This window comes from Mesoplodon mirus (assembly GCF_964341445.2).
Source record: "Mesoplodon mirus genome assembly, chromosome: 12".
NCBI lineage: Eukaryota > Metazoa > Chordata > Mammalia > Artiodactyla > Ziphiidae > Mesoplodon > Mesoplodon mirus.
Genome location: NC_138988.1, coordinates 103,677,821 through 103,749,322, shown reverse-complemented (window position 1 = coordinate 103,749,322; position 71,502 = coordinate 103,677,821). Strand labels below are relative to the sequence as shown.

The window sequence follows — 71,502 nt, the reverse complement described above, 5'->3', positions numbered from 1 at the left end:
AAATAGAATTCCTCTCGCTGGCACCTCTCCAGCGTATACCATTCCAGAGTTACAAGCCATTCTTATACATTAGGACAGTTAATCCAAAGCAATTCAAATTCTCTCCAGAATACTACCTAGAACTTATACCTTGCGGCAGTGCCCACTGACCAGAGGAAACAGGTGACTTCCTTCTAGCAGGGTACACCAGAGGTGCCCTCAAGAGAGGTGAGAACGTCCCTCCAGTGAAGTGACAAGGGCGAGTCTAGTAGCCATTATCTCTTTCAAGAATGAGAAAAACACAGGAATACTCCCCATGTAGAAATAGTGGAGAAATAGTCCAATTCTGTAGCGGATGTCTCTGCCTTTTACATTCTCTACTGATAATCCTATCGACAACAGGAAGTCGGTCATCGGTTTAACAAGCACCCAAAGTAAGCAGGATTCAGCATTATTTATTCCAAATAGTTTGTGAAAGTGGCAAAAGGCTCTAAGTAGGCAGAAAATAAGAGGAGGGGGCAATGAGTGGAACCGACGACATGCCCCCCAGATATGAAAATGGCATGAGTCCTGGAAGTTTTGATTTTATCCTTTCTTTGGTCTTGAGGACACTTGTAATAGATAGCTATCCAGCACTTACTTACTACTTTGGATTGACTGCTAGTTGGTTATAATTTTTAAATGAAGCTTCATTTCCTCCATTATTAATTTTTAAAAGCAAACATCTATACGATTAACTTTTATAATAATTTTCAACGAGAAAACATTACAGAACACATCGAGGCAAAATAATTTAACCAAAAAAAGGACGGAAAGCAACGGGATGAGGTTAGATAAAGAGAAGCAGTAGGTAAGACTGGAGCGGGAACAGATCACACGTAATTGCCGGGAAAGGCAATCTCCTGCCCACGGCCCTTCGACCTCGCTCGCTCCCTGGATACTTCCTCACCAAGGGACAGAGCCCACACGGCCTGGTCCTTTATGGCCTTGTGTGGGATGTACTCCCCTGTTTCAGGCTCACTGTGGGCGCCTTTGCTCTGCTCTGGTGGGTGTCTGGATAACCCGCAGACTTTCAGTATTTCAGACTCCTCGGGGAGGGACCGGGTCCTTCTGCTGCAGCACAAGAGAGACGCGTGCAGGCCGTTTGTCCTGCCTCGGCTGGGGTGGGGAACTGCTGGAGAGCCATACACACTATTTATTGGAGCTGATCTTGCTCTGACTCTTCTCTCCACGAGTGAAAGTGTTGGTCCATCCAGCGCTAGACCGCGCGGTGTTTTCCTTGGCGACTCTGATACCAGTGATGAGGTTTGCTGCCCTCTGGGGGCTGGAACCCTCCCGTGGCAGTGTCAGCCCATGCACGGTGTAATCCCTCCCTAGTCTATTCTGTCTATTTGACTAACTTTTCTAACTACCGTCGCAGTTCTCCAAGTGTGGTCCACAAATCATTAGGGGTTTCCAGAAGCCTTTCATGGGGTCTACAATGTCAAAACTACTTTCATAACAACACTGAGATGCTGTCTGCGGTTTTGGCTGTGTCGATGCTGTACTGATGGTACAAAATCAAAGGTGGTAAAACTGCTGGCACCTTAGTACCCATCAAGGCAGTGGCATCAAACTGTATTCTTCACCACTGTGCCCTCAAAATTATGGACATATATTCAAACAAACATTAAGAGGAGACAATATAATGCATATACTAGAAAATCATTTTCTATTCCAACACTCTTTGATTATGCTGAATTATATCAAACTGCCTGAAATTATGCAAGTTGCAAAAGGCTAATAGTAACCAGCTGCACTAGGAAACACAGGTGCCGTGACTGTTCACATCCAAAATACAATTTTCTGAATTTCATTTGAGTGAATAAGAACAGCAACAACCAAAAAGAAATGCTCTAAACGTTCCAGGAAAATGACTGTTCAGAGACTTAAGTTATCATAATGAGAAGTCTCCTGAGATTTCTAACATGTTCAGCTTCACAGAAAGCCAAACACTCTGGACAATTTAAAAAAACACTGATGACTGACTCCTTTCTTTGATGACTGATTCCTATGTTTCCCCCAATCACTTTGTGTCAAGAAAACTTTTTCCCTATCAAGCGCTGATGATTACTTTTCGTAGCATGTGAAAAACTGTGAAAATTGTCTTCCCATTAAGTTCTACTTAGATCTCAGTTACAATAGAAACGCGTAAATCCGAAAGGTCTCTTTTGACATTTACAACATAATTTAGTACTACTGTGGTCTAAAATACGCTACATAGAAAGCTTCTTTCATCACAACATTTTAAGAGGTAAACTCGATTGTCATTTCTTCCTTCTTTCCTGACTTGTATCAGTTCTCATTTTGAAACAACTTTGGACACTGAATTCTCCCAAGGTTCTGAGATTGTATAGTAGAAATTCAGCATAAGCCAACAGCTATAAAGCACTCAGGCTGGGTCTTTCTATCTTACCTACCTGATTTTAGCACAGAGGACATTAGTTACAGTAGAGAAAGGCCCATTAGCAGGAACTGTCCAGCTTCTTCAGTGTGCTTGATTCATGGGCCCACGAAGACTGTCGCTGTGACCACCCGGGGTTAGGATCTGACACAGAATTTAGGTCTGGGGGCACTCAGGACGTTGGTAACAGAAAAAGGCATCGTTTCCAGATTTTGTTTGTTTTCTGACTAATCTGCATTCTAAAACTTGAAGTTTTCATCTGAGTCGATTTTCATTTCTGGTTCAAAACTGTGCTGGCACCTATCATTCAACAGGAAATTAAGATGTGGCTCCTGAGGCTGTTCTTTGTGTTGCTGGTGACCTGGCGAAGCTTGCACCCACACGTCTCTAAGGAAGGTATTTCTCTCAGGCTTGCAACTTGAGCTTCAAAGTCTTCCCCTAGGAACCCTAGGAAAAAGGATTGGACATTATGCTTTCCTCTGGTAAATGTCAGGATCACAGGAAATGTACTGGAATTTAAATTCAAATTCATTAATTTAACAACACAGACCTACCTATGAATAGAAAAAAAAAAGAGAAAAGAATGTATAAAAAGGCATTTTAAAAGGCTGGTGTTAAATCCTTTTTTTCCCCAGTTTTAGTGAGATATGATTGACATAGACTTGGGTGTTAAATTTTCACTACAAGGCACATAATTTTTTTTTTTTTTTTTTTTTTTTTGTGGTACGCGGGCCTCTCACTGTTGTGGCCTCTCCCGTTGCGGAGCACAGGCTCCGGACACGCAGGCTCAGCGGCCATGGCTCACGGGCCCAGCTGCTCCGCGGCATGTGGGATCTTCCCGGACCAGGGCACGAACCCGTGTCCCCTGCATCGGCAGGCGGACTCTCAACCACTGCGCCATCAGGGAAGCCCCAAGGCACACAATTTTAAAAACAATCTATTGTAAATGTGGAGGGGAAAATGTTGCTGAAATGACATCTAGTTATCTGTGACTGCACCCCATATACAAAGACACCCCCCCATACACTCAAAACATACAGAGGTCTACCTCACAAATTTGATAGCTGAGCTTTTTAAAAAATAGACTTTATTTATTAGAGTTTTAGGTTTACATACAACGGAGCAGAAAGTACAGAAAGTTATCGTATACTCCCTCTCTCCCCATCTCAGTTTCCCCTACTATTAACGTCCTAAATAGGAGTGCTACATTCATTACAATTCCTGGACCAATGTTGATACATTATTAACTAAAGTCTGTAGTTTACTTTAGGGTTCACTTTTGGTGTTGTGTGTTCTATGGGTTTGGACAAATGTACAACGACATTATACCACCATTATAGTATCGCTCTCGTAAAATCCTGTGTTCAGCCTATTCATCTCTCCCTCCCCTTGGGCCCCTGGCAACCACTGTCTCCATAGTTTTGCCTTTTACAGAACGTCATATAGTTGGAATCATACACTATTCAGCCTTTTCAGACTTCTTTTACTGAGCTACGAAATGACCGAGAGTTCATTTCTCGCTATCCTGGAATAGTATTCTATTGTACTGATGTACAACAGTTTGTTTATCCATTCACTTACTGAAGAACGTAGCATACAGAGATCTACTGCACAAATTGCTGTGTTTTCAACTGCAACATAAAAAAAAAATTTAATACAAAATGCTTTGACTTCTAGGCAGATCTTACCTAGATCTTAGAAGGTAATTTTATCTGAAAAATTAAATCATCTTTCCCTAAACGTCAAAAAGGTTCTGAAGTCACTGAGAAATGACATATACATCAAAATTCTAGTTTGATCGGTCACGTAAAGACCTATAGTGAATATTAAAAAGTCTGGAGTACATCTGATAGAGTACTTTGTAACAAAATGTAAAGTTGAGGGAGATTTTTTTTGGCCTGGTATTTATTTATTTATTTGGCTACGCCGGGTCTTAATTGCAGCATGTGGGATCTTTTTTTTTTTTTAGTTGGGGCATGTGAACTCTTAGTTGTGGCATGTGGGATCTAGTTCTCTGACCAGGGATCGAACCTGGGCCCCCTGCATTGGGAGCGTGGAGTCTTAGCCACTGGACCACCAGGGAAGCCCTGAAAGAGGAATTACTGGGGCAAATGGCATGGACATGTGTAAGGATCTTGAAGCACATTAGTAAATTCATTCCTACCAGCAGTGTACAAGCAAAGCCCATTTTACCAACCTCTTGCCAGCACTGAGTACAGGAATTTATATAAGTACCTGGAATTTGAGAAAGCAAGAATGTGTCGTTATCCAATTTTAAAGGATAACAGGCTGCGGTTGGAAGGTACAGTGAGGCTCTCATCATCACCTGGCTCCGCTCCTTCATGTTAGTTCAGGAAACTGAGATTATACAACTCACTCAAGGCCACACGCTATCACTTAGCTGCAGAGCAGTTAAGGAAACTGTTAAATGTCTCCTAACTCTTTATGTGAATTTAACGTTTTTTCTCTAATGGCACCTAAGTGATAACGCTTACTGCCAATCACCCTAAAATAAGCATGGCCTTTAAAACCTTGCCTACACTCTTCTCCATCTACCCTCTTGCCCAGAACCTAAGTGAGCTTGGTCAATCTCATTCTTAAAATGCATGCACACGCCATGTCTCCAGAACGTCTATCTCCGGCTCTACTTTCACCCTTGAGCTTCAGACTTGTCTATCCACTGCCTACTTCACATCTACAATTAGACATTTAACTGGCATTGCAGTGTGAGGAGTTCCATGAATCCGCTCCCCAGCAAACCTGATAAAAGGTATTTAAAACAATCACTTATAGTCTCTGGAAATTATCCTAAGGGCATGAAGAATGAAGAAACACTCATTCAAGAAAATCTACTAGGGGCTTCCCTGGTGGTGTAGTGGTTGAGAATCTGCCTGCCAATGCAGGGGACGCAGGTTTGAGCCCTGGTCCGGGAGGATCCCACATGTCACGGAGCAACTGGGCCTGTGAGCCACAACTACTGAGCCTGCGTGTCTGGAGCCTGTGCTCCTCAACAAGAGAGGCCGCGATACTGAGAGGCCTGCACACTGCGATGAAGAGTGGCCCACGCACAGAAATGAAGACCCAACACAACCAAAAGTAAATAAATAAATAAATAAATAAACTCCTACCCCCAACATCTTTTAAAAAAAAAAAAAGAAAATCTACTATAATTTGGTAAAATCAGTGAGAGTTTGTGGTATTCGAACCAACACCTGCTCCCTCCTTCACACCCTCCCAAATCAGAGAGACAGAAACTCCACCCCAGCCTGGTGTCACCCAAAACACGGGGCTCCCTGTGCCCCAGCTCCCAGGCAGAGGGCCATCTTCTGGGGCTGTCAGCCCTTCTCGTTCAGCCCCCAGCTCCCTGCTCCTCAGGCTAAGTTCTAGGAGGATGCAGCCAGGAGGAGAGGACTTCCTTCTGCCCAGCTCCCGTTTGTGGACTGAAGGCTTTACACCTCAAGTGTGGCACCACTGAGAACACTGGGGCCCTGACCGCCTTTGCCACGGTCCCAAGGCAGAGGCACTGGGAGAAGGAGAGGACCTGTGGCTACTGTTGTCCCCTTCCACCGAGCGCCCAGCTCCTAACACAGTGTCACTCAGAGAGAGGCATGTCATTGTCCCCCTCCCAGCACCAGAGTCCTGGATCAGAGACTTTGCCAGGAGGCTACAGGAGGCTGTAAAACAGACAGCTTCTCATCTCCTCCCAAAAGAAATGGCTTCGTCTGCAACAGAGGAGAGGAAGCTGGAGCTTCCAGATGCTCTCAGAAACAGTGGAGGACGTGGGGAAAGACAACCCGGAGGAGATTGGTAGAATCATTGCACATCGAGGTTAAACTGTAGGCCAGCCGTTTCTAACAGAGAACCAGGGATAGAGACTGGTGGTAGGAACCCACCTTGAGTCAGACCTCAGCCAAATCTCAGACAGTGACCTTAGAAACTATCCTGTTAAATGTCCCTGAATTTGATTGGTTTAGTCTGTGGACCAATTTATGCCCCAGAGTAATGTTGAAAACAATACAGCAGTCAGCCAGCACCTAGCGGACCTTAACACCTGGGTATGGCCAGGACAAGAAATGGGCAAAGAGAACCTTTACAAAACCACTGTCATCCCAGAGTGACTGCAGGAATCCCCAAGGCTGCACTCCCTCAGGAGCAACATCAGAGACTTCACGCAGCATGGGGTGAGGAGGGAATAGACTTCACTAGAATAACTGAGTCACTAAACAAATAAACAAGCATAATAATAACAAGACTGGAGAACGGTGGAAACCAGTAACTAGAGTTGCTAAAGCATGCCAACCTACAACAAAAGATTACAAGGCGTGCAAAGAAACAGGAAAGTGTGACCCCATACCATGGGAAAAAAGCAGCAATAAAAACCGCCTGTGAGAGTAACTAGATGTTGGACTTAACAACGGCTTTCAAAGTTGCCACTGTAAACATGTTCAAAGAACTAAAGGAAACATGGTTAAAGAAGTAAGGTCTGATGACAATGTCACATCGAATACAGAATATCAATAAAGAGAAATTATTTTTAAAAAACAAGCGGGAATTCTAGAGTTGAAAAATACAATAATTGAAATGAAAACTTCATTAGAGGGGCTCAACAGTAGCTTTGAACTGGCAGAAAAAAAAATTAGTAAACTTGACAATAGATCAATAGAAATTATGCAATCAGAAAACAGAGAGAAAAAAGAATTTTTGAAAAAATGAACAGAGCCTTAGGATTGTGCGACACTCTAAAGCACACCAACATACATGTAATGAGATTGCCAGAAAGAGAGAGAAGAAAAAGGAGCAGAAAAATGTTTGAAGAAATAATGGCTGAAAGCTTCCCAAATTTATTGAAAAGCCATAGAACAAAGAACTCCAAGTAGAATAAATGCAAAAGAGATCCACATATAAACACATCACAGTAAAATTGGTGAACGCCAAACACAAGGAGAAAATCTTGAAAGCAGCAAGAGAAAAACAATTCATCATTTAAAGGGGACACTGGGAATTCCCTGCAGGTTCAGTGGTTAGGACCCCAAGCTTCCATTGCAGGGGGCACGGGTTTGATCCCTGGTTGGGGAACTAAGATGAGGTGTGGCCCCAAAAAAGTTAACCTCAATGAGATTAACAGCAGATTTCTCAGCAAAGAAGACAGATACAACTGGTCACATAATATATTATTCCATATAGATAAAATATCCAAAATAGATGAATCCACAGAAACAGGATACTGACTGGTGGTTGCCAGGGGCTGGGTGGATAGGGGAATGGGGATAAACAGCTTATTGGGTACAGGTTTTATTCTGGAGTGATGAAAATATTTGGGACTAGACAGAGGTAGTAGTTGTACAAAAGTGAGAATGTACTATAAAATGGAAAAAGAAAAATACGATGATTGCCTAGAAAAGACAAATCCATAGAGAAAGAAAGTATATTAACGGTTGCTTGGGAGCAGGGGTGGGAATGGCGAGTGACTGCAAGTGGGTATGAGGAAATATTACAGGGGTGATGAAAATGTTCTGAAACTGGATTATGGTGATGGTTCACAATTATGTAAATTTGCTAAGAATCACTGAAGTGTGCACTTAAAATGGGTGATTTTATGATATGCAAATTATACCTCAATAAAGTTGTTTTTAAGATGCACACATGAAAAAAAGCAATTGTATAAACCAATACATTTTATGCATATAAATAATAAAATGTATTGTTGGGTCTATAACATATAGAATAGAAGTGTAACATATTTGCTCACATCAGTACAAAGGAGGTGGGTAGTAGCAAGGCTGTACTGAGCTAAAGAAATTACTCCAGATGGTAACTTGGATCTACAAAAACAAGAAGTAAAGAGAACCAGAAACGATAAATAAGAAGGTCATACATAATAAAAGCTATACAGTCGACCCTTGAGCAATGTGGTGTTAAGGGCACTGACCCGCCTTACAGTTGAAAATGTGTTATAACTTTACAGTTGGCCCTCCATATCCAAGGTTCTGCATCCATGAATTCAACCAAGCACGGATCATGTAGTACTGTAGTATTTATTGAAAAAAATCCACGTATAAGTGGATCCACAGTGTTGTTCAAGGGTCAACTGTAAATATGTATTCGCTTTCCTTTCTTCTTTCAGTTTCCTTAAAAGATATAAAGCTTTAATCATCATAACAATGTACTGTTGGGTTTGTAACATTTATAGATACTATATATATATAAATTATACCACAAAAAATAGGCAAATAGAACAAAACTATACTGGAGTAAGGTTTTTAATCTCATTGGAATTACGTTTGTACAAATTTGGAGCTAATTCTGGTAAGTTAAGATGTATGTGGTAAGCCCTAGAGCAACCACAAAGGAAATAACTAAAATAGTGGAAAAAAATCACTTAGAGATTAAACTGCTATATTAGAAAATATTCACTTGATTCAAAAGAAAACAGTAAAGGAGGGACAAAGGAACAAAAAGACATGAGACATACAGAAAAGTAAAATCATAGACATAAATCCAACTGTGTCAATAACATTGAATGTGAGTGGATTAAACAATCTATAATCAAAACGCAGAGATTAGAATAGATTTAAAAAAACAAGACCCAACTATATGCTGTCTACAGAGATATACTTCAGATTTCATAGTAAAAATCATGCAAGCAGCAACCACAGAAAGTGGGAATGACTGTGCTAATGTCAGGCAAAATAAACTTTTAAATTTTTTAAAAGTTACTACAGAAAAAGAGGGACATTTTGTAATGATAAAAGTGTCAATCCAATAGGATATAATGTTTATAAACATGCGTGAACCTAATAACAAAGAACCAAAATACATGTAGTAAAAACTGACAGAAATGAAGGGGAAAATGGACAACAATAATTGAAGTCTTTAAGACCCCACTTACAATTAGACATCTAATAGACTCTGAAATCATAATATGACTGAAACAGAACTCTTCATTCACCCCCAATTCCCACCAATTAAATCTGCTCTGTAAGTGGCAATTGCATTATATCTGCTCAAGCCAAAATACCTTTAAGTCACCGACTCTCACACCCCACATCCAACAGATCAGTGAATTCTACAGCTTGTCCTTTCAAAATATATCCAGAATCCAACCACTTTTTCCCACTTTCACCCTGTTCTAAGCCACCACCTTCACTCACCAGGATTTCTGAGTTACACTCCTAACTGGATTCCACCTTTCCTCCCCTGGTCCCTGGCTGTCTAGCTCCTTAGAGCGGCCAAGAAAACATTCTAAAATAAATTATGCCATTCTTCAACCCTGCACTTACTCTGTCCAATAAATTTTAAGTGAAATCCAAATCCTACAAACTCCCTTTCCAGCTTTACTTCCTACTCCTGTAACCACTGCACTCTCTCCACACTGACCTCTTCACTATCCTTGGCCTGTTATGAGACTGAGTTCATAATGCAATTGCAGTTTTTAAAGTGTCATTAATATATGAATACAAGTATAAAAAAGTGAGAAAGGCTAGCTAGCCCTATTATAAAATGTGAATAATAATTATCTACAGGGAGTAGGATTACAATTTTCATGTTTTCTTACTGCAAAAAGTGCTTCTAATTTATGTATTATTTATGTGTTACTTATGTAATAAAATTATGAAAAGCTGTGTATAAAACCCCTTACACCCAATGTAGCAAGAGTAACTACATACAAAATCTGGAACTAAACAAAAAAATCAGAACAAAAGAAACAAACGAAAAAAAAACCCCAAAAACCTTGCCTATAGAAATAGCTAGTATTTATCAATACATGCTCCAAGGACTTTCACTCATTATTTCATTTAATTCTTATAATAATCCTACATGATGGGAACTATTACCCTCACGTTACTGAGGTGTAAAGTGAGGCTCCAAAGGTTAAACACGTGGTGAAGCCCAGGTCTTCCTGACCTGAATGGTCACGTTCTGAACACCACTGGAGACACTGCCTCATCAGAGTCACACACAACAGAGCAACACTGACCCTGCTGGACAGCCAGTAACAAAGGAAAGGGCCATCGTGTAGTTACGAAGACATGTACTAAAGCTAGAATTATGTAAAAATTGATAGGCATGTTACGTTGGAAAGCAAACTATCACATTCCATACAGGAGTACAAGAAATATTTCACGTGGAAATAGGCCCCAATAGACCCATACATTAATTTTGGTTCAGTTTGGGTAATGGAACTCTGGGTGATTTTCGTTTCGTTTTCTTTTGCTCTCTTGTATTTTCCAGATATTTGTGAATGCATTGGATCTGCTTTAAAACAAAGAACAAAAAACTATTTTCATGGAACAAAGGGAAAAGTTTTTGTTTTCTAATAAAGGAAAAACTCAACCCACTGTCTTCCCAAGCATCTACAAATCCCAGGTCCGCTCTCAGGCGGGAGGCTGGCTGGGCTCCGAAGGGCGGGGCGGGGCGGGGCTGCCGCTCTCCTCAGCCCCGCCCATCCCTTCCCAGGCGAACGCACGCACGCACGGACGCACGCACGCACGCGCCTCCCTGGGCCAAGAAACGCGCGCTCGCCGAGGCCCCGCCCCTCCAGGGACTTCCGGTGGGCGGGGTCACCTCATGAGCTCTCTCCCGGCGCGGGACCGATCCAGCGGCCACTGCAGCGGCTGCTTTCCGGTGCAAAGGTTCCTGAACTAGGACAGGAAAAAGTAGCGGGGCTGAGAGGATGGGCTTCAAGTTTGAAAATGAAAAGTTGGGCTTAAGTTTGTCGCCTAGTGAACGTTTGCTGAATGATTAAAGTAATAAGTGGATGTTTGCTTTAACTCCGGCTTCAAAGAACGCCGTTTTTCCCACAACTTCAACGGCAGTATAGTTCGGGCTGAGTCCTTGACAAATCCTGTCCGAGCGAGCGAAATGTGTTTGCCAGCATCATTTTCTGAAACTTGATTTTTACTGTGCTCTTGTTGAAAAACTTGAATGGTTTGTCCAAGTCTAAACTTGAGCCAGTCATAATCAGGCTTCAAGCCTGAACCTTACTTCCTGTGTTCCCCACCTATCCTTCGCCACACTCGGTATTCTTAGTTTAATGTCCACATGAAAGCTGCTGCAAAGAAACGCGGAGGGGGGGCGGGGCGAGGGAGGGCAGGGAGATCACGTTATGACTGAGGAAAGATTGGTTTATGAGCGTTCCACGAATCAGCAGCAAGGAAGAGACTACAGCTTAAGGACACAGAAAATAAGGAATTTCTGGGTGCCGATCCAGTGCTGTTTCCGTTACCTTTATTCGAAAGGAGTTTGGAGAGCTGTGTGGGTGGGTGCTCAATAAGGGGATGCTAAACCAATGACATTTCTGTGGGAAGCAGCACAGTAAGACGGAAGAGCACAGACTTGAGAAATTTCAGTTCAAACCGTGGCTTGGCACCTAGGAACTGAGTCATCACAAGCAAGTCACCTTACCTCAGTGCCAGTTTGCTAGGCTTCTTTGCCTTAAAGTATATTATTCTACTTTATATCCAAGGTGAGATCTCTTACAGGCTTGCCCTCAATTCCAAGAAGAGATCTGTAATAAGTCTGTTATACTGTTTATTTTCATTTTAAATTATTTATTTTAAAATAATTACTGTTATTTTAATAACATATTTGAGCTATTCTTAACACAATGAAACATGGCCTTGCCTTCGTGGGACAGAGAATATAATAAACTGTAAATACAAGGCTGCCATATACAAAATACTTTTGAAAAGATATACAAGGATGAGAATCTAGAGGTAGGAACAATTAGTGGAACTCTGAAATCCCAACCTACACACTATTCGTACATAGATAAATATATGGTTGAAAATATAAACCATTCTTAACATATTTCTGAAAACTATTTCCTTTGAAAGAAGCCTTCTAAGTTATTATACCTGGATTTGATTATTAAGGAGAAAGAAATCCTTCATAAGGAAACAATATAATTAAGGACCATACAAAGAAATGCAACAATGGGTGTGTGGGGGGGAACCCACAAACATCAATAAATATCCAGGGATTGATTTAGTGTTCCACGTTAATAAAGGGGGAAAATGAGGGGGAAAACGCTATGAGGGGAAAATGCTTAACATTTTAACACGTTTGGGATTCCAGCCAACTAGGGACTTACTTCGTGAGAATATTTGTAACTCTTCCTCTCTGAAAATCAAGAGATATAGAAGAAGCTCAGATATTCCGAACTCAAATTTCTAGGTCAAACCCAAACTCAGTGGATTATAAGAATAAAAGGGATCATCACCCTGCTTTCAGGTTCCAGAGTATGGAGAAAGATATGTCTCTTTTGAGAGACAGAGAATGAAAAAACTTCCATGGTATTGAAAGCTCTTCAAGAGACAGTAAGTGTTTTCTCATATAATGTTTCATTTAGTCTCGTTACTGTAGATTCATTGTAGAAAAACAAAGTTACAAAGTTATTCGGACCAATTACAGAACCAGCGAAACTAAACAGGAGTAACGGATTCCTGAATCGTTTCCCCTGTACGTAGCAAAAGCTGAAACAAAGTTCAAAAGTTTCAAAGAAATGTATCAATTAAAATAGTTCCCTATGTTCTAGGTACAGCCCTACGTTTCCAGTACTCCTGCCTTTCTACAAACATTCCCTTAATGCCGTTTCACACTGGCTTATCTAGACAGTAAAAAGGCATTTAAAAGCAAAGTCATTTTGTTTGCCCCAGTTTGAGAATTTTAACCCAACTGTGGGCCCCACAATGAAACCAGTTCTCGGAACCGCGCCTGCAAGGCAGACACCCCCTTTTTCCACCGGGGTCCTAGAACGTAACGTCGGTTCTAACCCAATCAACGCGCGCCCTTAAAGCCCCAGCCCTCGCCGCCGCAGCCCCGCCCCGTCGCGGAAGTGCGTCATGACGCTCGTGCGCCCTGTCCCCGGATGCATTTTATATCCGGATTCTCCGAGCAATTCTGAGGTGCACGGTTCCCGACGCTGTCGGCACATGCGCGACGGCCCTGCTCCCTCTTCCTCCTTCTCCAGTGGCTTCCACCGTCCGGGCAGCTACCGCCACCGCCGCCCAGGAGTTAGGAAGTTCAAGATGGCCGCCGCGGAGGCTCAGTCGCTGCGGGAACAGCCAGAGTAAGTAGTCTAGGAGCGCGGAAGGCCGGCGCCCGGGGCCGGCCGAGGGGGAACGGGTGGAGAGCTGCCCGGGCGAGCGGGCGGGAAAGTTCGGGCCCTGGGGCCGCGGCCAAACTTTGGCTCCCGCGAGGCGTCGTGGGGCGCGGGCGGGCGGCCTGCGCGCTCCGCTCGCCGGGAGGCCGCGGCTGCTGGGTGGAGGGCGGCCGGGCCTGCCGCGTCTTTACCCCGGGAGGCGTGGGCGCGAGCGGCCTCTACAGGTCCCGAGCGCGCGGCTCCAGCGGGGGCGCGCCTGCCCGCCTGCCGTCCGCGGGGACGAGCGGGGCTCCCGGCGGCCTCGGTGCGGGCCCCCGAGCAGCAGGGCGGCGCGGGCGAGCCCTGAGACCTTTCCTCCGCAGGCGGTTCCCCCGGTGCTTCTGCTGCCCTTGTCAGTCTTAGGACCTGAAAGCAGGGGGAAGAAGGGGTGCCGGGGCCGTGCTCCTTGACCACCCCAGAGCTGTGGTTTGCGGCTGGCGGGGTGCTTCCTTCTGCCACCCTGTACTCTGTACTCCAGCATCCACCCGATATCCCCCCTCCCCTCTCCCCGGCCTATTACAGCAATTTGCCAACTTGCAAACTTGAGACAAAGTAAGATCAAGTCCTCGGTTTTGAGGTCTAGCATTTTTGACCTGAGTTTATAGTGCTTATTTGGGAGTACGAGTGGAAGAAGTGGAGATTGTTAGCTACTTCCAAACCCAAGCACTTCATGTCTGTAATTAAGCTAATATAAGGATCGATGCGGCCGAGCGAAAACAGACTTGTACATGCTGCAAGGGTAACCGTTGCTTAACTAAAAGCAGTATCTTGTTTTTCGTGTGTTTGTTAGGAAAACTCAAGAACCTAGAAGAGAATGGATTTTAAAACAGTATTCCTATAGCGACCTTTTTTTTTTTTTTTTTTTTTTTTTTGCATCCGCATTATCTGATTTGTTTCCTGACGTCTTAGGAAAGAGGTAGATACAGTCTCCCAGCAACTTTGGACTGAGAGAGAGGAGAAGAAATCTTTGCCACCAGCCAGCCCATCGCTTCATTGCTGTGCGTCCAGTTCTGGACTGCTCAGTCATTTGTTTTACTCAGACAGATATTTATGAAGTTTTTCATTAAAGGCCTCTGAAAGCTGCTTTATTATCTTTTCAATTTTACTTAAAAGAGGGCAAATGGATTCCGAAGTTGTGGGTAGACTTTGCCTCTTCTTGTTTCTCCTCGAGTTCACAGTGAGGCCCAGTTCCAGTCTTCATGACAAGATGGTCCAAACCTTAGGCAACGCGGCTGATTTTTCTAGTAATCTGTTTAAAGTTCTATAGTATGTCCATTTATTTGATTTCAGGGACAGTTCAGATTCCTTTTGAGGAGTGGCTCAGCCATATTTATTTACATATTCAAATAACACTGGATTTAATAATAATATTTATTTTGGCCCCTGCAGTATGAATGACCCTGAGATAGTTTTTAATTCCACCTCCCCCCTCCTCGACACTTGTTTTGCATGGAATGTGTGGTCTGTATGTGTCCCACTTTCATTTATTTGAAAATGTTTTGCTGTAGAAAATGACAGTTTGCTAAGAAAGCAGGTACCCTGTTGGCTGCCCGCAGTGAATGCTGGAATGTAGTGTCTGAGTAGTTTTTCTGAGGACACACTGAGGAGTTCACAGTTACGTGGAGGTTATTCCAAGTGGAACATTTAGAAACGGTAAACGTATAAAATAGTTTTAAGCTCCCTGAAGGCCTCTTAGTGGCTTTTACATTTGTCAGTCTCTTTAGCTCAGCCTTTATCGGTGGTTTTAAGCGTTTAAATTTTTATATGCATTAACTTACTTGCACTTACCAAGACCAGGTACTGAACAATATCACCTCATTCAGTCCTTCTAACAACCCGACGGAGGTGGATACTGTTATTTCCCACAGTTTACAGATGAGGAAACGGAAATATGGAGAAATTAAGTTAGCTTGCCCAAGGTCACACTCAGTGACAGATGCAGGATTGAAACCCAGGCAGTCTAGTTCTAGAGCCCTGCTCCTGACTTTTGTACTGTCTGGTCCTTCGCTATACAGTGTGGCTCCTTTTAAAAATAGCCTTTAACATTTGAAATCATTTTTATTTATTTCCAGTGTCCTAGAAAGGTCCGTTTTCATGATAGGACAGTTCTAACTCTTTGAAACTTAATATCCCACTTGGAAAAGGTGGGGGGCAGGGGAAGGTTCCTTTTAAGACTAGTTGTTGTTTTGAATCCATTTTTATTTTTACATCTACATAGTCAGAGAAACAGGCTTAATTATTTTCCTTATAAAATGCAGTGGCATTCATTTTGCTCCCCCTTACCCCAACTGCAAAGCATGAATTGAATGCTTCCCGAATAAGATGTTATTAAGAATATTCTTTGAAAAAAATATGTGAAAGAGGAAGTTAAAATAACACTAGAGGTTGGGAACTGGTCACTTTATTTTAAAGTTGTTCCATGGCTATTTTCATTGTGCCAGATGCCCCCAAACCCTGGGTTGTTTGAAGGGTGAAACTTGTACAATGTATTTAACCAAACACATGAATGAATACTGTTTAACACTTCCATACTGTCTGCACGTTGAATTCAGCTTTGTTTCCAAGTGAGATTTGAAGGATGTCACTCAGCTCTCAGTAAGTACTGGTTTATGACAAACCTGTTGTAGACCAGTTTAGTGTAGACATATACCTGCTAAATGTGTAGTGTTAGGTTGCAAGATGTAAGCATTAAAGTATAAATTTATGGATATGGGATTTATATATGTGTATTTATTGTTAATATGAACCATCCAGGAAGGTGATCAGGTTTCTTTACAAGAAACCTTTTCCTAAAGCTTTAGAAGAAAGTTGTTGGTAATGAACCTAAATTAACTGACCTAGCACAAGCTCCTGCATTGTATGTGATATGTTACGAGTGTCACTTACTCGTTGAGTTCAAGTTTCCCTGATTTACCTAGTCAGACTTCACTCATTATTTTCTTTGGAATTTGCCTTGAGAGATCAACAGAAGAGGCTGAAGGTCTGCTCTCTGCCTAACCCCAGTGTAGGAGAACTCAGGGGTTAGTTATTAAGGTTAACCTAGCTGGCCTTAAGGCACTGGTAGCGTTTCATTAGGAGCCTAGTCATTATTTCTTGAATTACATTCATTAAGTTACAAGGAAAACTGGGGTCACTCATGGGAATGACTGTCTAGTAACATTGGGTACCGTGATGTCAGTCTTCATTCTCAGAAGCTTCAGGAGCTAGATTTTCTTTTGAAGGAAATTACTTTCCTCTGTGGGTAAACTCTTTTTTTTTTTTTTTTTGCGGTACACGGGCCTCTCACTGTTGTGGCCTCTCCCATTGCGGAGCACAGGCTCCGGACGCGCAGGCTCAGCGGCCATGGCTCACGGGCCCAGCCGCTCCGCGGCATGTGGGATCCTCCTGGACCGGGACACGAACCCGTGTCCCCTGCATCGGCAGGCGGACTCCCAACCACTGCGCCACCAGGGAAGCCCTGTGGGTAAACTCTTAAGAATTTTGATTTGAAACTCCTTGGAAGACTTGTAAGTTATAGGAAGCATTGGAAAAGGGTTAAAAGAGGAGATTTTTCTGGGGGGGTGATTAAATTTAAATCGTTGGAGGGCATTGCCGCCAAGAAATAGGCGTGGGCACTGTATGGGGCACTGGGGGTGTAAGTGAGCGAAAAGTGTTCACCATCAAGAGCTGCGAGCGCGGGTGCACACAGTGTGAACCAGCTGTAGTCAGTGGTACCGTTTCTATATGTCACTCTACGTAGATCGTTTCTTTGACACAGCAAATACTTACTGAGTACCTGCTCTAGCTTAGATCATCTTATGGGCATCGGGGATAGAGCATCGAGCTAAACAGATTCAGATCCTGCTCTCTTAGGGCTTGTGTTACAATAGGGAGAGACGAACAAGAATTCTATTAAGTAGAGGGCAGTTAGGCAGAGAAAGCGCATCTGTGTGGGCTAGGGTGGGTAGCAGTTAAAAGGAACTGGCCCGGAGGCCTGGCTGAGCAAGTGTCCTTTGAGCAAAGGCCTGAGGTGGGCGAAGGGCAGCAGCACTGTGTCTGGGGACGCGTGCCAGGCCTCTTGGCGGGAGAGCGCCTGCCGTGGCAGGAGAGCAGAGAGGGTGGGAGGGAGCGAGGGGTTCAGGGTGGTGGTCCGGTTGGGCTGATAGTATACAGGACTCATACAGAGTTTAGGTTTCTGCTCTGAATAAGGTAGGAAACAGTAGTCAGTTTTCACTCAGAGTGGTGACATGACCTGACATTTTAAAAACATCTTTGAGCAAGTGCAAGAGCTCTGACTTTGAATGTAATACCAGCCTTCTCACCAGCTTGAGATACCCCTGCCCTTAGGCGAGTCCCATCCACCTCCTTGAATGTGAAGTGTCATCTGTCCTGGGGACACAGGCAGAGGCAGTACTTCTTGAGCACTTTGTGTGACAGTTTTATATGTATGAACTCATTGCTGCGACAAACCTGTGATTTGCCAGTACTGTTATGTCCCCCGTTTTTACAGTGGAGGAAACTGAGGCACAGAGGAGTGGCTTGTCCAAGGTCACACTGGAGGTGTCCCATTGGAGGCAGCATTGGAACAAGGCCGTTTGACTCGAGGATCCTTGCTCCCGCCAGGATTCCTTAAAATACATTCTTAGTGCCTGTCTGCAGCTGCACAGTGTCCACGCTGGGGAGCACATTTACCCAGTGTCTGAACAATAAGAGCAACTCACTTTTGGGGCTCCAGCGTTGTGCTAGGCCTCGCTATCCTTGATGCCCGTTAACCAGCCTGTGCCGTCCTTACCGCGTGCCCTGAGGTGGGTACTGCTCTTTTCTCCATCAAGCTTAAACTCACCTAAGGCCACACAACTAGTAAGTAGTGAGACCAGGAACTGAGCCCAGGTAGTCTGGCTCTGGAGACTTTACCACCCAACTATCCTTTTTCTTGAGGATACTTAAGAGCGTCTTCAGATGGTTTGAGTTTGCTTTTTTGCTGCACTGTGCAACTTGTGGGATTTTAGGTCCCCAGGCAGGGATTGAACCCAGGCCCTTGGCAGTGAGATCATGGAGTCTTAACCACTGGACCACCAGGGGATTCCCTAGATCAGGGGTCCCCAACTCCCCAGCCGTGGACCGTTACTGGTGCGCCGGTGCGTGGCCTGTTAGGAACCGGGCCGCACAGCAGGAGGTGAGCGGCGGGCGAGAGAGCGAAGCTTCATCTGCCGCTCCCCATCGCCCCCCGTCGCCCCCTGTCGCTCCCCATCCCTCGTGTTTCTGCCTGAACCATCCCCCGCTACCCTGTCCGTGGAAAAACTGTCTTCCATGAAACCGGTCCCTGGTGCCAAAAAAGGTTGGGGACCGCTGCCCTACATTGTTTGAGTTTTAGCTTATTGACTAGAATTTTGTACTTTGGACACTTAGATTTTATATACCTGAAAACCCTTCCCGACCTTAAAAAGGTTCTTCGTAGCTACTTCTGTATCTTGAATTAGCCTAGTTCTGTTTTTCTCAGGCTTTTCTCCCTGTAACTCAAAGTTCAGAAAAACCGACACATAGCTCACCTTCTGGACTGTGGGCTGGAAGATTCTAGGGAAGGGAGGTGGTTACCTGTATGAGGTTGTAGTCTATACAAGGACCAAAGTTGAAATATCTTTGTATCTTCACCCTAAATCTGTGATGTTCCCCCCTCCTTGATAAAGCCATGTTGGTTTTTTCTTTTTTAAACACAAAAATTACACTTTCCTTTTCCAAGTCTCTGAGAAAATTTGATGATCCCAGAACACTACTTCCTCTATCCTGTGTCTTCTTATACCCCATTTGAGAGAAGTCAGGCCAGACTAAAACCTGACTCAGCTGAAGACACGGCTTCCTCTGCAGCCCTGTTTAATACTTTCTCCTTTCCCACAGTGCGTAGTGCCAGAAATGGACATTGGCAGTCTGGTGCCCCAAATTCAAAGTTCTTGCCATGTGGTAGTTGTATGTTCTCCATGTTCTCCACACCCCCTCATTGTTGTGAGCTAGTAACTTCACAAGCATCCTCGGCTGTGTTGGGCTGCTCCCCCCGCCCCTCATCCCCCAAGTGTATTGAAGACTGAGACCTGGCTGGAGGACCATAACAGCAGTATCATTACAGACCATCCATCCAGTAGCTTAACCTTGCAGTTCCTGAGCCTCATGACTGTCTCAACCGTGTGTTTCCAGAATCCCATACTATATCTTTTCATCTCCTGGAATTGGTCCGCTTGAGATCTTAACCTCTGTTAGACCAGTCTCTTCCACAAGTTTGATGCCCTGGTAACATTGATCTTTTTTCCTATATCTAAAGTACCCCTTAAACCTTGTGGTTAATTTCTTACTCATTCTTCAGGACAGTGTTACTCATCCTTTTTTTTTTTTTTTTTTCTTTTTTTTGCGGTACGTGGGCCTCTCACTGTTGCGGCCTCACTGTTGCGGCCTCTCCCGTTGCGGAGCACAGGCTCCGGACACGCAGGCTCAGCGGCCATGGCTCACGGGCCCAGCTGCTCCGCGGCATGTGGGATCCTCCCGGACCGGGGCACGAACCCGCGTCCCCTGCATCGGCAGGCGGACTCCCAACCACTGCGCCACCAGGGAAGCCCAACTTTGAAGTTTTTAACCCTTGGGATGTGTTTACAATATCAACATCAGCCATCAGCCACCTGTGCACATCGAAGGAACTGCTGCTTTTGGGTGTAGCTGTGTATTGGCTCTAGAGATTTAAATACATGTTTATTTCTGAATACAAGTGGAGAAGGAGATGAGTGTCCCAATATATGTCATTACTAATGTTTTACGGAAAAAGAAAATGGGGGGGTCCTTTGGTGTTGAGTTGTGTGGGAAATGCTGGTTTAAAAACCAAGTTACTTGAGTGACTGTTTAAGAAAGTCAGCATTAACAATTTGTTGCACCTGGTTTGGATTCCCTTATTCTATTAAATATAATTATGTTAACCTCTCCCATTATGTATTTCCTGTAATACTTTTGGTATTTGAGTTCAACCATTAGAAACAAATTAAAGTTAAATCACTGTTCAACTCAGTTCTTGCCATATACCTTTGAAATAAAATATTTCAGTGACTAACTTCATGTATCACATTGAGATGTATTTTATCATTGCTATTATTTTGTTATGATTCTGAATGCTTGATAAATGATGTGACCTTTAAATGTGTTTGATACATTTATAGGATGGAAGATGCTGATAATTCTGAAAAGAGTGTAAACGAAGAAAATGGAGAAGTATCAGAAGACCAATCTCAAAATAAGCACAGTCGTCACAAAAAAAAGAAGCATAAACACAGAAGTAAACATAAGAAACATAAACATTCTTCAGAAGAAGACAAGGATAAAAAACATAAACATAAGCATAAACATAAGAAACACAAAAGAAAAGAGGTTATTGATGCTTCTGACAAAGAAGGTATGTCTCCAGCAAAAAGAACTAAACTTGATGATTTAGCTTTGCTGGAAGACTTGGAGAAACAGAGGGCCTTGATTAAAGCTGAACTTGATAATGAGTTAATGGAAGGAAAGGTCCAGTCTGGGATGGGGCTCATATTACAAGGTTATGAGTCTGGCTCTGAAGAGGAGGGGGAGATTCATGAAAAGGCACGAAATGGAAATAGGTCTAGTACTCGATCTTCAAGTACGAAGGGGAAACTTGAACTTATGGACAATAAAAATAGTACAAAAAAACGAAGTAAAAGCAGATCCAAAGAACGGACTAGACATAGGTCTGATAAAAAGAAAAGTAAGGGAGGTGTTGAAATAGTTAAAGAGAAGGTAACAAGGAGCAAGTCAAAGGAGAGGAAAAAGTCCAAAAGTCCCTCTAAAAGAAGTAAGTCTCAAGATCAGGCAAGAAGGTCAAAGTCTCCTACCCTTAGAAGGCGCTCTCAAGAGAAAATGGGGAAGGCCAGATCTCCTGCTGATGACAAGGTTAAAATTGAAGATAAAAGTAAGTCAAAAGATAGGAAAAAATCCCCAATTATAAATGAAAGTAGAAGTCGTGATCGAGGCAAAAAATCTAGATCCCCAATTGACTTGAGGGGTAAATCCAAAGACAGAAGGTCACGGTCCAAAGAGAGAAAATCGAAACGGTCTGAAACTGATAAAGAGAAGAAGCCAATTAAATCTCCCTCTAAAGATGCTTCCTCTGGGAAAGAAAATAGGTCACCCAGTAGAAGACCTGGTCGTAGTCCCAAAAGAAGAAGTTTGTCTCCGAAACAACGTGATAAGTCAAGAAGAAGTCGATCTCCACTCTTAAATGATAGAAGGTCTAAGCAAAGCAAGTCACCTTCTCGAACTCTGTCTCCTGGTAGGAGAGCCAAGAGCCGATCCTTGGAAAGAAAACGCAGGGAGCCTGAACGGAGACGCCTTTCTTCGCCAAGGTAACTTGACTGCAAAGCTGTATTGCAGCAGATTTCAGAGGAGAAACTAGAACTTGTGGACAATAAAAATGAGATGGTAATGAGTTTTATAGTGTTATGTATAATCCTGTCCACTAACTATATTAATGTTTGCACTTTTGTCAGTGAGTATCTTGACTCTAGGTGATTTTTAATTTTATTGACATTTTTAAAGTTCTTAATTTAGTATCTGATGTGCAGAATCACTCCTTTAAATCCAAGTAATTTGGCTAAGTCTGCGTATGCCCATCTTATGGGAAAGGAGATTGTATAGTTCCAGAGTAGGGATTGTTCTTTGAACAGTATGGGCTGATATTTTAAAAAATGGAGGTATCAGTTTAAGGATTGTGATCTATCATTTCTTTTGAATTGACATGATTTTGAATTCTGACAATATGATTGGAACTACAGTTGTCTTTTTTGGTCCCCAAAATATAATTAAATTAAAAGTGGAAGTTTTTTTCTGTTACTAATTCATATACTTGTAATCTCATTGAAAAAAAAAATAGTACCTCTTAAGTTTAGGAAGAATAGTGTAAGAAGTGATTTTATTTTTTATCAATAATAATGAAAATATTTCATATACATTTGGTCCATCAATTTTTTTCTCATAAGTTCTCATGATTGTCTCTCATGAAGTGGAGTGATCCTCATACTTAACTACCGCTTTTTTAGTTTCCATATATATTTGTTAGCATACAGTATTCGTTTTTCTCTTTCTGACTTAATACAGAGTGAAGTAAGTCATACTTAATTTATAAATGAGAAAATAGATTGAGAGGTTATCTAACTTACCTAGGGTCATAGAACTGATGAGTAAAGGCACAGAAGGGCTTTTGGCGGGGAGGGGAGGCTGTTGTTTGGATTAGTCCAAAAGCTACTTTAGAAACTGATTTTTTAATGTCTTTGTATTCAGTAATTAGACATGTGAAATTACCAACCAAGTTTCCCTTAAAAGAATGTTGGCGTATACCATGCAAAGATACTCTGAATTCCTAGCCATCTACTGTTGCATGTTAATATTTTCTGTGTATGGGTATAAATCTGAGCTGGCCTTGAAGTTTAAATAAATCATCCTATGTTTTGAGAAGCTTCAAGAATACTATTTTCAAAGTGCTGTATCTTAAGAGACCCTGTTGACTCTTTACTTCTAAGCAGTGTGATGAAACGGCTCTGCCTGCAGCTCTGTGGAGACAGTGTTGCTGGTGTTATCTGACGTCGTTCTTAAGGTCCTGTTATCTTTCTGTTGCTTTCAGTTTGAAAAGGAAATTCTGAGGAGGAGTTTATCAAGGACTAGCGTTGAATATTTGAAACACATTTTTATTTTTAGTTGCAGAAGAGATACGTGCTAATTAAAGAGAACTTTAAATCGCGCTGGAAGCCTGTAAATTCACTTTTTCCATCCCTCCTCTGGGGCCACTCCAAAGAAGACTGTCTCTTTCTAGCCCCTTGACTATGCACATACAATTGTATGTATGCGTTTTTTCTTAAAAATAGGATTCATACTACGTATGTTAACAGTGATTTTCCTTTTTCATGAAACACTTCTGTGACAATACATAAGGATTGTTTTTACTTCTTCATATATCAATAATAGCAACATGGCATTTCACAGTGTAGATGTACCATAATATATTTAACCATTCCCTTGTTGAAACTGATGAAAGTTGAGGTTGGTTCCAGTTTTTCATGATGGTTTGCAAAGACATCCATTGGTTCTGTGTTAAGTTTCTGTTAGAATAGATTCATAGAAGTGGAATTGCAGTCTGAGATTATGTACATTTACATTTTAGAAAGTTAACTGCCACATTTCCTTCCAGATAAGTTATACCAATATTTACTTCAATGACTAGGTGGACTGTCCTTTTCCCTAAACTCTTACCTGTGTCTCCTCTTCTGAGGTTAATGTGGATTTTTAAGGGGGGTTTTATTCTTAATTGATACATTAAAAATAAGGCTCTTAATTGCAAAAATGTCAAAAATTTAGAAAGAAAACAGTCTTCAAACCAAGGGAATGGAATATTGTTACTCACTTGGGCAAGTTTTATTTGTTTATCTGAAATTAAAGTCAGTGGCTTTAACAATATGAATAATCTTCAATAATTCTTCCAATTGTGAGACCAGAGGAGATAGACCTTCTATTGTGTGTCTACCATAACACCAGATGTCATTGTGATCGTCTGAATTTTTGTTATAAAACTTATTAATCTGTGTTTACTACCTTTACGTTAATGCCCCCTTTCTTAAAGTGTTCTTTACATGTAGAAGAAATTCATTTATTCTGATTTGATTTATCCTTCTTTGAACTTGTACTTGGTCCCCTTAAGAACACGACCTCGAGATGACATCCTCAGTAGGCGTGAAAGGTCAAAAGATGCCAGCCCAATCAGTAGGTGGTCTCCAGCCCGAAGAAGAGCCAGTAGATCTCCTGTTAGGAGGAGGTCCCGCTCCCCCCTCAGACGGAGCCGATCTCCCAGAAGAAGAAGCCGGTCTCCTCGGAGAAGGTAAAGATACCTGTTTGATCCATCAAACTCTGACTGTTTTTGAAGCTCAGTTGGTAGGTTTTCTTAACAAACAAGTTTTCTCTGAAAAACTGTAGCTGTGACACCATATAGTTTCCTATTACCAACATGTGATACTTCACACACACTGATTTTTCTTCAATAGAGTTTTCCTTCAAATTTATATAAATCTGTGTTCATTAAAAACACAATCTTTTTTTTTTAAGTAGGACATTTTTTTTCTTCTGTTTTGAAGAGAGAAATACTAAATGAGCTAGGCTTATGATTTTTCTTTTAACTAGCAGGCTAGATCACAGAGTAATAAGTATCCTGTCATTCCATAGTTGCAGCTCTGTATTTATTTTTCTATGAACTTGTATTTGGTCCTCTTAAGAACACGACTTGGAGACGATGTCCTCAGTAGACGTGAAGGACTCTTTGGGTGAAGATCTCTTTTAACTCACAGCAGTAGAAACCAGTCTTTATGTATGTATCTTTGATTTTTTTTTTTTTTTTTTTTTTTTTTTTTTTTTTGCGGTACATGGGCCTCTCACTGTTGTTGCCTCTCCCGTTGTGGAGCACAGGCTCCGGACGTGCAGGCTCAGCGGCCATGGCTCACGGGCCCAGCCGCTCCACGGCATGTGGGATCTTCCCGGACTGGGGCACGAACCCATGTCTCTTGCATCGGCAGGCGGACTCTCAACCACTGCGCCACCAGGGGAGCCCTCTGAATGTTTTTGTGTACTAGATTCTCAGAAGTGGAAATGCCTTGACAGTGTGTTTGTCTAAATTTTTTTAAGTTATTGCCATATGTATTGGTTTCATTAGTTTTTTTAATACTGTTCCTCACACGTTTCTGTTCTGCCCAGTTTCATCACATTTCTTGCAGATGGACATGGTCGAGGTTAATGTAATCATTGTGATCGTATACACACCGTTCATTCCAGAGCAAGCAGTTGGTGGGAGAGGGGAAGAGAGGACTCTCATGCTCCCAGCCTTCTGGCTCCAAGCTGATGGTAGTTTGCATAGGATTTGCTTCCCTTTTCCAGAGGCCCTTGTTCTTCTCTGACATTGTGATTCCATTTCCTGTATCCAGTTTCTTGCTTTACCTCATTTGCTAATGCATCTCCAATAGCTTTTTGAGGAAAGTGAACAGAAAGGACAATTTTGGGGACCTGTGTCTCTAAAAAATGCCTGTTATTCCCATTGCTGATTTATCAAGGAATAGAATTCTAGTTTGAGATCATTTTCTTAAGAATTTTTAAATTGTTATTCCACTGATTTCTAGCTTCCTTTATTGCTATTCAGAAGTCCTCCTCTGATAAGTGGGCGTTTCTTTATAGGATTTGCTTTTTTCTCTCTTTTTATAAGAAATGTCCTGTGTTCCAAAATTTCACTGTAATAATGCCTTGATGAGCAGCTCCTTCTTTCCATTTATTTTGCTGGGCACTAGGTAGGCCCTTTAAAGCAGGAAGATTATGGCTGCCTGTACTGGGAAATTTTCTCATGTTTTTGTTTGCTTCCCCATTATTTTCTGGTTTTTTTCCAGTTAGACCTTATAAATTGTTACACTGACTTCCCCCTCTCTCATCATTTTTTTAAACTTAATTTTATTTTTATACAGCAAGTTCTTATATGTCATTCCCAAACTCCACCACCACTGCCCCCCACCGCTTTCCCCCCTTGGTGTCCATACGTTTGTTCTCTACGTATGTGTCTCTATTTCTGCCCTGCAGACCAGTTCATCTGTACCATTTTTCTAGGTTCCACATATATGTGTTAATATACGATATTTGTTTTTCTCTTTCTGACTTACTTCACTCTGTATGACAGTCTCTAGATCCATCCACGTCTCTACAAATGACCCAATTTTGTTCTTTTCTATGGCTGAGTAATATTCCATTGTATATATGTACCACATCTTCTTTATCCATTCGTCTGTCAATGGACATTTAGGTTGCTTCCATGACCTGGCTATTGTAAGTACTGCTGCAATGAACATGGGGGTGCATGTGTCTTTTTGAATTATGGTTTTCTTAGGTATATGCCCAGTAGTGGGATTGCTGGATCATATGGTAGTTCTATTCTTAGTTTTTTAAGGAACCTCCATACTCTTCTCCATAGTGACTGTATTAATTTACATTCCCACCAACAGTGCAAGAGGGTTCCCTTTTCTCCACACGCTCTCCAGCATTTGTTGTTTGTAGATTTTCTGATGACACCCATTCTAACTGGTGTGAGGTGATATCTTATTGTAGTTTTGATTTGCATTTCTCTAATAATTAGTGATGTTGAGCAGCTTTTCATGTGCTTCTTGGCCATCTGTATGTCTTTGGAGAAATGTCTGTTTAGGTCTTCTGCCCATTTTTGGATTGGGTTGTTTGTTTTTCCAATATTGAGCTGCATGAGCTTTTTATATATTTTGGAGATTAACCCCTTGTCTGTTGATTAGTTTGCAAATATTTTCTCCCATTCTGAGGGTTGTCTTTTCGTTTTGTTTATGGTTTCCTTTGCTGTGCAAAAGCTTTTAAGTTTCATTAGGTCCCATTTGTTTATTTTTGGTTTTATTCCCATTACTCTAGGAGGTGGATCAAAAAAGATCTTGCTGTGATTTATGTCAAAGAGTGTTTTGCTTATATTTTCCTCTAAGAGTTTTATAGTGTCTGGTCTTACATTTAGATCTCTAATCCATTTTGAGTCTATTTTTGTGTATGGTGTTAGGGAGTGTTCTAAATTCATTCTTTTACATGTAGCTGTCCAGCACCACTTATTGAAGAGACTGTCTTTTCTCCATTGTATATCCTTGCCTCCTTTGCCATTGATTAGTTCACCATAGGTGTGTCAGTTTATCTCTGGGCTTTCTATCCTGTTCCATTGATCTATATTTCTGTTTCTGTGCCAGTACCACATTGTCTTGATTACTGTAGCTTTGTAATGTAGTCTGATTCCTCCACCTCCGTTTTTTTCCCCTCAAGACTGCTTTGGCTATTTGGGGTCTTTCGTGTCTCCATGTAGATTTTAAGATTTTTTTGTTCTAGTTCTGTAAAAAGTGCCACTGGTAATTTGATAGGGATTGCATTGAATCTGTAGATTGCTTTGGGTAATGTAGAAATTTTCATAATATTGATTCTTCCAGTCCAAGAACATGGTATATCTCTCCATCTGTTTGTGTCATCTTTGATTTCTTTCATCAGTGTCTTACAGTTTTCTGAGTACAGGTCTTTTATCTCCTTAGGTAGGTTTATTCCTAGGTATTTTATTCTTTTTGTTGCAATGGTGAATGGAATTGTTTCCTTAATTTCTCTTTCTGATATTTTGTTGTTAGTGTATAGGAATGCAAGAGATTTCAGTGCATTAATTTTGTATCCTGCAGCTTTACCAAATTCATTGATTAGCTCTAGTAGTTTTCTGGTGGCATCTTTAGGATTATCTGTGTTTAGTATCATGTCATCTGCAGACAGTGACAATTTTACTTCTTCTTTTCCAATTTGTATTCCTTTTATTTCTTGTTCTTCTCTGATTGCCGTGGCTAGGACTTCCAAAACTATGTTGAATAACAGTGGCGAGAGTGGACATCCTTTGTCTTGTTACTGGTCTTAGAGGAAATGCTTTCAGTTTTTCACTATTGAGAATGATGTTTGCTGTGGGTTTGTCATATATGGCCTTTATTATATTGAGGTTTGTTCCCTCTATGCCCACTTTCTGGAGAGTTTTTATCATAAATGCATGTTGAATTTTGTCAAAAGCTTTTTCTGCATCTATTGAGATGATCATATGGTTTTTCTCCTTCAGTTTGTTAGTATGGTGTATCACATTGATTGATTTGCGTATATTGAAGAATTCTTTCATCCCTGGGATAAATCCCACTTGATCATGGTGTATGATCCTTTTAATGTGTTGTTGGATTCCGTTTGCTAGTATTTTGTTGAGGATTTTTGCATCTATGTTCATCAGTGATATTGGTCTGTAATTTTCTTTTTGTAGTTTCTTTGTCTGGTTTTGGTATCAGGGTGATAGTAGCCTCATAGAATGAGTTCGGGAGTGTTCCTTCCTCTGCAATTTTTTGGAAGTTTGAGAAGGATGGGTGTTAGGTCTTCTCTAAATGTTTGATAGAATTCACCTGTGAAGCCATCTGGTCCTGGACTTCTGTTTGTTGGAAGATTTTTAATCACAGTTTCAATTTCATTACTTGTGATTGGTCTGTTCATATTTTCTATTTCTTCCTAGTTCAGTCTCAGAAGGTTATACCTTTCTAAGAATTTGCCCATTTCTTCCAGGTTGTCCATTTTATTGGCATAGAGTTGTCTCTTAGGATGCTTTGTATTTCTGTGGTGTCCGTTGTAACTTCTCCTTTTTCATTTCTAATTTTATTGATTTGAGTCCTCTTCCTCTTTTTCTTGATGAGTCTGGCTAATGGTTTATCAATTTTGTTTATCTTCTCAAAGAACCAGCTTTTAGTTTTACTGATCTTTGCTATTGTTTTCTTTGTTTCTATTTCATTTATGTCTGCTCTGATCTTTATGATTTCTCTCCTTCTGCTAACTTTGGGTTTTGTTTGTTCTTCTTGCTCTAGTTCCTTTCTGTTTAAGGTTAGATTGTTTATTTGAGATTTTTCTTGTTTCTTGAGGTAGGCTTGTATTGCTGTAAACTTCCCTCTTAGAACTGCTTTTGCTGTATCCCATAGATTTTGGATTGTCGTGTTTTCATTGTAATTAGTCTCCAAGTATTTTTTGATTTCCTCTTTGATTTATTCAGTGATCTCTTGGTCGTTTAGTACCGTATTGTTTACCCTCTGTGTGTTTGTGTTTTTTACGTTTTTTTCCCTGTAATTGATTTCTAGTCTCATAGCATTGTGGTCGGAATGATGCTTGATGTGATTTCAGTTTTCTTAAATTTACCGAGGTTTGATTTGTGACCCAAGCTGTGATCAATCCTGGAGAATGTTCTGTGTGCACTTGAGAAGAAAGTGTAATCTGCTGTTTTGGGATGGAATGTCCTTTAAATATCAATTAAATCTATCTGGTCTATTGGGTCATTTAAAGTTTGTGTTTCCTTATTAATTTTCTGTCTGAATGATGTGTCCATTGGTGTAAGTGAGGTGTTAAACTCCCCCACTATTATTGTTACTGTCCACTTCCTCTTTTATAGCTCTTAACAGTTGCCTTATATATTGAGGTGCTCCTTTCTTGGATGCATGTATATTTATAATTGTTTTCTCGGAGTGATCCCTTGACCATTATGTAGTGTCCTTCCTTGTCTCTTGTAACATTCTTTATTTTAAAGTCTATTTTATCTGATACGAGTATTGCTACTCCAGCTTTCGTTTGATTTCCATTTGCATAGAGTATCTTTTTCCATCCCCTCACTTTCAGTCTGTTTGTGTCCCTAGGTCTGAAGTGGGTCTCTTGCAGACAGCATATATATATGGGTCTTGTTTTTGTATCCATTCAGTGAGCCTGTGTCTTTTGGTGGGAGCATTTAATCCATTCACGCTTAAGGTAATTATCGATATTTGTCTTCCTATTACCTTTTTCTTAATTGTTATGGGTTTGTTTTTGTAGGTCCTTTTCTTCTCTTGTGTTTCCCACTTAGAGAAGTTCCTTTAGCATTTGTTGTAGAGCTGGTTTGGTGGTGCTGAATTCTCTTAGCTTTTGCTTGTCTGTAAAGCTTTTGTTTTCTCCATAGGATCTGAATGAGATCTTTGCTGGACAGAGTAATCTTGGTTGTAGGTTCTTCCCTTTCATCACTTTGAATATATCGTGCTACTCCCTTCTGGCTTGTAGAGTTTCTGCTGAGAAATCAGCTGTTAACCTTATGGGAGTTCCCTTGTATGTTGTCGTTTTTCCCTTGTTGCTTTCAATAATGTTTGTTTCTCCTTGGGTTTATCCTGCCTGGGACTCTGTGCTTCCTGGACTTGGGTGGCTATTTCCTTTCCCACGTTAGGGAAGTTTTTGACTATAATCTCTTCAGATATTTTCTCGGGTCCTTTCTCTCTCTCTCCTCCTTCTGGGACCCCTATAATGCAAATGTTGTTGTGTTTAATGTTATCCCAGAGGTCTCTTAGGCTGTCTTCATTTCTTTTCATTCTTTTTTCTTTATTCTGTTCCACAGCAGTGAATTCCACCATTCTGTCTTCCATGTCACTTATCCGTTGTTATGCCTCAGTTATTCTGCTGTTGATTCCTTCTAGTGTATTTTTCATTTCAGTTATTGTATTGTTCATCTCTGTTTGTTTGTTCTTTAATTCTTCTAGGTCTTTGTTAAACATTTCTTGCATCTTCTCGATCTTTGCCTCCATTCTTTTTCCCACGTCCTGGATCATCTTCACTTGTCATAATTCAGAATTCTTTTTCTGGATGGTTGCCTATCTCTACTTCATTTAGTTGTTTTTCTGGAGTTTTATCTTGTTCCTTCATCTGGTACAAGTCTCTGCCTTTGCATTTTGTCTCTCTTTCTGTGAATGTGCTCTTTCTCATCTTTTATGTTTGTCCTTTTGTTCTACTTTCAGTCTTGAGAAGCTTTCTCAATCTGCCTTCTTACCTTTCTGTTGATTTTGGTTTTTCTCCCTTCTGCACACTCATAATTTTTTTAATTTCCAAGACCTTGTTGGCTGTTTATTTTTTAATAACATTTTACCTTCATTTTATGGAAGTAGCATCTTTATGTCAAAGGTGATAATGAGTTTATTTTGTGGAGCTTTTGTTCTTTATAGTTTTCTTCTCTTGCCTATATATTGTTTCTACCCAGATTTCTTTTGCTGCTTGTTTGCCTTTTCATTTGAGGACTTTCCTTGATCAGGTGGATCCTTCCTTGCTGCCTATTCTGATTCATCTGCCTATCCTCTCCATGAGAGCAGGATCTTAGGTCCCTGACCAGGGGTGGAACTTGGGCCCTCTGACATGGAAGTACAGAATCCTAACCACTGGACCGCCAGGAAAGTCGCAAATGACTATTTACATACTTGTTATTTATTTATTTATTTTTCTCTTCTGGTTTAGAACGCTAAATGGATGCTTTCTTCCATTCTGACAACCTGGAACTTGTGCATTGGTGGCGGATTAGCATATCAGTGACTGTAGATCTTTCCTTTTGGGCTCGTGAGTTTTCCAGAATCTCCTCATCTGCTAGAGAGTAAGACGTGGCTGCCAGTAGAGTTCCGGTCCTAAATAATGTGGGTCCCCCCTTAACCCTTCTCTTCCCCATGCAGTGCCTTCCAGTACCGTGGGCCAGTTTTCACAACCACCACTACCTCTCTGTAAAGTGAATATTAAGTTTCCTGCGGTCGTGTGGGGAGGGGCGGCCAGTGGCATTCTCCACTGAGTCAGAAAGGGGAATATAGCAAGTCAAGCTGTTCCTAAAGGATTCCAACCAATTCTCTTTAGGTTTCCCCTTGTACTCCATCCTTCAGAGGATACAGTGTCTCCAGATCTTGAGACTTTCTGGGGCTTTGTGGCAGGCACTGACTTGTTTCTTATTTACCTTGTATGTCCCTCTTGGACTAAGATTTAGATTGGGTCTGCTACTGCTTTTCTGTCCAGTTTGCATGTTTCAAGCTTTTATTGGTATCTGTTGTCACATCTCTTCACATTGTCTTTGACTGAGGGTTTTATTTTGTCATTGTTCCTTTTAATGTTGTTTTAGTAAGGTTTCAGAAGAAACCTGAGGTAAACATGGTCAGATGTGACGTGAACATAGTTTATCAGCCCTTTGTAGACTCACAGCCTTTTCTGTTGGGAGTCCCACAGCACTTTCTCGCACAGACTTCCACCTTCATACTTGAACTCTGATGTCACTTTCTGTTTGGTTAACAGGGCATTTATAACAATGTCTGAGGGCCATATTAATTAGACTTAGAATTTCTGTCACCTTTGTCTTTCCTGTACTTTATTCAGCAGTGATCTTTTAAAAAATCAAGTTCATCAAGACATGTTATTTACGTAAAGTAAAATTCACCCTTTTTGTTGTAAAGTTGTGAGTTTCGACAGATGTGTGGTCACACAGCTGTCATCATCCAGGTACAGAGCATTCCCACCGCCCCGACAGTTCCCTCGCGCCCCTTTGTAGTTGGTAAGAAGAGTAGCTGTGGTTTAGTTGTCGTCAGTTTAGGCTGGGTATCCGAATCTTATTGATGGTGTGTTAATTTTGTTTTAAAATTTTAACTGTTTTTAAAGACTTGACTTTTAGAACGCTTTTGGATTCACAACAGAGCTGAGCTTTTGAAAGATGCAGAGAGTCCCTGTACTACCCCTACGCCCAGCAAACTCACAGCCTCCTCAACTTTAATTGACCTTTACAATATGTCGTCATCTTCTCAAACAGGGACAGAGGTCGAAGGAGCAGATCACGCCTGAGGAGGCGGTCTCGGTCCCGGGGTGGTCGTAGACGTAGGAGCCGAAGCAAAGTAAAGGAAGATAAATTTAAGGGAAGTCTGTCTGAAGGAATGAAAGTGGAGCAGGAATCTTCATCTGATGACAAGTAAGAACGGAACTTTCCTATAATTTCCTTTTTCCAGATCAGAGAAACACTGTTTGACTCGGAAATCTTTAATTGCCATCTGAATATTTTAAGCAAATACATTAATTTGACCCTGAATTTAAGTTCATCTTCTGTGCAGCTTTTATAGGTTATGTGACAGAGGTCATGGTTGTCTGAATTTTGGTTTGGCTGGAGTGAATATGGGCCGTCACTTTATCACGAGCCTTTCCTTCTATATTTTCATTAGGAACCATAGAGGTATCCTGCCAATCTCAGTTACCAGCTTTGGTGGGGGATTTTTTTTACTAAGTTTAGACTTTCCATTTTGTGTAAATGATACACACTTGCTATGCCTGTTACAGTGTGGAAAATGCAGAAATATTCAGTGCCTAATAAAATAGTGGGGAAATTTTTTTAATGCAAACTTTGTTGTCTAAATGGCACATCTCAAAAATAAGTGAGACGAATTTAGAGCAGTGGTTCTCAGCGGGGGGAGATCTGCCTCCCAGGGATGTTTTGGCGATGTCTAAAGACCTGTTTAGTTGTCATCTAGTAGCGGGAGGCCAGGGACACCGTTCTGCATCCTCCAGTGTGTAGGACACGCCCCACCGCCCAGAACTGTCCTAGTGTTAGCAGCCCTTGAGCTGAGGAGGCCTGGTTGGAGCTGGGAGAGAAGAGGGCTGAGTGGAGGGAAAGTGTCCTGCGCAGACCTGATACCTTCAGAGCGCAGGTCGCTTACACCTCTGCAGTGAACATCCAGCAGGTCGTAGAAAAGGCTGCGCTAGGAGCGATCATGAAGAGTGCAGGGTTCTTGGGGGACCATCTGAACCGGTCGGGGCAGTGTTTGCAGGTAGAGCCACTTTCCCTTCAGACTGTGTGCAAATGTCTACCTGTGTATTTTGGGTGGGGAAAGGATCTATAGCTTTCAAAGGCTTCTGTGACCCAGAAAAGGTAGCAGTTTACTTGTGTGTCCCAGCCCCCCTCTTGTTGTATAGGTGTGGAAACGAGGGCTGCAGAGATGAAATGACTTTACTACAAGGCACAGCTAGTGATGACCTTTAAACTTAGGCATCTTTCTTTTGTTCCCAGTCTTTGTGCTATGAAACAGGTGAGGAGAAAAATGAGACGTAGAGGGCTAAATTACTTGCCAGGATCCCAAACCACGATAGTTTAAAAGCAAGGATAGAGTGGGGTGGCTTAAGAGTTTTGCTCAAATGTACTGATGACCTACATTTTCCAGCTTTTATTTTTTTCCATGTATAAACGTAATGCTTTTGGAGTCTCTAAGTATGTTTGAAGTTAATTACACGGGGGTGTGTGTAATTTTTTCTAAGCCTTGAAGACTTTGATGTTGAGGAGGAAGATGAAGAAGCCTTGATAGAACAGAGAAGAATACAAAGGCAGGCCATTGTTCAGGTACGTGGTTTCAGTAACGTTTTGATCAACACTCCTTCACCACTATTTTAACAAAATTAAGGAGCTTTACTTTGACAGTGCAGTGACGGTAGAAGCAGTTGAATAGGTCTTGACAGGAAGGTGGTTCCTTAATAAAACTGAAACAGTTAATCTTTCTTGTTATACATGGGATTCTGATATAAACCTCTTCTATAGGACAAAATACGGGGTTTGCTTTCTTTTTTTTTCTTTAAGTTGATGAACAAGAAAACCCTCCCAAGTGAGTATAAATTGGAGGAATTTCCTTTAGCTCAAACTTATAAATAGCCTGTTAATATGTGGAAAAGATTTTTTAATGCCTAATAAAGTGGCACATTTTCTAATGCAGATGTGAGTGTTTAAATGGAACATCTCAATAATTGTAAGACTCCTTGAGCGCCGAGCGGTGCAGGGATTGGGTGGGAAAGGGTGTCAAACTCAGGCCTAATGGTAAGGTGAGCTGCCTGGGAGGGCTGCCGGTTCTCCCTGCCATCCTGAGGTGAGGCCTGGCCACTCCAACCTTGGAGGATGGTGGTCCCTGTAAAGCACCTTCTCTCACCGTCACGTGATGGGGGTGAGTAATGGAGCTGAGAGGAAGAATTCTGGAAGATACGAAACATGCTTGGGTGCTGTTAGGAGGACAGCAGACAGGGAAAGGACAGTCGTAGCAGCTTGTGTAAACAGAGCAGCCACAGCATTTCAGAGTGAGGGAAAGAATTTGAATCACGTGTGTACATAGGGCATAACTAGAATTCCAGGGGAAACTTACCTTTGTGGGGCACTGATGAAACTGTTATTAAACTGATATCCCTAAAGACTTGGTTGAATCTTTTTTTGTTCTTACCCAGGTCCACAATCCCTTATCTCCAACCTTTGGGGCCAGATGTGCTTCAGAACTCAGAAATATGTGAATTTTAGAAAGGTAATATGGTGCATATATGTATATTCCTTTGCCCCATCAATGGGGTCTAGCACAGCACCCCATTATCAGCCACTAGGAGAGTTTTGCAGTGAGTGAGGCGTATCACGTTCACCCTGGGGAAGGTGAGACTGTTAGAACGTCACATCTCTGCAGCGCAGATTTTGCCACCTAATGAACGTGCACCAAACATAGAAAGGCTTTCAGAGTTTTGTGGATTTGGAATTATATATAAGGGATTGTGGATCTAATTCAGTTAAGACTTCAATACCTTTAAAACTTTTTTAGCATTACTTGACACTTAACTTTTCAGTTCAGGCCCTCTTAGCACCAGATGTTGTGACAGTAATACTCTGTGTCGTTACCGCAGAAATACAAATACCTTGCTGAGGACAGCAACATGTCCGTGCCGTCTGAGCCCAGCAGCCCCCAGAGCAGCACTCGCACCCGCTCTCCCTCTCCTGAGGACATTCTGGAAAGGGTAGCTGCCGACGTCAAGGAGTACGAACGGGAGAACGTTGATACGTTTGAGGCCTCGGTCAAAGCCAAGCATAATCTCATGACGGTTGAACAGAATAATGGTGAGTCAGTTACAGTTTTGTTTCGACCATGCTTTTCTCTGAATTTGCAGCCCTGTTACTTCATAAGGAGAGAGGTTATCTGGGGATGGGGATGGGAGGGGGACTAGGAATGCTGCTTCTGCAAACTGCAGAGGATGGCAGGGTCCCGTGCGCCTCAGTGACTTTTCCCTGTAGGCGTGACCTGAGTGTCGCCCTGAACCCCACACGCATGTTCACCACCTTCGGTTTGGCTTGCTAGGCTATTTTCAGGCAAATCCCAGCCATGATTTGATTTCACCTGGGAATACTTTAGTTTGTATCTGCTGGATAAGGACCTTTTAAAAAACATTATTTACACTTGATAAAGTTGATAATTTTTAAATGTCTGATGTCTAAAGTTGGTTGGTTTGAGTCAGAATCCAAATAAGATACACATTATGTTTGGGGTATACATCTCTGAAGTCTCTTTTTTAATAGATTTCTCATTGTGGTGTGGTCTGTCCCCCGCCCCCCGATGCCCCCCTTGTGAAGGTGCTAGGGCCTGTGTCCTGTGAACTTTTCTACTCTGATTTTGTCTGGCCACATTCTTGTGTCATTTATTTCCTCTCTCCTACGTATTCCTTGAAAACTAGTAGTTAGTGTTGGAGACTTGAATAGGTGTCGGTTTAATTTTTTTGGCAAGAATGTTTCATTAACTGGCGGTATGTACTTTTATATCACATCTGGTGGCACGTAAGGTGTGGTGTGGCTGTGTCCTGTTTTTATTGACACTGAGGTGGTGTGTTTAGGTAAGATATTCCACTGAAGTTTCTGTTCAGCTGTTCGCCTCATGCTTTTAGCAGCCATGATGGTCCCTGCTTAGATCCATTATTTCACTGGGGGCGGCAGGGTTTCCAAAGTGGTGATTTTTAAAATCTCTATCATTCTTTTTGAATTATTAGCTCTAATTCTGTAAAAGAAGAGGCTTCCATTCTTTGGTTACCCCAAAATATAGTTCGTACAGGAAAGGCAGGTGAAATGCTTCATTATTTTCGCTTATTGACCAGTTTTTAGCATAGCATAGAGTTGGTGCCCTAGCAACCTCCAGAGGTGACCCGTGAGATTTTGGTTATTTTGTTGGATTTTTATTATTTGGTGTCATGCTCTGTTTGGATCCACTGCTGCCATTTTTCTTTTTGAAGCTTAGATTGTTCTCTCTTCACCCGAGGAGGGAGCCCCTTTTAAATGGGTTTCTGGTGTCTTTTTGAGGCAAACCCTGCAGTATTTATTTAACATGACTGTTTTACTTTCTGGGACAGGGGCTTTCTGTAAAATATCCAATATTTTAGGCTTTTGTAATTATTTTAGACATTTTTCTCTGGTCCAACTACTGAGCTGTGCTCTCGTGGTACAGAGCGTCTGGGCCAGCACAGATGGATGAGCATGGCCACGTTCCCAAAACGCTTGATGCACTCAAGTTCACGTGGTGCTCACGTGTCAGGGCCACACAGGAACAAGCAAGGGGCCAAATTCGGCCCAATCTCTAGTTTGCTGACTCCTGTTCCAAGGCAGTAAGACATCATAGGCTCATCTTGTGTGTATCTTGCCCCAGAGCAGAATCAGTTATTATTCCAGGGATCCTTGGTTCCACTTAGTAGAAAATGCCACTTGGAGACTACAGGGCACTTAGGGATGCCCATTACTGATGGGCCTTTTCCGTGGACCAAACTAGGAAATACCTACATTTTTGGAAAGGAGGAGTTCATACTGATTTGCCAAATTCAAATTGGAGATTACAGGGTTTTTATTAACTTTCTTGACTTTGTATTTCTCTCTTTTACAGCAGAAAAACTTGGTTCCTAATAAACACAGTTACTTAGGTTATTTTGAAACTTGCATACGCAGAGTTATCACTGCGATTGTCAGTATTAAATGTACTGAATGCAGTTTGAAGATGTAATGGTTTTGTCCTTAGGATATATTTCAAGATGTATACAAACCTGTGTTTTTTTAAAGTTTTTTGAAATAGTTCTCCTCTTTACGGTTATACCACCAGTTTGATTTGGTTTAGGCTTATTTTCATTTGCGGTACGCGGGCCTCTCACTGTTGTGGCCTCTCCCGTTGCGGAGCACAGGCTCCGGACGCGCAGGCTCAGCGGCCATGGCTCACAGGCCCAGCCGCTCCGCGGCATGTGGGGTCTTCCCGGACCGGGACACGAATCCGTGTCCCCTGCATCGGCTGGCGGACTCTCAACCACTGTGCCACCAGGGAAGCCCCATTTGCTTTTGATTTTTAGGAATATTTTGAGTTTTTAAAAAATCATTAAAACGTCTTTCATATATGCATGTATTTATATTTTATCTACATATGCACACAAAATATTATACATACTCAGCTGTATGAAATGACCTCCATTCCTTTTTACAGCTGCATATTACTCCAGTGTGGTGAGTGTGCCATAGTTTATTCAGTTAGTCTTCTAATGGTAGATGTTTGGCTGTTGATTGGAGCATTAATGATAACAGCGTTGTGCATTAAGTCGTTTTTTTCTGCTTGTTACTGTGTCTTCGGAATGGTTTCTTAGATGTGGGATTTCTGGGTCTGAATAAATATGTTATTTTGCTGTATACTTCCAGATTCCCCTCTGTAAAGGTTATACAGTTTTGCCATCCCACGAGCAATGTCTGAGGGCTTTTTATCCAGGGCCTTGTTAACAGAATGTTGTCACACTTTTAGATTTTTAGCCAGTCTCATAGGATGGTATTTCATTGTGATTTTAATTTGCGTTTGAGATGGGCATATGAGATCGGGCATGTGTTCATATGATTAAAGCTGTTGCATTCTTTTTTTCCTTACATTTATTTTTTTGCCCAGTGTTTTAATGGGGTCATTAGGCATTTTAGGAGAGAAATACGTAGATCTGTATTCATAATGCAGGGTGCTAATTGCAGTTTAGAGAGGAACTTCCTTTGTAATACCTAATCGTTGCTTAGTTATTAGCATATTAATTCAACGTTAGTGGAAGTATCGATATTAGGTCTTTCAACTTTCTGAAGTGCATTCTCAGTAAAAAGTGGATAGCTTTATATGTCTTAGTGTTACAAAGTGATTTTAAGTTGGGTATTGGTGAAAAACGGATGTGCAAGAGGAAAACAAAGTTTGAATTGCTGTTAGTGATTTTCCATTGATTTATTATTTGTGTTTCGATTTGTATCTCTTCATTTTTCAAATATTAATGCTAATTTCCATTAAGGTTCATCTCAGAAGAAGCTGTTGGCACCCGATATGTTTACAGAATCTGATGATATGTTTGCTGCGTATTTTGACGTGAGTAATTTTAAGTCATAACACAACTGTTAATCAGAAAACGGTATATAACAAATACGTATTTCAGTGGTATATATATATAGAGAGAGAAGGATAAAGCAAATTAATGCTAACATTTGGAAAGTCTGGGTGAAGTGTATCTAGAATCTCTTTATACTAGTTTGGCAACTTTTCTCTGTCTGAAATTAAATCAAATTTTAAAACAAGTACAGCAGAACAATCTGAGGGCTTCATAAAATTTAAATATACCAAATGACTTAGATGTGTAGTTATTTTCTTTTTAAACAGCTTGCTTCTTGGATTCACAAGCCTCTGTGTATGTGTGCTGTAGTTAGGGGAGACCAGGTGATGTCAGTAATTTTCAGGCCTAGAGTCCACTTTGGGCCTCTACATTGCAGGCGATTGGGAACTTAAGGGTTTGGAGCCTAATAGAAGTCACGGAAGAGTTGGAAATGTTATAAGGAGTGGGTTAAGAAGTTTTGTACCGTTAGCCATTTTATCAGTGGTTTTTCTTGGAAAGATTTTCTTGAAAAATGGTCTCAAAAGTAGCAGGCCATTTCCATCATAAATTTAAAAGAACGTGAGAAATACAGAGGCTTTGGTGAAGGGAGGTGGGAGAGATGAACATGTAACAGGGAGATAAAAATGGACTAGGATAAGCAGTGATGTCCGTCTAGGACCCTGAAGGCACCGGTGATTGGCTTAAGAAACATGTCCTGTCTGTGGTGTGCTGCTACAGGAACACGCAAGACAGATGGGTTAAGAGAGCGTGAAGTGATTTTGAGCCAGTTAAAGTATTGGCACCCATCGTCCACCTGGATGATGTTGAAGGGCTTTCTGGGTATCATGGAGAGTGATGTGAGCGATGTGTAGTGAAGACTCCTCAGAAGTACCAGATATTCTTAAACTCATCTTCTCGCGCAGCCAGTGACATTTCATCCATAGATGGGAGGAGACAGGGAGGGGGTGTTACGTGACTGGGGCAGTAAAAGAAATGTGAAGATAACTTGTTATTTTTTTCTTGAGCATTATTGTGATTCAAGAGACTTAGATAATCATGTTTCTGCTGTGTTGCATTTATATAAGTCATAGTAAGAGTTTATTTAAGTTGGCATAAAATGTTATCAAATTTTAGCTGGTTCTACCTGTTTTTCTTTTAAAGGAAGTGCTTTAAATGTCTGCCTGTTTGGTGGCTAAATAGCTCATGTTGCTGCCTTAATTTCAGAGTGCACGTCTGCGGGCTGCTGGCATTGGAAAAGATTTCAAAGAGAATCCCAACCTCAGGGATAACTGGACTGATGCAGAAGGCTATTATCGTAAGTTCACAGTTCTTTTTTTTTTTCACTTTTTATTTTCTATTGGAGTATAGTTGTTAACGTGATAGTTTCACGTGTATGGCGAGTGACTCAGTTATACATGTTCCTTTTCAGTACAGTTCTTATTAATTTTAGAGTTCATTGTAACATCTTGTACAAGTATGTGGCCTAATGCCTTCACACTTGGGAGGACTCTGAAAGTCACATCACAGTGCCGTCACTTCAGAAGGGTGGCCCATCTAGCAGCTTCATGAACCCATGTTACAACCCAGAAGCATCACAACTTGAAGTGAGGTGGAGACTTGATGTGCAGCTTAAATCTGTTCAAAGTTATTTTCAGCCATGAGATCATCCTCCAGAGGGAACGGGTGCCAGTCACACAGACTACAGTTGGAAACCCTGCAGCGAGCACCGTTCTTCCCTCCTCAGTGTTAGGATTGTCAGCAGTTGCTAGGAGAGCAGGAAGTCTTCCTGCAGTGGTTGGCAGCCGGCAACTTGAACCACGTTCTGCAGGAGGGTCACGATGGGGGCGAGGCCTTGAGTCTCCGTGGTGTCCAGGAAGCCAAGCACACAGCAGAGATTTGACACAGTTTTTAAGTGACTGCACTGTGTATCCTACTTTTCGACTTTTATGATGTGTATCTCACAGTTTTGTTCAGTGATCTATTATGGTCAGGATTCTAATCTTTCAGCTTACCTTTTTAGGTGTGAACATAGGTGAAGTCCTGGATAAGCGTTATAACGTGTATGGCTACACGGGTCAAGGCGTGTTCAGTAACGTGGTCCGAGCCAGGGATAATGCGAGGGCCAACCAGGAGGTGGCCGTGAAGATCATCAGGAACAACGAGCTCATGTGAGTTCAGGAGGCAGAACAAGACCTTCACCAGCGCGGGTGTTCGCAGATGAGCCTGTTTCCAAATGGTGCCCACAGTCTGTGTAGGACAGGTATCGGGCTTATAGAACAACAGAGCAGCGCTGGGTATTTAATTGATAGTCACGTGTTGTTCTGTGTGAAGCACTAGAACCGTAGGCTGATTGTATTTAATTCATTTCAGTGCATTTCAGCACTTGCTTTGTGCACTGATGTCAGCTCAGACTCCTTCCATCTACCGCTTGTCTTACGACCATCCTTTGCTGTGAATAGCTTAAACTCAAGACGAAAGGTGAGAAATCAAAAGGTCAGATTGATTAGCTGTCACTGAGCATATGGTGGCCTGCAAAAGGTGTAAAATCAGATAGTTCTGGGAATTACTTGTATCTCTGTCTGTTGCCTCCTCTCTTTATGAGCAAGGAGGTGATTGCCATGCCCGTGTGCTTTAATGCATAATCTATGCCACACACTGAGCTAGCATTAAAGTCAACTTGGCACTGGTTTGGAAATGCAGGAAAGAAGTGTTTAGGTTTATACTGAAGTCTTAGGCTTAGAAAGTTCATTTGATGCAAGTCCCCAGCTCCTGTATTATAGACACTAATTTTAAAATGTAGCCTATTGACAAATTATAACTAGAATTTCGGAGGATAATATTTACATCAAGACATCTTGAGATAAAATGTGCAAGATTTATTTCTGTTCAAGCAAGGTGGGTTTATTCCTCGATGTTTCTGTTTTGTTCATTGATTATTTTGGAAATTAACTCCATGAAAACAGTATTTGGCTAAGAGTAAAGTATTGTGTGAATGATACAGAGACTTGTATTCCTCAGCAGTTCTATTATTAGTACTTAAAAAAAAACAGACTAAACACATCACTAAATAAATACATATTATTTAGTTTTCCTAAATTCTTTTTTTTTTAAATTGGGGTATAGTTGTTTTACAGTGCTGTCTTAGTTTCTACTGTACAACGAAGTGGAGTTCTCTGTGCTATACAGCAGATTCTTATTAATTATCTGTTTTATACATAGTAGGGCATATATGTCAATACCAATCTCCCAATTCATCCCACCCCCCTACCCACCCTGGCTTTACCCCCGGGTGTCCATACGTTTGTTCTCGATATCTGTGTCTCTATTTCTGCCTTGCAAACCGGTTTGTCTGTACCATTTTTCTAGATTCCACGTATATGCGTTAACATATGATATTTGTTTTTCTCTTTCTGACTTGCTTCACTCTGTATGACAGTCTCTGGGTCCATCCACGTCTCTACAAATAACTCAATTTCGTTTCTTTTTATGGCTGAGTAATGCTCTATTGTATTTATGCGCCACATCTTCTGTATCCATTCATCTGTCCCTGGACATTTAGGTTGCTTCCATGACCTGGCTATTGTAAATAGTGCTGCAGTGAACATTGGGGTGCATGTGTCCTTTTGAATTATGGTTTTCTCAGGGTATGTGCCCAGTAGTGGGATTGCTGGGTCATATGGTAGGTTCTATTTTTAGTTTTTTAAGGAACCTCCCATACTGTTCTCCATAGTGGCTGTATCAATTTACATTCCCACCAACAGTGCAAGAGGGTTCCCTTTTCTCCACGCCCTCTCCAGCATTTATTGTTTGCATAGTTTTCCTAAATTGTTGATGTATCCAATTTTGACCTAATTTTCTTTTTCATTTCAGGCAAAAAACTGGTTTAAAAGAATTAGAATTCTTAAAAAAACTGAACGATGCTGATCCTGATGACAAATTTCATTGTTTGCGACTCTTCAGACACTTTTATCACAAACAGCATCTCTGCCTCGTGTTTGAGCCTCTGAGGTACAGTGTCAAAACCTGTACATTACCCTGAAAACTCAGCTTCTTCACCTTTGCCAGCCTCAGTTCAGATAAATGCCGTGATAAATTTTCCGGGTATTTGATGTGTTTTTTCCAGTTGGCTCTGGGTTTTGTTTTTTAACTGTTGGTGAAGAGCTAGCCTCTTGACAGCTGTTAACGTGTAAACAGCGATTGGCTGTGTACCATGTGTCACACGCTCACCTCGTGTGGCCTTCAGCTCAGCAGAGAGTTCTCTGAAAATTAAATACTTCAGGAAAGGATTAAGCCACAGTGAAAAGAAATGGGAATAGCAGAGTAGGAATATGACGTCCACCTTCAACACTGTGGCTTCACGTTTATGCTTTCAAGTGGAAGCCCATTCCAAATCAGTAGGCATTTTAGCACTGCATACCTTCCCTTCTCTTCATTTTGAAAATTGTGTTGTGGACACACAGTTTCATGTGCTGTCATTTCAATGTAGGATAATTTATCAAACGTTTGGGCCGTGGGAGGGGCTTCTTGAACAGTGTTTTCATTGTAATTCATGCTTTGAACTTGATTTTACTTTATGCTTGAAAATGGTTTTGCCTTTCTTAATTTCCATTTTGCATTTTAACCCCTAATTTTATTTGTTTTTTTCTTTCCTAAAAGTATGAATTTACGAGAGGTGCTAAAAAAATATGGTAAGGATGTTGGCCTTCATATTAAGGCTGTGCGATCCTATAGTCAGCAGTTGTTCTTGGCACTAAAACTCCTTAAAAGATGCAATATCCTCCATGCAGATATCAAGCCAGACAATATCTTGGTAAGTCAAACGATCAGGCTGCCTTGTACATCCATATAACTTCTACTATAATGTGATTACCGGTGTGTTCTAGAAATGACATCTTTGAAGAATAATTCAGTGCATTACCCATTACAAATGACTTTCCCAGTTTTTACTTTTCTAGAAATTGGGCCATGAAATTTTATAGTAAAGTATGAAGAGAGAGGAAGTAGGCTGCTGTCCCAGTTTTTTCCTGTTGATTGATGGCTTTGATGAGGGCACACAGACCCCAAGAATGCTTTGATGTAGTAACGATGGGCTTCCTCGGGTACCTGGAAGAATGCTTCAGTGTTGCTGTTCTGAAATAAGGAGTGTTCACAGTCCTTTGTTCTCTAGTCTTATAGACTGACAGAGCGAGGGACGTTTAAGGGAGTTACCCTCTCTGAAGCAGATGCATGGGGTTGAGTTTAGGGTGTCCAGGAATAATTCTTTTTCATTAATTCTTTATGCTTTAGAAGCTGTGGCTTCTGGCGGCCACACCCAGGAAAGCTCGGTTGTTCTTGGGCCTTGTATGGAAGGGAGACTTCCCCAGTCTTGACCTCTCCTAGCTCGTGCCTTCTGGTGTGGTAGATGCACATTTCCCAGTGTTTATGTTTTTGAAACTTAGAAACACATCTCATCACAGTGGAGTGATTGGTGTGTGTGCGCCCCTTTCCTCCCCAGCCCCTTCTCTGTCATGCTGTCAGAGTCGGGGGGCGTGTTCACAGCTGGGGGATTCTAGCTCGTCTGCCCATAACATGTTCCACATGTTTTAAGAAAGATACGATCCTGTTACAGTTTGTTTTGGACTCCTTGTCAGTATCTTAGCTCTTAGTTCAGATTTCCCTTTCTCTTCTTTTTTAATATCTTAAAATATCTCCTTCCAGACCGCCACATTAATGAGGCGTTCCATTTTGTACGTTTGGTCTGAGTTTAAAAGGAAGGTGCTGCGTCTCTGCTGTTACTTGAGGTTAGAGTGGCTGAGTAATTCCAGTGAACTGGTAGGTGCAGTATCAGCTGTAGGCTTGCATAGTCCACTGCATAGTTGATTTTTACCTCAATTTTTCTCTTTCTCTTTTTTGAATTGTGAAATACACCATCCATATCAAAGAACGTATAAACTGTGTATAAGGTAAAGGTTATTATGCACTGAACATCTGTGTAACCAGCATGGAGGTTAAGTAATAAGACATTTGTTAGCATCTCAGAAGCTCTTGTTTTTAAAACTTCATTTTTCTCTGAGTTAGTGCTAAACTAGTATAGGTTTCCTCATGGATTTCAGACAGTTTGCCCTTCTTCCTGAGAAAGGAACAAATAGACATCTGCAACCACGTGGCGCTGTTTGTTAATGAAAATCCAAAGCTTTTAGCCCAGGATTTCAGCCGTCAGTCCGGCAGAAGTGCTGCGTTCCCCGCGGGCGAGTGGAGGGAAGTGCCCGGGTGTGGGTCCCTGTTGCTGAGGGCAGTTCACCCAGCCCGAGCATTCCCCTGACAGACTCAGATTTTAAAGTGGCCCCGGGGTTTTCTCTGGTTACTGCAGCTGCACCCTTAAGTGGCTGGATGCAGTTTACATTTAAAAACTTTAAAAGTACTTTTCCTGTATTATCTTAATTCCATGGATGTCGTCTGTAGTGGACCAGTCTGTAGCACTGACCAGGCTTTATGATATCCCAGGAGAGACTGCCCAGGGCTGCTTATTTAAAGTGTTACGTTTCTTTGGGGTGGGAACAGTAGGCCAAGTTCAAGTCCCAACTCGGAATTTGTGTGTGTCTCTTTTGAAGGGGGGAAGGGGCTCTGGCATGTGAATTACCTTCACTTGTTAACCCTGAACATTCTCTGACTCATGAGTGGCAGCGGCCATGGGACCTCTGGCCTCTCAGCAGATGTCACTGTCACTGTGTATGTGGAAGTACTTACAGAGGAGAAAAGAGACAAATGATTGATACGGTGTTCGTGTTTATCCGTCTTGCCAAATATATTTAACCTTTTCCTGACTAATACTTTCTTTACATTTAAGGGATTTAGTATTTTTTAGACTCGAAGTGAGTGCTAAATTTGGGATGGTCTAGCAGCTGCGGATGAAGAATGTTTTTATTCTTTTTGTCCAAATTGAATCTGAATCATTCTTCTGCTTTCATTGCCATCGTAGTTTTCTGGCAAACGAAAGTTAACTTAAGTCAGTTGTAAGTTAATCTAAGTCTGATTTCTTCTCAGTGACCGTCTTCGTGTTCCTTTAGGCAGTAACTTGATTGGTTCGGGTTTCCTGGGGGTTTTTAGAAGATGCTTTGCTTCAGTGCTTTCTGTTACTATTCCACCCTTTCTAAATAGCTTTGGTTAAATTTACTTGGTATTATCTCTTATTTCCTCACTGAAGAAAGTTCTTTTACTAATTTATGATCAAATATTTGAGAGCTCTTAATAATTAGGAAATTGAATTATAAAATAATTAGAAAAGGAATTTTCAAGTGAGTGACTTTGTTCTCAGTATTGGGAATAACTTCTCAGAGCCAGTTTTTTTAATCTGATCATGTGTCTTAATTTCTCCTGGCGTGAGTTAAACTTCAATTGTAAAATGTTTTGCAGGTTAATGAATCAAAAACTATTTTAAAGCTCTGCGACTTCGGGTCGGCTTCACATGTTGCGGATAATGACATAACGCCTTACCTTGTCAGTAGATTTTATCGCGCTCCTGAAATCAGTAAGTTTCTTCCAACGCTCTTCGACCTGGGCCGTCGTGTGCAGTGGGAGCGGCATGCTGACTGTCTAAGCACTGTTTTCCATCACGCTGCAGCAGCTGCTTGAGTCATTCATGAGGAAGGGAACCGTAGCCAGTTCATCCTCCTCAGGTGGGATGACCGTAGTTGTGGCAGGTGTGGAAAGCCCTCGGCTTTGGGAGACTGCTCTTACTTCCTCAGGGTCTGGCTGTCACCTTTGTGGATTGTCTGGGACCTGTGTTCCCCCTCCTTTTGCCTCGGCTGAGGCTGGTGAGCCCCTCCACCCAAGGCGTCTTCACTTCCGTCCCCACGCCCTCATTTGTTTAGGTTTCTAAGTTTAAGAGTCCCTATTAAGAATTAGTGGGAAAGAATATGAAACTAATGTGAAAGCGAGGTACTCAGATCGTGGTTGCATAGTCCGAGCTAAATTGATTCCCCTGTTAATGGAAGTAAACAGTAGTTGACTGTTTTTATCATCATACGTTAAAACTTGTATTATGTTTTCAGTTATAGGTAAAAGCTATGACTATGGTATAGATATGTGGTCTGTAGGCTGCACCTTGTATGAACTCTATACTGGAAAGATTTTATTTCCTGGCAAAACCAATAACCATATGTTGAAGCTCGCCATGGATCTCAAAGGAAAGATGCCAAATAAGGTAGGATGTTAGTGTGAGCTTGTTTCCAAGGTCTCAGTGGTACCTTCCGATAGATTCGTGGGTTGCTGACACTCATCTCTAGTGGTTATAAAACAATTTCTGAGAGGCAGGTACATGGCTACTCTGATTCTTTAGCTCTTTTTCATTTCTGGTGTTTAAATTAGTGGTTCTAATCAGCCAAGAGCTGTCAAGAGAGAATAAGAGGAGCCCATTTCCCTTTTCCTGTCTAAAATCTGTCTTTGTGCTTTTCTTTACTCTCCTGAATTAAGCAGAAGTGTGGGGCCTGTAGTTGAAGGTAGAATTGGAATTGAGGGAGAGAGGATACATGCGGCTCTTCTCACAGCTCTGTCCTTCCCTTCTTCCACTGGTTGTCACTCGGTGATGGGCAGAGCAGCAGCAGGGTTCCTGGGAGCGCACCTGTACTGGTAACAGCTGCAGTGAGAAAAGATGCAGGTCCAGGTAGACAGATGGTGGAGGAAGGACTCGGTCATCAGAGAGTGAGCGGCGGGGGCTTGACGGCAGTCCGTTCATAGAGGTTGGAAGCTGCTTGGGAGAGGGAGAAGGTACCGAGAACACTCACACGGGCACATGACATCTTTTAACCTGAAACTCACCCTTAATGCTTGAGCTGTAATATTAGTTTGTTTGATTAACACAAATCAGGAACTTTATAGGCATTTATAAAAATGCCTAAAGACCGTATCTTAGGCTTTTATGATTTCAGCTTATGTGCTGACTTTGAGAGATTTACAGATTTTTCTCCCTATAGGTCAGAAGCCATTATGTTTTTTAAGTTCTGTCCAAGTTCTGTTACGTTGGACTCGTTTAGACTGAGATACACAGCAATTAGCTATGTTGGTACTTGTTTTAACGAGGCCTGGCCTGCTATCACTTTAGGGCTGTTAGAACCTAATTTTTTAAATGTCGTTAGGTTTCTTAACTGCCAAGAGAGAAGGCCCCAGTTGTGTAATATTCTTCCTAAGAGCCACTGATGTAAGTCTTTGCTTAGTCTTAGTTTTGAGTAGTGAGAGCACAACATGATATTTATTGTAATTGGTTTAAGTCACTGCCCGGGAAAATATAATTTCATGTTGTTAAGTACTCTTAGGTACAGCATTTGTATGAGCTTTTCCAAAAGTGTTATTCTCTTGAGAACAAGGAATCGGAGATCATTCTCAAATAAGGAAGCAAACCCAGAGAGACTAAACAGGAACACTTGTGTGACTTGTGTATTGGGTCATCGGTAGACCAGACTACCAATGTCTAAGAGCTCAAAATCCACCTGTTCTGTTTTATTGCCAGATGATTCGGAAAGGCGTATTTAAAGACCAACATTTTGATCAAAACCTCAACTTCATGTACATAGAAGTTGATAAAGTAACAGAGAGGGTAAGTGTCCTTTAGCTGTGCTACATTAGATGATTATCTTATTGTTAACGGATTGCGTGCCGGGTGGTTCTAGGAGATGCGAGTATTTTAAACGCTAAAAATAACGCCTGTTGCTGTTAGCCAATTCCTGAGTAAGACACATGAGGTTATGGGAAAGATTTTAAAACGTCTGCCTAGTATAATGAGTTTATTTTTATCATACTGAGGCCCTTTTCTCTCTCCTTGGGTCACTTTCTTGGTCTGGCTTCCCATCCAGCTTCCGTACTGCTGCCAGAGTGATCTTTTTGAAAACAAACCCAATCGTATTACTCTCCCTGCTTCACAATTCTTCCTTGGCGCCCTCTTACCTATAAGATAATGGATTTAACTCCTCAGAAAGACTGCCGTCCTCAGCGGTTCCCCCACTCACGACTACATGGACCCCACCATTCCACACCCGGCAGTAGGCCAGCGGGCATGCTGCTTGTTCCAGACCTCCATGCCTTTGTTCACACACCATCCTGACCTTCATTACTTAACTATGTGTTTGAATTCTCATAGAATTCCTTTCTGTTGTCATTCTGATCTGTTTATAAAATTAAACTACAGAATGATGTTTAAACTATCCTGGCTAACTTGGGGTTGACCTTTTTCATTCAAGTTTTTTAGGTTATATATATTCAGTAATTTATTTAGAGATACACATTTAAAAAATTATTTGTAGGAGAAAGTTACTGTCATGAGCACCATTAATCCAACTAAGGACCTGTTGGCTGACTTGATTGGGTGCCAGCGACTTCCTGAAGACCAACGTAAAAAAGTGCACCAGCTGAAGGACTTGTTGGACCAGATCCTAATGTTGGACCCAGCTAAACGGATTAGCATCAACCAGGCCCTACAGCATGCCTTCATCCAGGAGAAGATTTAAACGAGATGAAGAAGCTCCAAGGGTTTGAGTAATTAAATACAAAGACTGAAGAAATTTCACAGCAGTTTATTAATGTATATAAACTTATAAATATTTCTCCAGCAAATTTGAGGAAGCATGATATATTTGAATTAACACCAAGGGTGATATTTCTTTTAGAAATGTTAGTTAATCTGTTTTGTGTCTTATGTGAAATTTCACTGTAGAAATGTTTTAATTGCCAAGACTGCACAGAATTACAGTGCTAATGTAAATGGTTGCAGTTCACATAAAAGACAAAAGCATCTGTTATAAAATGAGTAGTAATACTGGGTGGTTGATTTATTTTTAGCAAACTTGGCTTCATTTTGGTCTTCAGATAAAATGGCCAGCATAAATGCTGTTTATATTCACGTTTTCCTAGGTGTGTGTGTGCAGGCCACAGCAGCATGCCCTGGGTGTAGTCAGTGCCGAAAGGGGCCTGTTCCTTCTTGAGCCTGCCTGCAGGGATGGTCTCCTCTTTTAAAGCAGGTTGTGTACAACATTCAGTACACTGAAGGTAAGCTAAACCATCAACATCACTGGTGTTTTAAGATGTTATTTTATTGGAACAATTGACAAATGAGGGATATTAGCTTTGTGGCAGAATTCCCTGCATGTGTGATAACTGATCTCGTTTTATTTTTTGGCATTGCAACTGTGGCATAGTTACAATTTCTGTTCTGTTCATCACATTTAAAATTTGAAGAGTATGCGCTTGATGGATAGAGCGCCTTCAGTGTACTGTTTCTTATTAACTTTAATTTTTTTTAAATCAACTTGCTATAGACTTTATATACATTTTGTTAAATACAGTTCCTAGTGACATAGAAACAATGCGTAGTTTTCATTTACTAATAACAAATGTTGAGGCCTAATTCTGGAAGTCCTCATATTTAAAAGTTAGATAGACAACATAATGAAATTTTTAACTATTTGTATGTCATTTTGAAAGTGTACTGCTTTATGGTAAAAGTGTTTTTCATTTGTTCATTGTTTTCATTATTTGTGATCATGTTGTCTTTCAATACAGGCATAAACCTTCCACTCTTGAACAAAGCAGCTGCTTTTTAAAAGCGGTAATTGCTTCTTTACCTTTTATTTCTTTTGTAAATGAAGCTTTTCTTTAAGGATGTGACTTTAAAGTGTTGTCTATTGCATAAAACAGTTGACACTCACTTACTGTACAGTGAAGATTGTTCTACTGCATGTGACGTGGACCATGCAGATTTCTGTATGTTCTCAGTATGCATCACTAGGTAATAAAGTCTTTTGTGAACAAGGCATTTGTAGCCATTTTTAAAAGCTTTGGTCTTCAGTGCTGGTAAGTTAGGTAAACGATACAGAGTTAAAAGCAACCTTGCGTTTCTTCCTTTAAGTCGTTAACTGAAAGAATTATTTGTTAAAGATGTAAACCTAGCCAGAAGTTTATCATTTTATTAATAATTAGGATCCTAAGTATTTCATCAAACAATTCTACCAGTATTGTCAGCTTTCAGTGTAGTGAGGTAATTCCTGTAGGTTATGGGGTATAATTCAGGATTTAACTAATGTTTCTGCTATTTTCTCACTTTTCCTTCTGATGGTGCGGAAAGAGAAAAAGGAAAACGGGGCACAGGCCACTCACCGCCTTCTCCAAGGGGTCTGATTTGCTGAGACACCAGCTTCACCTTCTTAACAAGGTTATTTCTGACAGCATGTGTAGATAAACATTTAGCAACAATTTAAAACAGAATCATGTAAATCGGTTTGGTTTTGCAACACGAAGAAATTAGTATTTTTTAACATGATAGCAGAGAATTTTCAGAAATGTATGTTATCTTTTCTGTTTGGGTGGTAAAATTAATGCTTGTCTCCCTGAGGAATGTGGAAAATAATCAGATTTTAGGGGTTTAAATAATATTTTAAAATTGTAAATGGGATTTTTTTATTCACCCAGGCACCTAATTACAACAAGCATGCACATTTTGGTGCATTCAAGAATGGAAAATCAGAGTAGCAGCATTCTTCTGGTGGGTTTTACTCCATTTAAAGGCATGAAATGAACTACAGCCAGGAAGGTGATAGATGATACAATAGGCCAGCTTTGACTCTGTACCCCCCATCTCCTCGTGGTTTAGACATAAACTGACATAAATGCCAGGTGGTGCTCATCCTCAGGTGGTGACGCCTTGTAAACAAGGCGTCCCAGGTGCAGCTTTCCTACCTGAATGAAACGGGTAGTGATTTTCCCACCACTGTTTACTTTGGTGATAATATGCTGCATAGTCAAGTCTTTCCTAGTTAATTTTCACTCAAAATATTGATAGTTAACGTTTGTAAGTTTCTGGTGATTTTCATGGCTTCATTTTATATACTTATTTAAGTAAGTTAACTTCCACTTAGAGACAGTTCATCTTATGCCTTCAAAACTGTTACGTGTTCTTTAAAAAACAAAGTTGCTTGTCACTTGTTCTTTGTGTTTTAGGTGCAGCTCAGTGGAAGATGATGACACCAGAAGACATGAGCTAAGGTTTCTGTCCTATAAAAGATTAAAAAAAAAAAGAATCCTCCATTTAATTTTTGTCTAGTTTTTTAGTTTTCAGCATTATGATTTGGGGTGCATTACTGTTTGGTGCTTAGAGTGGCGCTCCTGTGTTCATTGTAAAGTTTTCGCTTTATCATGCTTCCTGCCTCTCCCCCGCTTCCCTCCCCTAGGATGAGAATAGTGGTCAGATCTAGTGATGTTGGCCGTGTGGATGGTGAGATTCCACATCACACATGGTTGTCAAAATTGGTCCCTAAGGATTATTAGAAAAACAGTAGCCACCAAAAGAGCATCCATCTGAAGGTAGTCTCCCACCTTAGGTGTCACGTCTCCTTGGCTGATGCACAAGAGTAGAAAGGAACCCTAAGAGCACTGCTCAGATCCTGGGGCGCCCTCTTCTCCAGCTCACCCTCAGTGTCTGTGTTCAGCCAGTGCTCCGGTCACTGTCTTGAAATAGACCAGATATCCAGAGCACTGCCAGCGTTCCTTCTTAAGGGAAATGCGAGGGCACGTTCTGTAGATCTTTGAAATTCCCGAACTCAGCATTCCTTGATTTATCTACTTGAACCCTGTAAGCAGTGTTTATCCACACACACCTAATTGTATTGGAGTCTGTAATGTCCTAAGGCAGAGAGACGTGGAGCTCTGCAAGCCCTCTGCTAGGTGGGCCCAGGGCGTGAACAGTCCTCCGCAGAAGCGCAGTCAGTTGCTGTGTAGTTTCTCTCAAGAAGGTTTTGCTGTATTTCACTTTATGGCAAAAATGGTGCCAAGTGATTGTGAGACTTCAGGGTCCATAAGTCCTAGGACATAACCCACAAAGATGGCATAGTTCTCTCTGTAGTTGAGGGAATAGTTGAGCTTACACATTTTAGACACCGTTCTCTGGGTAGACCTGTTCTCGAAGGTTATCAGAAATTAGGCTGGAATGTCAGGGTTTTGAAGGGAGTGTCCTGTCGTAAATTTTAAGACCCTCCCAGCATTTGTATTCACCCTCACCTTCAAGTCCTTATTAATAGCGTCCTGTTTCTTTATTCCCCAGTGCCTGTTTCATTCCACTCTACTTTTTCTCAAAATAATTTTGTGTTTAAAAACCAATTTTTTTTGGCCATTATAATGACCACTTTCTTTTCCTGACTAAAACAAATACTCAGGACATTTTTACAGTCCTAGTGTTTTGGGTATGTGGTGGAGGCAGTGAGGTGCAAAGTTCTCAGGTTTGTCCCTTTTTGCGTTCCTCCCCCTCCCCTTCACCTGGACTTCTCTGGCTGGCCCGGGAGAAGAGAATCTCTGAAACGGGAATCACATGTCTTCAGATTTAGGCCGAGCAGTTGAGGGAATCCCCTATTAAATGTCGAGATAGGAAAGAAGCCAGATATCAAATGCGCAGGTACTTTATGTTAGTTATCATGACATTGTCAGAAATTGGGCTTCATAAAGTGTTTTCTTTTTCATAGAATCCTAGTTCAGGCGTATTCAATGGGAATTTTATCATTCTTTTCTGAGATGAAATGTCCTTATAGAAATGTTCACTACAAATTCATGTGTTTTACATGTCAATGAATGTACACTAAATTGACTTTTAAAATGCTTTCCAGTTATTCTGATAGATATCATCATGGTGTCTTTAATTCTTCTCCTCCTGTGTGTAGGGTAAGGGACTGTTCTTCTGAAGAATCTTTCCAGTTAGTGACCAAGATATGGAAGCTCATCTCTGAAAATACTTGACATGTATCCTAACTATTCCCAGTGTCATTTGAATTGTAACTTGCATTTCAGCAGCAATGTTCCCAGTTGACTTATTAGGAAAATGTAATAAAATGTGCCTCTTGTTACCATACTGCCTCCTAAGTTTTCATTGCTGAGTTTGGTGTCTTTACATTTAGCTTTAAGTCAGAAACACTGTTTCTTACCTGATCTTCATAGATGTGCTTTGCAAGGTGTTTTGTGCTCAGATATGACTGGGAACCGCCAGGTTAGGGAAAGTTGTCGGAAGACATCCAACAGGCTTTGTGAGTCTCAGGAGGGGGCGGGGGGGGAGGAGGTCCCGCCGAGCAAGCCGAACCTGCCCCTCAGAACCTGCAGCCTGGAAACAACCTGCACGCAGCCAAGTGCAGAACACACGCCAGAAGGTGCTGTGTCCTCGTTCCCGTCACACATACTTGGTTTCGTTTTCCTAGGGATAGAAACGATGCGTAACGGGAGAACCCCTTCCTGTAATGGCTTAAATCAGTCAGTTCACTGCAGGCAGGGAAGCCTGACGAGTATTGGACCCTGTCCGCTTCTTCCCATTCTTTATTTTCTCCTAAGGAACTGTCTTCAGCTTTAAACAGAACAGTGATGAAATACTTAAGAGGCAGGAACAGGGAGGTCGTGTGAACCTTTAGCACACGCAAAACAGGACTGGAGGGCGGAGGGCAGAGGCCCAGGCTGGCTTCGTAGAGCACGTCTGACCCAGCTGGAGCCCCTGCCACCGGTGGCTGGCCAGGCTGTCTGGTCAGGTTGTGGTTGGAGCAATGGGCTGAGTGGCAGTGGCTCTGGAGAGCCTTCTTGTCAAAGCCCCAGTTGTGTTTCCTGTTAGGCCTGGTACAGGACTGAGGGCTACGTAGTCATCTATCCAAAGTGATGGGCAGGGGTCATGAGATCCTGTTTTTAGTAGGGGGAGTAGTATGTAGGGTGGATTTAGGTTGATGACAACTTTCTTCATGGGCTTTCTTTTACGGATGAGAAACTCAGACTCTACCTCAGTTAAGACCTGAAAAGGAGCCAAGAAAAAGTGGCAGTGCTGGAGGGCTAAACGTGGGACTCCACGAGCAGGCCGAAAAGCCAGATTTAACTAGAATTTCCTGAGCAGGATTACTTTGTACATGTCTGTTACAAACTTTGCCAAATGTTTCTTCGAAAACAGTGGTAGAAGGTGACTTCCAACAGGTCTGGGAAATAGCAAAATGTCTTGAATTTGTTGATAACTACACATCAACCCCCCTCCGTGGTGAGCTTTTCTCCCCCCGGTTTGTACGTGCTGCCTGTTTTCCCCCATCGTTCTACGCGGTGCCTCGTCCCAGGGACTCGGTTTAAACACTGGAAACAATCCCAGCAACTGTTTCAACCAAGTGCTCCTGACATGTTATATAATTACTCGTCCCTTTGCCTCATAACTGAAGTCTCAGCAATGCTGCTAACGGTTTTTAACTACATTTAGAGCAATCTGGGACTCTTAACTGAAAACTATCTGGTAGGTGTTACAGTTGTTTTTTTCTTTAAAAAAAAATTTTTTTTTAGGTCCAATGGCATCCTAAATAAAACAGTCTGGTTGTGTTCCCAATAAGAAGTTTGCCATTACCTACCTCTAAGACATTAAAGCCCAGAATCAGTGTTCCCGCACTCCTCACTCCAAGAGATGAAACCTTTCAGTGCAGGGTTCTCGTGGGCCCCCGGCAGACATTCCACGCCTGCTGCTTCCCGTCCCTCGTGCCCAGTCCCACTCCTGGTCCTTCCGGAAGCCAGGTTGTATGTGCCTCACTCCATACCATGTCCCCGGTGCCCGGCACGCGCCTCCCGAGAAGTGGGACGCTGACGGCCTATCATGAGCTGTCACTTAAATCCGGTGACAGTCCAGTGCCGGGGCAGCCCACTCCAACCACTCTGGCCTCCTGTGCCCTTCCTACTCTCCCTGATAACGTGCCTGAATTTGCCAGGCACTTCATTCACTTGATCTCACGTGATTATATGAGATAAAAGGTATCCTACTCGCTTTACAGATTGGGTAAGTGAAGAACCGAGAGGTTAGGGAAACCGCCTGAGGAGTCGGCGCTGTTAGTGGCGGCGGAGCCTGGGAGCGAGTGCTCGCAGCTGCTTTGCGAACGTCACAGCCCTCTGATGGGTGAGGTCCACTCCAGTCAAACGCCTTAAAGGATGTCTACCACCTGCCAGGCAGTGACCGGGCTGCAGCAGTGGACAAAATGCATGTCCCTTCCTGAAGGGTTTACAAGTAAAAATTAGATCATTCCAGCTCTACAGGTGAGGGGCTAAAAATCGAAACACGTAAAGAAGGAAGAGATGAGAATGGATACAAAGGGCTGGTACGGAAGGTTCGGGACTCAGAATTGTAGGCAGGAGTAAAGAGAGCGGGTGGAGGACACGAGGACGGTCACTGCAGGTTGGAACCGAGTGAAAGTACAAGCCCGTGTCTGTGTCACAACCTGTGAACGGGGTGTTACGCCACTTGGCTAACGACACTAATTATACGGATTTAGGTAAAAGTCTATTATAATAAGGGATCCTGAACAACTAAGTTTATTTGTTACTGCTGTTGATGAGGTTCCAGAATATTCTTTGAAATTAACCTAAAAGCTAAACATACTCTGACCCCTGCCTCTGAATACTATTTGAGCCTTGTTCTTTTCCTAACAATAGAGTAAACAAGCTACCTCTTGTTTCAAACAAGTTACCTCTTCAACATTTATTTCAATTGTCCTTTCAATCATCTCACCCATCCCTAACTCGAATATTCCATCTTATTTAGGGGGACGATAAACAAAAGCTTAATACTGACTGCCTTGGTGCGGGGGAGGAGTTTGGGGGTGGGAAGAAGCCTTTCCCTTTCGGTAATATTTGAAGTTTTAATCGTGTGTGTGTGTTTTTAACGTTTAATAAAAACTAACTTGAACTCACTAACCATCCACTAAAACCAAAGCCCACCACCCCCAAAACTATCCAAACTCTGATCCATGCATGTTACATCAGGTTTTCCCCTTTACAGTGTTTTTCAAGTAAGTTCCAAGAACCACCTGCAATAAACTCACCTGGGATGCGTTTTCTGCAAAGTGGATCCCTGGGCCCGACTCCCAGAGATTCTGTTCCCGTAGGCCTCCGAGAGAAACCAGGACTCTACTTGTTTGTTTCCCTGATTCTTAAGTACAGTAAAGTGTGTCAATTACATAGTTTCCCTTTTTCACTGATTAATGAGTTAAGCTTTAGCTGTTTGAGCTTTATCTAACCAAGGTGAACACTTCCAGCAACAAAGAGCCTTGGGGGAAAATTCCATGAACGGAGAGATTTGGGCTGTTCTGTGGACAGTGGCCTTTTCCCATTTTCCTTCAATATGCTAAAACTGTTAGATCTGAGGGAAGTGGGTTGTTTCAAGCCTAAACCTGTAGCTAGGCCCCAAAGAGAGATGATCTTGCTTTCATGTATATGACAAAGGGCCTGGGGAAGGGAAAGTTTCTAAGGATTCATGGGAGGACCTAGAGGATCTTGTATGTTAATTTAACAAAATAGCAACTTCTTTAGCTTTTAATGGCCAAGCAAATACCCAAAGTTTAGGTCAAAATGACAGACAAAGGAGATTTGTCGAGATGGGAAGGGAAAGAAGAAAGGGTGCCAGTGGAGGAAAAAAATCACTGAGAGAGACAAATACTACATGATGTTACTTATACGTGGAATCTAAAAAAGTGATGCAAATGAACTTACTTGCAAAACATAAACAGACTCACAGACACAGAAAACAAATTTATGGTTACCAAAGGGGAAGGGATAAATTAGGAGTTTGGGATTAACAGATACACACTATTATATATAAGACAGATACACAACAGAGACCTAATGTATAGCACAGGGAACTATATTCAATATCTTGTAATAATGGAAAAGAATCTGAAAAAATATATACATATATACGTATAACTGAATCACTTTCCTGTGCACCTGAGACTAACACAACATTGTAAACCAACTATACTTCAATTAAAAAAAGAAAAAAAATCACTGACTCTTATGATTGTTTAATAGAACAGAACAGCTCTCTCTCTCCCTCTCCCTCTCTCTCCCTCTCTCCCTCTCTCTCTCCCTCTCTCTCTCTCCCTCTCTCTCTCTCTCTCCCTCTCTCTCCCTCTCTCCTTCTCTCCCTCTCTCTCCCTCTCTCTCCCTCTCTCTCTCTCCCTCCCTCTCTCCCTCTCCTTCTCTCTCTCCCTCTCCCTCCCTCTCTCCCTCTCTCTCCCTCTCTCTCCCTCTCTCCTTCTCTCTCTCCCTCTCTCTCTCTCCCTCCCTCTCTCCCTCCCTCTCTCCTTCTCTCTCTCCCTCTCTCTCTCTCCCTCTCTCCTTCCCTCTCTCCCTCTCCCTCTCCCTCCCTCTCTCCCTCTCCCCCCTCTCTCTCCCTCTCTCCCTCTCTCCCTCTCTCTCCCTCCCTCTCTCTCCCTCCCTCTCTCTCCCTCTCTCCCTCCCTCCCTCTCCCTCCCTCCCTCTCTCTCTCTTTCTTACTCCTCTTCCTCTTCCTCTTTCTCTTCCTCTGCTATGCGAGGACACAACAAGAAAGCAACCATCTGCGAGCCAAGAAGAGACCTCACCAGAGCCCAACCATGCTGGCACCTTGACCCCAGACTTCCAGCCTCTAGAACTTACGCGGGCCTCTCACTGCCGTGGCCTCTTTCACTGCGGAGCACAGGCTCTGGACGCGCAGGCTCAGCGGCCATGGCTCACGGACCCAGCCGCTCCGCGGCACGTGGGACTCTCCCGGACCGGGGCACGAACCCACATCCCTTGCATCGGCAGGCGGACTATCAACCACTGCACCACCAGGGAAGCCCTGAATGTGGATCTTGATGTTTGAATATGTTTTAACCTTGCACGATGTCTATACTAACAATGTATGGGTTATTTAATAAATAAATATTAAAAAAATAGAACAGAATAAAAGAATAATTATACCAGCGATAAGTCTATTATGCCATTTATTGATGATGGAATTACACTGGGAAACAATCACAACAAAAGAACCATCTTGAATAGAATCGTTTTCCAAGTGAAACATTCCTTTGAAACATACCATGTAAGAGACTCAAATATGTCATCAGGGAAGCCCTTGGCTTATATGTAGACATCTCAGCTGCGACTGCCACAAGTTCCACTCCACAGCACATTCAGGAATTGGTGTGTGTGTGTGTGTAATACCTGTATCTCGGAATGAGGAACCATATTTTAGCTAGGCTTCTTGGAATAGACTTGCTCACGTTGAGATGCAGGAAAGAAAAGAGTTATTTTTGGTCAATGGGTGAGCACTTATCCTTAGCTATCAACGAAGGTGATTAACAGTTTAGCTTCTGAATATAGAATGGTCTGTTCAGTACCATGTCTTTTCGGTAAAGTTTCTTTCTGGTCCTTGGTGGTGCCTTAATTTCTTCCCTCTGATTTTCAGGAAAAGACAGAGGTATAGGTGAAACTGGTGTAGGAGACTTTGGTGGCAGACATCTGGTTGAGACCATTTTAACCAGCAACTGAGATGTCTGGGCAGGAGCAGGCTTGGCTGAGAGTTCTTGGCATGGGTTTAAAATGGAGACCTTGGGGTTCTTAAAGTTGTCATAAGCTGCAATCACCTGTTTTGTGGTGGGTGAGGTTTTCAGAGCTGGTCTAGAATTCCACTTGTATTTCCCAGCACGGCTGCAATTCCACTTGGGAGCATTGTAGTCAAGCTTGCAAGAACCAGAATTGGTTTTCCTTTCCTCGTGACTTTTCTCTACACAAGTTGTCTGAAGACCCACAGAGAGTCGGAAGGTTTGGGCTGCCTCATTTTGGGTACAGCTTTGGAGGAAGAGGGTCGTTCGGTGGCTAAGGGAGCACGGAAGGAAGTCTGCAGTCTCGGCCGTTCTCTTTGAATAGTCATGTGCTGCCATCTCTGTCCAGTAAATGAGCTACCAAATGTTCCAGAGAGCTGTCTAGAGGCTCCATTGTCATCTTCCAATTTTCAGATTTTGAGATGGCTAATTTGTGCAAGTCCAGGATATTGAAAGGAGGGGGAAGAAAATCAGGATATGGAAATACTTCACTTGGTTCTTCTGTAAAAGAGTCTTCAACATTTTCTATTGTTTCTGGCTTTAAGTTCAGGTCCATCTTTTTAAAATAGCGGAGTAAAGTATCGTTTGCTTTTTCATTTTCTGATAAGTCACTTTCATCTGTTAAATTTTCTTCCACACTGCTGTTTCCATACTTCAGATTCCAGTTTGGCGCAGTTAAAAGTTCGCCCCTGTTGTTTCCTAGAGTTGAGCATAAATTAATATGAGGCTCATTTCTGTCCTTAAAAAAGTCTCCATCAGCATAAGGCCAGCAGTGACTTAATGGCGTCTGCAGGGCAGGGTAGGAGCCAACTGGTTCGTCCACTGAAGCACTTGTTAGTGAGTGGCTCACAGCGAAGAGCCTCATGCAATTACTGGTCCCATTATAGCCAGTTTCCATTGAAGACTTTTTGAAATCCCTTAAAAAATGATTTATTTAATAAATGGTTGGTTGCCTAGAATTAAAATGCTATTAAAATGATAATGAATAAGAAACCTTTATCAAAGACTAGCTAATGTTTGGTTCCCAATGGCATATGTGTATCTAGCTGTAACAGAAACATGTTAATTTTCAAATATGCTCTAATTATATACAGCTATATACATTTTTTAAAGTACAGATTAAAACAGTAACTGGGCATCCCTTTGTACATGCACAGGTGACTAGATCATTATACCTACAAATGGCTAACTGGCTATGAATGGCCACTAGGCTGAAAGCGTCTAATTATAGCTATTTGCCTATGATATAGTGTACGTTCAACTATGATGCCTGAAAAGGAGGCTAACCAACTCAAATTGAAATTATAGTGAAATGCTTATTTACCCAGAATTAGAAAAAAGGAAACTCTCAAAGAATGTAGTTAGGTTACTTAAGAAGGGCTTCTACTTTAGCCACTGTGGTTTTTAAAAAATTATTCTAACAAAAAAGGAAACAAAACAATGTCTATCAAACAAGAATTATCCCAGATATAGTCTATTGTAATTTTCATCTGATTGTGCTCTTTTATTTTAGGACTAATACTTCTAGGTATTATATTCAAATGAAAACTGCGAAAAAGCCAGGCCACAGAATACTGAGTTTACAGTTAGTATTTTTTTAAAGCTTACTAGAAATACTGCCATGGAAAGATCTGATGCGTTAATTGACATATTTATAGCCCCATTATCTTCCTGCTGCTTTTAAAGCCAATTTACACTAAAGACAACAAAGCAGTCTTGAAGGATTTTGAAAAGTACAGAAAATAATAAAAATTTATTTATTTAGCTAATAAATACTACAGGTTTACTGACTTGCCTCTGAAAAACCACAGGAAAATCACCTTAAATCTATAATTGATAACAGACACAATCCATGTAGTACAGTTTTAAAAAAAAAGCATGGAATCTGGATGTGGAAGACCTAAGCTTGAACCCCTTTGCCACCAACGAGCAAAATGGAAATTATAATACCCACCCTGGAGGTGGTCTAAGAAGCAGACAATTACATGAATGTACTTTGCAAACTGTTAAACGCTAAATGAAAGCTATGGTGACTCTTATTCTCTTTCCTTGTTGACAGCATATTGAGGAGAAACATCTCAGTAGTAAACTGTCTCACTGACCCCAAGCTTCCAACTCTGCACCATCACCAGGCCTCCCCAGTATCAAGCATGAGCACCCACCAAACGCGCGATTCTGTTTGGTCCTCACAACAGCCCCACGAGGTCGGCAGTTTCATCCTCTACCTTTGACAGGTGAGGGAACCGAGGCCCAGACTGGCTGAGGCCGCCCATCTCGCAACCGGTGGAGGTAGGATTAAACCCCGGCATTGGGTCCCACGTTCACGTCTCCAGCCACCGTGCTCTGCCGACTCATCTACGTCCTCTCACGTCACTGGACCTCTTCCTTTGAGTGCCTTCTCGCAAAAGCAGGCTTCCTCCCCCCATCACCACCCGCATCCCCAGGACATGAGTCACTGCAATCGCCTTCGCGCCTCTTGGTTCTCCCCTCAACGTCAGCGCTAGGTGAGCTGTGTCCGGAGCCGCACAGGGGAGAATCCTCAGCCCAAGAGTCAGCGGCTGTCAAGGGAACCACACAGTTGTTAAAACTGTGTTGACAAAAGAGAGGAACGCAACTCAGCATCCCCGTTAAATAATACACTATGCAGGGCCTCCCTGGTGGCGCAGTGGTTGAGAGTCCGCCTGCCGATGCAGGGGACACGGGTTCGTGCCCCGGTCTGGGAGGATCCCATATGCCGCGGAGCGGCTGGGCCCGTGAGCCATGGCCGCTGGGCCTGCGCGTCCGGAGCCTGTGCTCCGCAACGGGGGAGGCCACAACAGTGAGAGGCCCGCGTACCGCAAAAAAAAAAAAAAAAAAAAAAAAAAAAAAAAATACACTATGTAAAAGCAACACCCAGCGGTGCTCCATACATGTTAATTTCGGCGGTGCTCCATACATGTTAATTTCCCAATAACAGTAACCTGCGTTCTGAAGAAGGCTTCTAGCTGGTTCCACGCACACCAAAGTGTAAGAACCAAAAAGTAAGAATTCAAATCCCAGGAAGAGACTGAATCAGGGAAGGGGGTCTGAGAGCGTGAACCAAGCTTTCACATTGTGGTTCAACCACCTGTTACTTGTCACCTGCTTCCATGTCCTCATCCATAAAATAGGGACAATGACAACAGTACCTCCCTTACAGGACTGTCCTGAGGGTTAAATGAGTTAATACACGTAAGGAACGAAAATCATTCCTGGCACATGAATTATTACTTTCCTATTACGGTTCCTTTTCACTCGAATGGGAAGTCCAAGCTCTCTCCGTCTAGACCCTCCTTGTAAAGGCCCAGCCACCTCTTCACCACACACTGTGCTGTCTGCCAGCCATGTCCTATTTTAGGGTGCGTCTCTATAATTTCCCACTACTTGCACACAATACTTTTTTCTTCTGGTTGTTTTTTTGGCCTCGTACTTCAGCTGAGCAGTTAACTCATCTGTATCTAGATTTATTTCAGTAATTTAGGAGTTTACAAACATAAATATTCTCTCACCTGTTCTCCGTGGCACTTCCTTTGTTGACAGGATAACTCCATAACTGGAATATCCCTTGTTTACTATTCTAAGAACAGGAAAACCATGGACAACATTTTAGTCAGGAACTGCATGCCTTTTTTAAAAAAAATAATACTTTCAGAGTGTGATGAATAAAACCCTACCTGTGTTCTTTTGGGAGCATGCTCTGACAAAGTAAGTCCCAGCATGAGTTGCTCTACTGGAATTTCCAAATGGTTCTATGAAGCAGCAAAAGACTTTTAAACACATGACATCTCTGTTCCCGACTCTTGTTCTAAGAATGTATAGTTCTTGTTCTAACCAAGCAATATATAGTAAAGTCCTATAATACTCCCTCATAGCCATATAAACGGTTTTTACTGACCTCAGCAGGAATTAGTATAATCTGTTTATAAACATCAACTAAACAGTGTTAACTAATAAGCCTTGACTATCATTAAGATTGTCTTTATTTTATTAAGTTAACTGTTTTATTTTTGATCAAAAAAAGTAAATGAAAGATTAATTTTTTTCACTACTTCAAAACTAAATATAACCATTTCAGCTGCTTCAAGATATCTTAAGGGCTGAGACCACTTCCCTTTTGGCAGTGACTGGAAAACATTATCTTCGCTACAATGTTAATTTCCATTTATAACACTGTTATGTTGAAAAAAGTAATATAGTAAGATATTTAATGACCAATTTGCAGCCTTGTAAAATAGTAAATAAAGGCTTTGACTTGTTTGAAGAACTCTATCGAAATAAAATTTAAAAGTTTAACTTTGAGGAAAGAAATTTTCTTTAAGGAGCATACATGGTAATGTTAAAATAATGTTTTGTGGCTTCCCTGGTGGCGCAGTGGTTGAGAATCTGCCTGCCAATGCAGGGGACACGGGTTCGAGCCCTGGTCTGGGAAGATCCCACATGCCGCGGAGCAACTAGCCCCGTGAGCCACAACTACTGAGCCTGCGCGTCTGGAGCCTGTGCTCCGCAACAAGAGAGGCCGCGATAGTCAGAGGCCTGTGCACTGCGATGAGGAGTGGACCCCACTTGCCGCAACTAGAGAAAGCCCTCGCACAGAAACGAAGAGTCGATACAGCCATAAATAAATAAATAAATAAATAAAAATAATGTTTGTGAATTACTTAAAACCAAATATCTATCCTTACCTTGTTAATTTTGTCTGAAAGAATGTGTATGAAAAAAAGACAATTAGTAGGTACATAAAACTGGTGATATTCAAAACAAGCCCCCTTTAATATGAGTGGTTGTTCATATTATAAATTAGAATATAAATTTTCATATATTTATAAGTATAAATAGACACATGGAGGATTTCTTACCACCTGTGGCACTATCCCTTCCAGGTGGGAGGTTTTTATGTTCAGGAACGGGTACTTCTGTATCCAAATTCCAGTGAGATAAGTTGTAAAACAATTTTTGTTTTAGGATAAACTTAATGTAAGAACATTTTAAAAGCTCAAATACATAATTTTACAAGTCCCTTGCTTAAAATATAACAAAAGGCACAAAGTTCCATGACCGGCGCCCTCCCTCCTAAAAGGACACTCAGCATGTGTGAGGAGCTGGCAATGTTCTCATCAAACTATCATCAGCTGGACAACACCTCTTAGGAAATGAAAGGCTTTTATGAGAATTTATGATTTCATTCACATTTTGTAAAAATAATGGCACACAAGTTTTCAAAACTTGTGATTTAAAAAATACAATAAAATGTCCAGTTCACAATGGCACAGTCACCAGATTTTATCTATCTGAGTATCAGATCTGAAAGAGTATAAAAATCTTTCCAGGGGCCTCCCTGGTGGTGCAGCGGTTGGGAGTCCGCCTGCTGATGTAGGGGACACGGGTTCGTGCCCCGGTCCGGGAAGATCCCACGTGCTGTGGAGCGGCTGGGCCCGTGAGCCATGGCCGCTGAGCCTGCGCGTCCGGAGCCTGTGCTCCGCAGCGGGAGAGGCCACAACAGTGAGAGGCCCGCGTGCCGCAAAAAAAAAAAAAAAAAAATCTTTCCATCAACCGAACAAAATCCTCACATACTCAGCACTGAGCAGCCCACCTCTCATTCTAGACTCCAGATGCTGAGAAGCACTTAGGAAATATTTTTTAAGGCAAAAAATGAATAAGGATAGGTACAATATCTACTGAGGATTTATGTTCCAGACACTGGGCTGAGTGGTATGCAGGAAAAGCGTGGGGTGTGTGCAGGAGAGGGATGTGATCATTTATCCTGGAAAGGGAAAGTGAAGAGGTGAGCAGTTAATTTAAAAAAGTGATATCTGAGGGATGAACTCAGTTTTTATTTTTTTAATCTCAAATGAGAAAATCCTTTGCAAACCAAACTCCAAGCAATATACAAATGAAATGTTAGGTAGTACTAGGTGTTATCTCTGCACTAAGGAGAAACAAGGACAAATAAGCTTAAGTACAGGATGAGGATTTAATTGATCCACAGGGAAGTTATCTCTCGACAGGAAGGAGAGTTGAACATTGGAATGTGGGCTGCAGATTATCTTTCTCTGGAGGTTTTCATGAAAAATAAAATTAATAAAATTCTCTGCTCTCTGAGATAACATACATTGGATCTAGTCTCTGCATGAGAATCACCAGGGGAGCTCTTTAAAAATAATAGTTGAAGAAAATGGCACAGATTCTGATTCAGTAAGATGAGGCCAGATATTTGTATTTTTAAAGCCTCCTGACAGATTCTCAAGCTTCTCTCAGCTCTGTAATCCTGGTTCCCTAAGGTACAAAATAACCTGTGAGAGAAATAGCCTTACCTTAACATGATAAAGGGGAGGTGATGAAAACCATGCTGTCGGGGTCATACAATAAAAGTAACCAAATTCGTCAGCCAGTAAGGAAGGCTGTCAGTAGCCCATGAAGTCAGCCAGACTGCAAACTGCCTACAGGGTGGGCACTGGTTCTACTATTTGATATCCACCTGCCTTACCAATACTTTTCACAAAACACGTGTGAGAAAATTTAAAAGGTAAGCACTGCCTGACGGTTCAAGGTGGCATGTTTCACCAAATCCAACTGCAGTTAGAAATGCTTGGAGGACTTCCCTGGTGGTGCACTGGTTAAGAATTCACCTGCCAATGCAGGGGACACGGGTTCGAGCGCTGGGCCGGGAGGATCTCACATGCCGCGGAGCAACTAAGCCCGTGTGCCACAACTACTGAGCCCGTGTGCCACAACTACTGAAGCCTGAGCGCCTAGAGCCCGTGCTCCGCAACAAGAAAAGCCACCGCAATGAGAAGCCCGCGCACCGCAACGAAGAGCAGCCCCCGCTCGCCACAACTAGAGAAAGCCCGCGCGCAGCAACGAAGACCCAACGCAGCCAAAAATAAATAAATAAATAAATGTGTTTTTTTTTAAGAGAAATGTTTGGAGATTTACAAAGAAGCTGGTTAGCTTTTCCTTTGTTAAAAGACATAAAGATTTTCAGGGAACTCTACTCAATACTCAGTAATAACCTATATGGGAAAAGAATTTGAAAAAGAATAGATGTTTATGTATAACTGAATCACTTTGCTGTACACCTGAAACTAACACAACATTGTTAGCCAACTATACTCCAATATAGGATAAACATTTAAAAAAAGAAAAATTTCCATTCGGTATCTCAGATGCACCGAGAGGTAAAAGTACAAGCTGCTGCCAGAGAGAAAGCAGCGGGGGACGTGGCAGGAAGCTTCCGCGGAGTGAGGCCTTGACCGCCGCCTGGGCTGCTCCCCCGACGCTGCTTCCCCGGGCAGCTGCCGTACCTCTCGGGAGACAGACGCGCACAGCCTGGGGCCGCTGTCCTCACCATTTCTTCCCCCCGTCCCGCTTCTCTGTTTCCTCACAATCCTGCACAGGTGTGGGACAGGCACGCCGAGGGTACGGCACGAAGCTGATTTCAAAGAACGCGTGAACTTGGGCTCCGCATCCAAAGGAGCTCAGGAGAAAGCTTAGAACGCAGGAGAGAGGGCCTGCGGGGTGAGGCGGGGTAGCAACAGGAAATTAACTGGAAGCCAGAGGCGATCAGACAAAAACGGGGGGCACAGAAAAAGCAAGGTGGAAGGTCTAAGTGACAGAAGAGTAGGAAGTGAAAGTCTGAAGTGAGAAAGGAGGTATTTTCAGACAGGACGATAAAACACAAATTAGAAAAAGTATGGTGAATTATCTGGAATTAAAACACAGGGTCATGAACTCTGCTGTTAATGATTTAAGCCAGGTGCTCCGTTTGAAAGCAGGATTAACCTTACACACGGGCACAGCCGACACTCCCACATGCCTCAGAGGTACCAAAAGGCCCGCTCCTGTTTAAGGCGTAGCTGTCCGAGAACTACAGTGTAATAAAACAAGTGAAGCAATCTTTAAGGCGTTGCTTAAACGGATTAAGGCATTGCTTAGGGCATGAGTATCTGCAAAAAACCACAAACTGAAGCCACCGCAGTACTCAGTGTCTTTGCTAGTCGTTTACAACTGTTTGTCCCCTAGAGGAAGGGTGGGTCCTGAAGACGCAGAGAACGCAGCTCAGGGATGCTCTGCATCAGTAAGAACCGATCCACCTGCGCCGCGCCCGGGCGGAAGGACGGGGAGGGAGGCGCGCGCGGGCGCGGGGCGTGCGGCGCCGCGGGGTGTGCGGGGTGAGTGCGCGGCCCGGCCTCTGTGACGGGGACCTGGGGAGGGGCCGGGGGGTGGGCGTCCGGCAGGTGCGGGCCGGGCCGCCTCTTACCTCTCGGCGCCGCTGGCCACCGGCTCGTTCCCGGCGGCGTCTCCGCGGGCGCTGCCGCCCCGAGGCCCCGGCCGCTCCGCGTTCACAGCCTCCGACTCGGCCCGCCTGCAGAAAGACAGACGGCAGCGCGCGACCCCGACCCCTGACCCCCGACCTCGACCCCACCCACGGCCCCGCCCCTAGCCCGACCCCTGACCCCCCGCCCCTGGCCCCGCCCCCGCCCCCTCGCCGGACCCGGACCCTGGACTCAGGCCCTGTCCCCGACCTTGAGCCTAACCTCGCCCCCGACCCCGGCCCTGACTACGCCGGGCCACAACCTTGATCCCGATTCCGCCCCCGCGCTGGACATCTCCTCGGACCCGGGCCCCGCCCCCAACCTGGCCCCCCGCTCCCGCCCCGCCCCCGCGCCACCAGGCTGGGCTGTGTGTCCAGTGCTGTCCACGCTGCCAACATGCAGTGTCCCCATAGCTGACGTGAGAGCAGGAAGGTGTCCCCGCTGAGCGCAAGCCCGCCTCTGGGCGGTTCCTCATGAGTCCAGATTCGATTATACGACAAAGCACTGACATTTGAGCCAGAAATGGGGGTGGTCCTAATGCATTCTGTGCGTGTAACACCCAGCTCTGGACTCAAACCCCCCAAAGCCTCATTAAGCAGCTAAATGCACTGGTTCTTAATATCTGGGGGGAGGGATCCTTGGAGAAAAATGCAGATGCACCAGATGCTGACCACCATTTCAAGGGTTTCTCAGATCTCTGACCCCCGCCTCCACCCCCAGCCCCTAAGTGTGTCCCCCATTTCCATTTTCCTCTCAGAAAAGCCTTCCCTGACTCCACTTTAAAGAAGCCCTTAAGCAGTGCCCTTCAAATTTATAAATATTTGAAATAAAATTATGTGGGTAAAACACACACAAAAAAAATAAAAATAAAGAAGCCCTTCCCATGCACTTTACTGCATTTCAGAACCCCCATCTTTCTTTCTTCCCTGGACTCCTCACCACCTTGTTTGCTTCTCTGTTGTCTGTCTCTTCCCAGCAGAATATAAGACTCCATGAGGGCAGGGGCCCTGCCCGTCTAGTTCACTGCTGTATCCCCATCACTTTAAAACTCTGCTGGGCTCTCTCCCATCTCGCAAGATGGCGGGTGAAAAGGCTGAGAAGCCAGATACTAAGGAGAAAAAACCTGCAGCCAAGAAGGCTGATGCTGGTGGCAAGGTTAAAAAGATGAAGCAGGGGGCTTCCCTGGTGGCGCAGTGGTTGGGAGTCTGCCTGCCGATGCAGGGGACACGGGTTCGTGCCCCGGTCCGGGAAGATCCCACATGCCACGGAGTGGCTGGGCCCGTGAGCCATGGCCTCTGAGCCTGCGCGTCCGGAGCCTGTGCTCCGCAATGGGAGAGGCCACAACAGTGAGAGGCCCGCGTACTGCAAAAAATAAAATAAAATAAAATAAAAATAAACGTGATCATTGTGACCTCCTGATTTCAGCCAAGGTCAATAAACTTCAAGTCTCTAGAAAGAGTCCAACAGTTGTTATTTAGACCAATGATTGAGAACATATGGATCAAATAGAGAACAGACTTGTGGTTGCCAAGGGGGAGGAGGGGAGGGGACGAATGGAGTGGGAGGTTGTGATTAGCAGATGCAAACTGTTATATATTGGATCGATAAAGAACAAGGTCCTACTGTAGAGCACAGGGAACTATAGTCAATATCCTATAATAAACCATAATGGAAAAGAATATGGGGAAAAATGTATATATATATATATATATATATATATATATATATAACGGAATCACTTTGCTGTACAGCAGAAATTAACACAACATTGTAAATCAACTATACTTCAATAAAATGAATTAAGAAAAACATGGGTCAATTTATGTGGATTGAAAAAAATCGATTTTAATAAATCACTTCCTTGGCCTGTTGAATGTCTTAAGACATGGTTTGTTCTTTCCTATTTATGTAAATGAGGATTTAGAGTAATTCACCCAAATCTGCTTGGAAGAGAGAAACTTCTGGCTACCAGAATATTCTACCCACCTCACCTCCACCAATTCCCTTCTTGCTCCAAAAACACCCATGAAATTGATGAGAATCACATTCTATTCCAGTAGTTCTCGTTAGTTCTATACTATATATATATTTATTTTATTTTATTTTATTATTATTATTATTATTTTTTGCGGTACACGGGCCTCTCACTGTTATGGCCTCTCCTGCTGTAGAGCACAGGCTCCGGACGCGCAGGCTCAGCGGCCATGGCTCATGGGCCCAGCCGCTCCGCGGCATGTGGGATCCTCCCGGACCGGGGCACGAACCCGTGTCCCCTGCATCGGCAGGCAGACTCTCAACCACTGCGCCACCAGGGAAGCCCTATACCATATTTTAAATATAGTTGTATTTAAAGTATGCCTTTGTGTTTACTTTTTAAAGTTTTACTTTTTTAACATATTTATTGGAGTATAATTGCTTTACATTGTTGTGTTAGTTGCTGCTATATAACAAAGTGAATCAGCTATAGCATACATATATCCCCATATCCCCTCCCTCTTGCGTCTCCCTCCCACCCTCCCTATCGCAACCCTCTAGATGGTCGCAAATCACCGATCTGATCTCCCTGTGCTATGCGTCTGCTTCCCACTAGCTATTTTACATTTGGTAGTGTATATATGTCCATGCCACTCTCTCACTTCATCCCAGCTTACCCTTCCTCCTCCCCATGTCCTCAAGTCCATTCTCTACATCTGCGTCTTTATTCCTGTCCTGCCCCTAAGTTCTTCAGAACCTTTTTTTTCTTTTTTTTAGATTCCATATATACGTGTTAGCATACGGTATTTGTCTTTCTCTTTCACTCTGTATGACAGACTCTAGGTCCATCCACCTCACTACAAATAACTCAATTTCGTTTCTTTTTATGGCTGAGTAATATTCCATTGTATATATATGCCACATCTTCTTTATCCATTCAATTAAAAAGTGGAATTTTGTATCTCCTGTGCTGGGCACCATGATACCATCATGATTTTTTTACAATCCTGGCCAAGGGTTTTTAAGTTTGGTAAAAAGCTGGCAAACACTCCCAGACTTTGCCGTGGCACCCTTGGCTCATGTGGCTTTCCCCATTTCTGACCACTTTGGAGTGTGATTGTCCAGCCAGTTCATAGAATAGAGCAATTATGGTGAGCCTGGCTTAGCTGGAACACGCTGAAATGAAGGAGCAGCGATAACAGACCTCATATTTACATTTTTGCCCCAACTCTGGGAGTAGTCGTTGGCAGCTTCTGTCTTTGTTGGGGGCTGTGCTATCAAGTGTGGTGGTTTAAGATTATTTAGTACGTCTACTGTCCTCTGCTTTTCTTTGTTTTTGTTTTTTGATTTCTTAATTTTTAAAATTTATATCTTATTTTTAAAAATTGAAGTATCGTTGATTTACAGTGTTGTGTTAGTTTCAAGTGCACATCAAAGTGATTCCGTTAGACATATATATATATATACACATATCTATTCTTTTTCATATTCTTTTCCATTTAGGTTATTACAAGATATTGAGTATAGTTCCCTGTGCTATACAGTAGGTCCTTGTTGTTTCCCTGTTTTATCTTTCCTCTGCTTTTGGTCCACAATGAAGAATGGCTTCTACAGTAAAGCCAGAGCTGAGAATTTTTGTTTGTTTACTTTTGTCTCCTTGGTGTTTGGATATGAGAATAAGAAGCCGGTGAGCTTCTT

At 42.3% G+C, this 71,502-nt stretch overlaps 2 protein-coding genes across 14 annotated transcripts; one reads left to right on the top strand and one right to left on the bottom strand.

The window, feature by feature from the left end:
* Positions 1-13,303: 13,303 nt before the first annotated feature.
* Positions 13,304-54,010, top strand: PRP4K (pre-mRNA processing factor kinase PRP4K). 13 transcript variants are annotated; one of them, XR_014295633.1, is made up of 19 exons: positions 13,304-13,493; positions 20,738-21,937; positions 24,283-24,459; positions 32,776-32,931; positions 34,266-34,347; positions 35,655-35,865; positions 39,078-39,151; positions 40,377-40,467; positions 41,173-41,320; positions 43,023-43,160; positions 43,809-43,962; positions 46,545-46,659; positions 47,183-47,334; positions 48,637-48,723; positions 49,427-50,168; positions 50,682-50,727; positions 51,244-51,330; positions 51,588-52,160; positions 53,825-54,010. XR_014295633.1 is itself a non-coding variant. In XM_082639677.1 (15 exons), the coding sequence occupies exons 1-15, from the start codon at positions 13,357-13,359 to the stop codon at positions 49,628-49,630; spliced, it is 3,126 nt and encodes a 1,041-aa protein (XP_082495803.1). In that variant the 5' UTR covers positions 13,304-13,356; the 3' UTR covers positions 49,631-54,010. The 13 variants fall into 13 exon arrangements, 1 of the variants encoding a protein (XP_082495803.1); XR_014295635.1 differs by having other exon boundaries at positions 49,427-50,727; positions 52,116-52,160; XR_014295636.1 differs by having other exon boundaries at positions 49,427-50,727.
* A 4,648-nt stretch (positions 54,011-58,658) lies between these two features.
* FAM217A (family with sequence similarity 217 member A) lies at positions 58,659-68,241 on the bottom strand (the record flags this gene model as incomplete). Its single annotated transcript, XM_082637756.1, is given in 8 exon segments — positions 58,659-59,254; positions 59,258-59,710; positions 59,713-59,843; positions 59,846-60,417; positions 63,028-63,095; positions 63,193-63,267; positions 67,776-67,880; positions 68,053-68,241. Coding segments are annotated over 8 exon segments (1,644 nt in total). The 3' UTR covers positions 58,659-59,203.
* Positions 68,242-71,502: the final 3,261 nt, after the last annotated feature.

Bases quoted from the DNA above. Each gene is read 5' to 3' on its own strand.
- PRP4K (XM_082639677.1), top strand. From the start codon at position 13,357: ATGCGCGACGGCCCTGCTCCCTCTTCCTCCTTCTCCAGTGGCTTCCAC. The intron at 32,932-34,265 runs GTAAGAACGGAA...ATTTTTTCTAAG, and splicing joins GAATCTTCATCTGATGACAA to CCTTGAAGACTTTGATGTTG. The intron at 40,468-41,172 runs GTAAGTTCACAG...TTACCTTTTTAG, and splicing joins TGATGCAGAAGGCTATTATC to GTGTGAACATAGGTGAAGTC.